The sequence below is a fragment of the Phalacrocorax carbo genome, chromosome 9 (genome assembly GCF_963921805.1).
Source record: "Phalacrocorax carbo chromosome 9, bPhaCar2.1, whole genome shotgun sequence".
Lineage (NCBI taxonomy): Eukaryota > Metazoa > Chordata > Aves > Suliformes > Phalacrocoracidae > Phalacrocorax > Phalacrocorax carbo.
Genome location: NC_087521.1, coordinates 32915385 through 32984612, shown reverse-complemented (window position 1 = coordinate 32984612; position 69228 = coordinate 32915385). Strand labels below are relative to the sequence as shown.

The 69228-nt window shown below is 55.1% G+C and overlaps 7 protein-coding genes across 7 annotated transcripts; 3 read left to right on the top strand and 4 right to left on the bottom strand.

Moving 5' to 3' along the window:
- The first annotated feature begins 5220 nt into the window (after positions 1-5220).
- LOC135314921 (inositol 1,4,5-trisphosphate receptor-interacting protein-like 1) lies at positions 5221-6264 on the top strand. Its single transcript, XM_064459975.1, has one exon. The coding sequence runs from the start codon at positions 5221-5223 to the stop codon at positions 6262-6264; it is 1044 nt and encodes a 347-aa protein (XP_064316045.1).
- A 9916-nt stretch (positions 6265-16180) lies between these two features.
- On the top strand, positions 16181-17224 carry LOC135314920 (inositol 1,4,5-trisphosphate receptor-interacting protein-like 1). Its single transcript, XM_064459974.1, has one exon. It carries the CDS (start codon positions 16181-16183, stop codon positions 17222-17224), a length of 1044 nt encoding a protein of 347 aa, XP_064316044.1.
- A 5129-nt stretch (positions 17225-22353) lies between these two features.
- Positions 22354-23684, bottom strand: LOC135314919 (inositol 1,4,5-trisphosphate receptor-interacting protein-like 1). The gene is given in 1 exon segment (XM_064459972.1): positions 22354-23684. A coding segment is annotated over 1 exon segment (1302 nt). The 3' UTR covers positions 22354-22382.
- A 1975-nt stretch (positions 23685-25659) lies between these two features.
- Positions 25660-34859, bottom strand: LOC135314918 (uncharacterized). Its single transcript, XM_064459971.1, is given in 4 exon segments — positions 25660-26520; positions 27596-27814; positions 32383-32522; positions 33346-34859. Coding segments are annotated over 4 exon segments (2052 nt in total). The 5' UTR covers positions 34785-34859; the 3' UTR covers positions 25660-26266.
- A 9401-nt stretch (positions 34860-44260) lies between these two features.
- LOC135314917 (inositol 1,4,5-trisphosphate receptor-interacting protein-like) lies at positions 44261-48791 on the bottom strand. The gene is given in 4 exon segments (XM_064459970.1): positions 44261-45565; positions 48155-48336; positions 48426-48616; positions 48691-48791. Coding segments are annotated over 4 exon segments (1779 nt in total).
- Positions 48792-48977: 186 nt separating this feature from the next.
- LOC135314915 (inositol 1,4,5-trisphosphate receptor-interacting protein-like 1) lies at positions 48978-50021 on the top strand. Its single transcript, XM_064459969.1, has one exon. It carries the CDS (start codon positions 48978-48980, stop codon positions 50019-50021), a length of 1044 nt encoding a protein of 347 aa, XP_064316039.1.
- Positions 50022-55179: 5158 nt separating this feature from the next.
- Positions 55180-56481, bottom strand: LOC135314914 (inositol 1,4,5-trisphosphate receptor-interacting protein-like 1). Its single transcript, XM_064459968.1, is given in 1 exon segment — positions 55180-56481. A coding segment is annotated over 1 exon segment (1302 nt).
- Positions 56482-69228: the final 12747 nt, after the last annotated feature.

Below are 69228 nucleotides of genomic sequence, written 5' to 3'. Positions count from 1 at the left end.
CGAGTCGATAATCACACCCTCAGGAGAGACATTGCTAATTTACTTCAGGGTTGCGCAAGCCTGGCTGCTCGGTGGTTTTCCACAAATCAAGCATAACGTAGCCGGCTACCTCATTATATTTATACAATAGGTCCAGACATATTCTACCTATCCAATACCTACCCATTCTCATCTACAGAGGCATTTGCGAAGCAGTATCTCAGATGCTGTGGCAGGCTTTCATTTCCCAAAGCCCTTCTGCAGGATGAGGCCCATGGCAGGAGCACGGACAGGGCAGGCCATAGTTAAACAATCAGCGAAACCAGAGCCCACTGCATCAGCTCTTCTGCAAAATGCTCTCTAACTGCGCCAGCTGAGCAGGGAGCACCCCGTGCCCATGTTCCCCAACAAAGTGGTGCACAGACACTCGCAGAATCAGCGTTTATTCAAAGACACGATTTATTGGCACCTTGGCACAGAGTAAAGGTCCCGGAGGGGACAGTGTCTCTCAGAGAGGAAGGGCAGTCACCGTCCAGCAGGCAACGGGTGTCTCTGTCGCAAGCCTCCTTGCAACGGCCCCTTCAGCTGCATGGGGCCCCGCTCCCCAGGGCGTGCTTCTTCTGCGCAGGAAAGGCGCAGCAGCAATTCCCACTGCTGACGGAGCTGTGTGTTCTCCGTGTCCAGCGTGCTTGGTTCTGCAGGACCAGCTCCCCGGGGAGTGCCGCCACGCCTGGCCCTGTGCGTGAAGATGTGCACCTCTGCCATAGCACAGCTCTCTGGCCACGTCCCGCTGATGGTAAGCCTGGCCTCTGCCTACTCGATGCTCAGGAAGGTGTCCGAGTCACCTTGCTGCACCCCAAACAGCATCTCAATCAGGAGGAGACTATCAGAAGCATCCACAACCCGGAGCTTGCAGGAGCGCCTGGAGGGCAGCACTGTGAGGCGGCTGTGTTGCGACCGAGGCAAAACCCGCCAGGCTGCACGTACCAATGTCTGGAACCAACGTGTGGTTTTCTCCACGTCTAGGTAGGGGCCGGTGCAGAGGGTGCCTAGCAGGCTGGGACCCTGATTTCTCCTCAGCTCCTCCTTGGGGTGGTGGAGGAAGCACAGCATGTCCTTCACCAGCCGCTCCCTCGTGCAGGTACACACCAGCTCCACGCGGAGGCGGGAGTTCCTTGCCGGCATCTCCTCATCAGTGCCCAGCTCGAGGTGGAAGGCGTGCCTGCGGGGGGCCTGCAGGGGCACGAGCAGGCGGTAGACGGCGTCATCCTCACGGGGACTCCAGCCTTGGCAGAAACTACCCTCCCCAATGGCTGGCATCAGTCGCGGCATGAAACTATTCCTGCAGAGTCTTCGGCAGGTACGCAGAAGTTCATCCACCAGCTCCTCCACCATGACAAATGATTCTGGCACGTCCAGAAGGCGCTCCGCCAAAATTCTGCCCACATCCAGAGCAACACTGGGTTTTCCTTCTTGCTCCTGCCTGTGCCCCTTCTTTCTGCAACTGCCTTTCTTGCTGCATGTGTCGGTCTCATGGCTCCTTCTGCTGAGCCACCACCAGAGCCCAAAGAGCAGGACCAGGACTCCAGCAATGGCCCAGAACTGTCGCTGCTGCAAGGCAGCAAAGAGCAGAGCTCCCCAGGCCACATTGCTCTGCTCCTGGCTGCTCTGCTCCAGCTCCTGCAGCAGCCGAGACATCTCCAGGCTCAGCAGCTGCGCACGTTGCTGCATGCGCTCACGCGTGGCCTCATCCAGCTCATCACCGACCTTCTGCGGGTACCAAATGGTCCCTAGCAGAACCCGGATGAGGAATTCTGTGGCAGCCATGGCCTGCGGGAGGAGGGAGAGAAGGGGTTGAGTGTGGCTGGAAGGGAGGGAGGTGGTGGCGGGGGGAGCTGGGGGCAGGGAGGAGAGGGGGCAAGGCAGCTGGGAGGCAGCAAGGCCTGCGCCCACCCGCGGCAGCGGCATCACCGTGCCCTGCCCAAGGCGCTCCCACGAGCGGCTGTGCCCTCGATGCAGGGTGAGAACCCACCCCACCGGGGGCGCGTGCTTCTGCCCCGGCCCTCGTCCAGCCCAGCTCTGCCTGCGTGCGCACTCACCGCTGGCCCAGGCTGTACTGGGGCAGGGCGTCCTGCTGGCGCCCCTGATAACCGCCCCCATTGTGACTCGTCCCCTCTGCTGTCACAGGCGCCAGAGCGCATCACGGGCACGCCCGCTGGCCAGCCCCGCCCCTCGGCCCCACCCCGGAGCAGCAACTCACAGCTGCTTCAAGCATCCATAGCTTGATAGCCCAATGGCTCCCCTTACAAAGCAGACAAAAGACCCCTGAAACCCTCACCAAACCTAAGATCCGGTGACATGTGCCATGGATACTGTCAGTGGTTGAGCACAGCTGGGCACCAGGTCTCACCAAACCGCTCAATCATTGCCGCTCCACATGACTGCAGGAGGAGAAAATGACAACAAAATGCAGTGCTTTTCGATAAAGACAGGGAGATCACTCAGCAATTACCACCACTGGCAAAACAGTGACTCGATTAGGGGAAATTACTTCATTAATTTATTACTTTATTACCAATCAACTGCATTACTGGAATCCCTAATATATACGATGAACAAAGAAAGAGCCAGCACAGATCCCCAGATGAGCTATTAGTGGTGGCAGGTATACCCCTGAGGAAAAGGAGGTGCTGTTTACAGTCGCTAACACTGAGGCCAAGAGTCACCCAGCATTGGGCAGTTTTCCGTGCTAGGCTGCCTGGCACAGCGGCCCATACCTCCTGCATCCTAGAGCTCTTATCTCAGTATCAGCCAGCCAGCAAAGGCAAGCGACCAGCTTCAGCATTCTCTTTGTTCATGGAAATCAACCTATTTCCTTGACAGTTAATAGTTATCAGCAGGAATTTGGCTTTGCAGTTCTTAAATAACAAACCAGGAAGTCTGAGGATGTCTGTTGCAGAAAGCTTTAGCATAAGTGTTTAACAGCTTGGCATAAGATCACAGCATAAAAACCAAAATGACCTGTGTTAGAAGACTGAACATTCTGTCCGCAGTTTTGAGTAACAGATATCTATAGAACTGTAAGCAAGTGTAAAAACAAGGCTCGTCTAATGGTTTCAGCCCTAAGCACAACAGGAAGTACAACCACAATCACATGGTAAGGCATTTCCATGGCAACTGATAACCTTTTCCATTAAACTGGAGTTAATTTCAGGCTATAATCTGCCAAAGGACAGGGAATGCACAAGGACGAAGCAAGATAGCTAACACCATATGTAGAAAAAGGAAATGGCTGAACTGTGGGCGTGATGGGAGTGGAAAGGAGCAAGAGCAGGACTCGGCATAAGAAAACCCTGTCTCAGCGTGTCATGTCACAGGCAGGAAATGCTCCCTGCACTCCATTGCCACTGGATGTCACTACGTGGGTTTCCCTGCAATCGACTGTGTAAATAACGCACGTGCAAGAAGTCTGCATCGCTTCGCTTTCCCTGGTCCCTAAACGGTGTCATGGGTCTCTCCTAGCTTAGGAGCAAAAAGTATTAATTAACTGGCTTACGAGATACGCTGCCTCCATGGTTGCCAGGGCCCTGACCAGCCCCCCCAGGCCTTCCCTCCGCCCTGTCCATGGCCCAGAATCCCCCTGCAGCTCAAACCAGGGCTGTCAGTCCCCGTCAGAGCGACACTTCAGGTTGTCAGTTTCCAGCTTCCCCCAGCCTTGCCTGGCCTGGCCATGGGCTCCGTTGAGCCAGGCCCACCAGTGGGCCACTATCCCAGCCTGGCCTCGGCCTGGCCTTGTCCCCACAGCCCTGAGCTGCAGGTTGACTTCCTGGCCTGAACTCATCCTGCCTCATCACCGTGAACCTGCTTGATGATCTGCAGGCATGAGTGAACCTGCCAAGGGTCTCCAGGCCTGCCCCACTACCTGGGTGGAGGTGGTGGGACAGGCCTTTGTCTTAGCACACTCAGCTCCTGACTTCCAGGCCCTGAGGGAGCGGCTGGCCCTCGCTGTACCCTGGCACAAGTGTCCAGAGTGCCATGATGCCTAGGTTCTGCTGTAAGTCCTTCCCAGGAAACTGCACCCCAACCCCCCACAATCCTCTGCACCCTAATAGATCCTGTTGTTGCGGTACCTGAAAGCTACAGATTAAGTGGCCGTGGGGCAGTCCCAAAGGAAGGTTGAACTGGACCACCAGAAGCCCTCCTGTCAATTTAAGAGCTGTGGAGAAGTGTCACTGCTTGATAGCTGGACCTGTTGGTTTCCCACAACTGCAAACTACAGTGATGATGCCTTACAGCCACTTCTCCACATCCCTCTTGAGGAAAAAGCAGCATTGAATAGGTCTACCACTCCAGCTGGCCCAAGGTCACGGGGAATGTGAGAGAAGAGCTTCCCTAACCAGCAATTTGTTTTAATTAACTAGCGTTCCTTCCTGGGAAAGGTTGAGGGGTTCAGCTGTTTGGAAGGCAGGGGGCAAGATGATCTCCTGGGGCATGTTCTCATTGCCAGAGAAGAGGTGGTCAAGGCGATTCTCCTCCAGGCAGCAGCGCAGGTATCTCATGGTATCCTGCAGCCGCAGCAGGAAATCCCTCCTGCGCCAGCCTGACAGGGGTATGGTGGTCAGGAGGGGCATCACAGCTGTCATCAAGGTGTCGGTGGAAAAGCCTGCGCCCACCGTGATATCGACTTACCCAAGTGAACCGAGTTGATTGGTAATAAAGTAATTTCCCCAAATCGAGTCACCCGGCCTTGTCCTGCCGGGTGGGTCTGCGCTTTCTGGCTGTCAGGGCTCTGGCTGCCTGGGGAGCTGTGAGTTGCTGCTCCGGGGTGGGGCCGAGGGGCGGGGCTGGCCGGCGGGCGTGCCCGTGATGCGCTCTGGCGCCTGTGACAGCAGAGGGGACGAGTCACAATGGGGGCGGTTATCAGGGGCGCCAGCAGGACGCCCTGCCCCAGTACAGCCTGGGCCAGCGGTGAGTGCGCACGCAGGCAGAGGCTGGGCTGGACGAGGGCCGGGGCAGAAGCGCGCGCCCCCGGTGGGGTGGGTTCTCACCCTGCATCGAGGGCACAGCCGCTCGTGGGAGCGCCTTGGGCAGGGCACGGTGATGCCGCTGCCGCGGGTGGGCGCAGGCCTTGCTGCCTCCCAGCTGCCTTGCCCCCTCTCCTCCCTGCCCCCAGCTCCCCCCGCCACCACCTCCCTCCCTTCCAGCCACACTCAACCCCTTCTCTCCCTCCTCCCGCAGGCCATGGCTGCCACAGAATTCCTCATCCGGGTTCTGCTAGGGACCATTTGGTACCCGCAGAAGGTTGGTGATGAGCTGGATGAGGCCACGCGCGAGCGCATGCAGCAACGTGCGCAGCTGCTGAGCTTGGAGATGTCTCGGCTGCTGCAGGAGCTGAAGCAGAGCAGCCAGAGGCAAAGGAGCCAGGTTCAGACGAGCCAAGAGCCAAGCGTCATGACCTGGGGAGCTCTGCTCTTTGCTGCCTTGCAGCAGCGACAGTTCTGGGCCATTGCTGGAGTCCTGGTCCTGCTCTTTGGGCTCTGGTGGTGGCTCAGCAGAAGGAGCCATGAGACCGACAGATGCAGCAAGAAAGGCAGTTGCAGAAAGAAGGGGCACAGGCAGGAGCAAGAAGGAAAACCCAGTGTTGCTCTGGATATGGGCAGAATTTTGGCGGAGCGCCTTCTGGACGTGCCAGAATCATTTGTCATGGTGGAGGAGCTGGTGGATGAACTTCTGCGTACCTGCCGAAGACTCTGCAGGAATAGTTTCATGCCGCGACTGATGCCAGCCATTGGGGAGGGCAGTTTCTGCCAAGGCTGGAGTCCCCGTGAGGATGACGCCGTCTACCGCCTGCTCGTGCCCCTGCAGGCCCCCCGCGGGCACGCCTTCCACCTCGAGCTGGGCACTGATGAGGAGATGCCGGCAAGGAACTCCCGCCTCCGCGTGGAGCTGGTGTGTACCTGCATGAGGGAGCGGCTGGTGAAGGACATGCTGTGCTTCCTCCACCACCCCAAGGAGGAGCTGAGGAGAAATCAGGGTCCCAGCCTGCTAGGCACCCTCTGCACCGGCCCCTACCTAGACGTGGAGAAAACCACACGCTGGTTCCAAATATTGGTACGTGCAGCCTGGCGGGTTTTGCCTCGGTCGCGACACAGCCGCCTCACAGCGCTGCCCTCCAGGCGCTCCTGCAAGCTCCGGGTTGTGGATGCTTCTGATAGTCCCCTCCTGATTGAGATGCTGTTTGGGGTGCAGCAAGGTGACTCGGACACCTTCCTGAGCATCGAGTAGGCAGAGGCCAGGCTTACCATCAGCGGGACGTGGCCAGAGAGCTGTGCTATGGCAGAGGTGCCAACATGCCAATAAATCACTTGTTGAACACACAAGCGCTGCGTCCCTGAGGTTCCATGCATCACTTTGCTGGGGAATGCGGGCATGGGGTGCTGACAGCTCAGCTGCCACACAGTCGGCCAACATTTTGCAGAAGAGCGGGTGCAGTGCCCTCTGGTTTCAGTGATTCATTGGGCCTTGCCTTCCCAGGTGGTGCAGGCTAATCCTAGTAGGTACAGCTTGGCATCACGCAGCTGCTCAATCCCTTGCCAACAGTGGGCAGGCTGAGTGCATCAGCAGGGTGAAAGGGGGAAGACTTGTGGGTTGAGAGAGGACAGTTTAGCAGCAAAAGCTACGTGGCCAGGTAAAGCAAAACAAAGAAGCCGTTCACTACTGCCCTGTTCTGCTGAGCAGACCTGCCTTTACAGGAAGCGTTCACCTCCCTGCGGCTTGGGTTACCAGGAAACTTGCTAGCCTTGTACAGCGGCCCTCAGATTATTGTCAAAGAGCCATAGAATAGCTCAAGTTGGAAGGGACCCATAAGGATCATTGTGTCCAACTCCCTGCTCCTTGCAGGGCTACCTAAAACTAAGTCATATGACTAAAGAGCATCATCCAGACGCCCCTTGAACTCTGGCAGGCTTGCTGCCGTGACCGCTTCCCCGGGGAGCCTGTTCCAGTGACCAGCCACCCTCTTAGTGAAGAACCTTTTCCTAATGTCCAATCTGAAATTCCCCTGACGCAGCGTCAGTCCATTTCCTCATGTCCTAGTGCTGGCCAGCTTGAACTCTAACCGAGCTTTGGCTGCACAGATTTTCCCCCTACAGTGGCAAGCCCCATCTCTGTCGTCTTCCCGTGTCGCCTCTCTTTCCTTGCTTCCAGTGTCCGTACACTTTCCTTCTCCACCTATGTTCTTGAAGAGGATCCCTGTTCAGCCAAGCCGGCCCTCTGCCCCACTTGCTTGACTTCTGACACCTTGGAATTGCCTGCTCCTGCGCTCTTAAGAGATGGCTCTTACAAAGTGGCCAGCATCCATGGACAGCCAATACCCGTGAAAGCAGATTCCCAGGGAACCTTACTAACTAGCTGCTTCAGCAGCCCCAAGTCACCTCTCCCCGCATCCAGGCTCCAAGTTCTGCTGGCAGCTTTCCTCTATCGCCAACGCCTGGGAACTCCGTTACTTCGTGGTCACTGTAACTAAGACCAAGACAGCCACCAATCACCACATTGCCCACCACTCCCTCTTTCTTTACAAGCAACAAATCTAGGAGGGCACCTTTCCTGGTCGGCCCCCTTAGCACCTGCTAAGATAACCAAGAAGTTATCTTCAGTGTGCTTCAGGAATTTCCTGGACCTGTTTGCGTCCACTGTACGATATTCCCAGTTGACGCCTGGGAAGTTCAAACCACCCATAAGGAAGAGGGCAGTTGATCCAGAGATATCCCTTACTTCCTAGTCCAATAATTCATCGGTGGCATCGCCCTGGCTGGATGGTCAGTGGTAGGCTGCCACAAAAGCATCCGCTTTATTTGCTTTCCCCTTCACCCTTAGGCGGCGGCTCTCAACCATGCCGTCCCCAGCTGCAAGCCCTGTGCACAGTCCAGCCCCTCCTTTCCACCCAGTGCTACCCTGAGGCGCGGAAACAAACTCTACAACTCACGGAGAGTTATAAAGCAGGTAGGTTTATTGCAGCCCTGGGTGCAAGGGGCGTCGCTCCTCTTGACTTGCACACTGCAAGTCCTGATGGACAAAGCTTATATTGCTCAGTTATATACATACGCATTAGATTTCCTGGCACTAATTATAATACTTGCCTCTTAATTACGCATGCATTTTAAGTCCCTTCTTCCACATATGGTCGGTCATGAGTTGGCCCATCCAGTAATCTTGCCAGTGTATTGCAAGGGGTGTTGGTTTCAACGGGTGTTCTGACTCTTATCTAGATGGAGATGTCCTTAGCTCCTTTTGTCTTGGTTTTGAGTGGCACCTGCTGCTAGGTTGTTTGCATCCCCCCCAGGATGTTCCCCATCAGGCTTGGGAAGATTACATCCTTGGGTGCATTCTTGCCTGAGGCCCCTTACAGCAGTGGCAGTCTGAGGCTGTTGCCTGTTTGTCCCGGGTGCTTCTGAGGGGAACCTCAGGGATCACGGGGTGGTTTCCAGACAGGAGTTTGGTAGTTCTGCAGCGTCCTTATAACTTTGTTTAGGCGCTTCTTGTCCTGACGCCCCTCTGACTCCCCCAAAGCAACAAGTTTCCGTCATCGTGCAAGCTCTGCCTGTTACCTTACAGCCCAAGGCTACCTCGTTATCCTGGCTGAGTTTTGGCTCCGGGCCCCAACATTTGTTGCGCTACACTAGATTGCATTGGTGACGTTTAACTATGCATTCCCTGAATCAACCCCTCCGCCTCGCCTGCCCTGCCTCTCTCTCCTGAAGAGCCCGTAAGCGTCTGCCACGTCACGGCACACCAGTCACAGGACTCATCCCACCAGCTTTTGCGTACGCCGATGACGTTCTAGCTCTGGGACTGGGCCAAAGCTTCTAGCTCCTCTTCTTTATTCCTCCTGCTGTGCGCATTAGCGTAAAGATATTTCAGACGTGCTCCGCTGTACTCAGCACATCAGTCAGAGTGGTACGCGATGGTATCTTCCCCAACACCCTTTTTCCCTTAACCTAATTTATACTATTTTTTACCTTTCAGGTGGAGCTTGAGTGACTCTAGTCATACGCACCTTTATTATGATTGGTGTAAAATTCCCTTGCTTTGCCCAGTGAGGGGTGGTTGCATCTTAGAGGCAGGTAGTGAAAGGACTAAACCCCTGACAGTCCCTGACTCAGACCTAATTGTACGCATCCTTCTTGTCTTGTGGCTTCCTCCCTTGCAAAGATAGTGTTAGGTATTTGAAGAATGCCACTTGGTGCCTGATAGGATTAAAAGGACCTTGACTAAGCTCGTAAATTCATCGATAACATAGACTCGGGACATCAGTGCCGAGATAAGCATCAGCCTCTTGTGATAGTCCAAGGCCAAAGGACTGATGAGATGATTCAGTGACTATATATAGGCAAAGGAAACCCAAAGTTCAACCATCGGACAGGTGAGGAAGACCATCGGAGACCACTGGAGGACCCCCGAAGACCACTAAAAAGACAACTATGCACGCGGATTGAACTTTTCCATACGTTAATGAATCCTCGGGAACCTTATGACTATGCATGACTTTATAGCATAATAATCTGTGGAAGTTTACCGAATCACTGGAGCACTCGTGGTGGAGCAATCCCCAGCGCTGCCCAGCGCTGTAATAAAGAATGCCTGCTTAATAGTGACTTTGTTGCTATTGGTTTTATTTTGGGAACTTTCTGGATACGCCGCTTCCTCTTACGGGGAGGCTCGGACCTTGAAGGATAGTATCCGCAAACTTTTGTAGCAGTAGCTTTTGGGACGGAGGTGTGTTTTGGTATTATAATGATAAAAAGGACAGCATTTTGTCAAAACCATGACAGACTGTTGGCTCGGGGTAGCAAACGTGCAGTGTACCAGCTCCGTGGTCACGGAGCCTGGGCAAATGTGCAGTGTACCAGCTCCGTGGTCACGGAGCCTGGGCAAATGTGCAGTGTACCAGCTCCGTGGTCACGGAGCCTGGCCATGGTGTCTCCACACCGTTCCACCCTCCGGACAAATCCTCCTAGAGTCAGAACACCAAGTTCTCCTGGCATCGCTGACATCTAAGGTTACGAGCCTAGGGGACTTCCATGGAATGGATTGCTCACCTGTCAGCCGCACGCTACCCTGCAAGACTCTTCCATGCTGTACCTTTTCTAAAAACATAAGTTTAATTTCTAAGTCACCCCCACCGATTATTCCACACATCTTCCACTGGGTCAGGTTGCTCGGCGCCCTGTCCAACCTGACCTTGAATGTTTCCAGGGGTGGGGCATCTACCACCTCTCTGGGCAACCTGTTCCAGTGTTTCGCCACACTCATAGAATCTCCAATTGCTAATACCTGACGTGCTTTCCTGGTGGCACCGGTTCTAATGCAGGTGATGGCTCAACTTTGCCCGCTTGAAGTTCCTGGATGCTGTCCGTTACTCCCGTGCTCTGAATTCTCCAATCCCACACGGTCACATCTGCATCCAAGCCCCTCTAACAAACACCTCTGTGAAAGCCTCCCGTTAGCTGGCGTCATAGATAAGTACCTGTAGCAAGACCAACTCCAGGGTCGTTTAGATCCAGAAAGAACAGGTGGATGGTGATGCCACAGAACGACGGCTGCTTTGCAAAATAGTAGTATGTGCGTGTTAAGTAGCGCTTGGTCAAATCACGTTGTGCCTGAATGCTAGAGAAAGGTATAAGAACCTCGTGTAAAACCACGTTTGGAGTGCCCCAGTTTGCATGGGACACCTCATGCGCATGAATAAAGAATTTCTCTTGTAATTCTGTACTTTGCACCCTAGCCTCTCTCCTGAGTCGGTGCGGGACAGTTGCAAAAGTTTCCTAACACTTCCCATGGTTGGAAGCGGTTGCGGGGACAGCCAGCACCGCCCAACTCTCCCAAGACCTGCTGCCTGCTGGCCAGGGCCTCCCGCGCGCAGCCCAAGGCCGTCAGGCGCACAGATGTTGTCCGAAAAGCGGATTCGCTGCCCGGTGTGCAACGAGTCGATAATCACACCCTCAGGAGAGACATTGCTAATTTACTTCAGGGTTGCGCAAGCCTGGCTGCTCGGTGGTTTTCCACAAATCAAGCATAACGTAGCCGGCTACCTCATTATATTTATACAATAGGTCCAGACATATTCTACCTATCCAATACCTACCCATTCTCATCTACAGAGGCATTTGCGAAGCAGTATCTCAGATGCTGTGGCAGGCTTTCATTTCCCAAAGCCCTTCTGCAGGATGAGGCCCATGGCAGGAGCACGGACAGGGCAGGCCATAGTTAAACAATCAGCGAAACCAGAGCCCACTGCATCAGCTCTTCTGCAAAATGCTCTCTAACTGCGCCAGCTGAGCAGGGAGCACCCCGTGCCCATGTTCCCCAACAAAGTGGTGCACAGACACTCGCAGAATCAGCGTTTATTCAAAGACACGATTTATTGGCACCTTGGCACAGAGTAAAGGTCCCGGAGGGGACAGTGTCTCTCAGAGAGGAAGGGCAGTCACCGTCCAGCAGGCAACGGGTGTCTCTGTCGCAAGCCTCCTTGCAACGGCCCCTTCAGCTGCATGGGGCCCCACTCCCCAGGGCGTGCTTCTTCTGCGCAGGAAAGGCGCAGCAGCAATTCCCACTGCTGACGGAGCTGTGTGTTCTCCGTGTCCAGCGTGCTTGGTTCTGCAGGACCAGCTGCCCGGGGAGTGCCGCCACGCCTGGCCCTGTGCGTGAAGATGTGCACCTCTGCCATAGCACAGCTCTCTGGCCACGTCCCGCTGATGGTAAGCCTGGCCTCTGCCTACTCGATGCTCAGGAAGGTGTCCGAGTCACCTTGCTGCACCCCAAACAGCATCTCAATCAGGAGGAGACTATCAGAAGCATCCACAACCCGGAGCTTGCAGGAGCGCCTGGAGGGCAGCACTGTGAGGCGGCTGTGTCGCGACCGAGGCAAAACCCGCCAGGCTGCACGTACCAATATCTGGAACCAACGTGTGGTTTTCTCCACGTCTAGGTAGGGGCCGGTGCAGAGGGTGCCTAGCAGGCTGGGACCCTGATTTCTCCTCAGCTCCTCCTTGGGGTGGTGGAGGAAGCACAGCATGTCCTTCACCAGCCGCTCCCTCGTGCAGGTACACACCAGCTCCACGCGGAGGCGGGAGTTCCTTGCCGGCATCTCCTCATCAGTGCCCAGCTCGAGGTGGAAGGCGTGCCCGCGGGGGGCCTGCAGGGGCACGAGCAGGCGGTAGACGGCGTCATCCTCACGGGGACTCCAGCCTTGGCAGAAACTACCCTCCCCAATGGCTGGCATCAGTCGCGGCATGAAACTATTCCTGCAGAGTCTTCGGCAGGTACGCAGAAGTTCATCCACCAGCTCCTCCACCATGACAAATGATTCTGGCACGTCCAGAAGGCGCTCCGCCAAAATTCTGCCCACATCCAGAGCAACACTGGGTTTTCCTTCTTGCTCCTGCCTGTGCCCCTTCTTTCTGCAACTGCCTTTCTTGCTGCATGTGTCGGTCTCATGGCTCCTTCTGCTGAGCCACCACCAGAGCCCAAAGAGCAGGACCAGGACTCCAGCAATGGCCCAGAACTGTCGCTGCTGCAAGGCAGCAAAGAGCAGAGCTCCCCAGGCCACATTGCTCTGCTCCTGGCTGCTCTGCTCCAGCTCCTGCAGCAGCCGAGACATCTCCAGGCTCAGCAGCTGCGCACGTTGCTGCATGCGCTCACGCGTGGCCTCATCCAGCTCATCACCGACCTTCTGCGGGTACCAAATGGTCCCTAGCAGAACCCGGATGAGGAATTCTGTGGCAGCCATGGCCTGCGGGAGGAGGGAGAGAAGGGGTTGAGTGTGGCTGGAAGGGAGGGAGGTGGTGGCGGGGGGAGCTGGGGGCAGGGAGGAGAGGGGGCAAGGCAGCTGGGAGGCAGCAAGGCCTGCGCCCACCCGCGGCAGCGGCATCACCGTGCCCTGCCCAAGGCGCTCCCACGAGCGGCTGTGCCCTCGATGCAGGGTGAGAACCCACCCCACCGGGGGCGCGTGCTTCTGCCCCGGCCCTCGTCCAGCCCAGCTCTGCCTGCGTGCGCACTCACCGCTGGCCCAGGCTGTACTGGGGCAGGGCGTCCTGCTGGCGCCCCTGATAACCGCCCCCATTGTGACTCGTCCCCTCTGCTGTCACAGGCGCCAGAGCGCATCACGGGCACGCCCGCTGGCCAGCCCCGCCCCTCGGCCCCACCCCGGAGCAGCAACTCACAGCTGCTTCAAGCATCCATAGCTTGATAGCCCAATGGCTCCCCTTACAAAGCAGACAAAAGACCCCTGAAACCCTCACCAAACCTAAGATCCGGTGACATGTGCCATGGATACTGTCAGTGGTTGAGCACAGCTGGGCACCAGGTCTCACCAAACCGCTCAATCATTGCCGCTCCACATGACTGCAGGAGGAGAAAATGACAACAAAATGCAGTGCTTTTCGATAAAGACAGGGAGATCACTCAGCAATTACCACCACTGGCAAAACAGTGACTCGATTAGGGGAAATTACTTCATTAATTTATTACTTTATTACCAATCAACTGCATTACTGGAATCCCTAATATATACGATGAACAAAGAAAGAGCCAGCACAGATCCCCAGATGAGCTATTAGTGGTGGCAGGTATACCCCTGAGGAAAAGGAGGTGCTGTTTACAGTCGCTAACACTGAGGCCAAGAGTCACCCAGCATTGGGCAGTTTTCCGTGCTAGGCTGCCTGGCACAGCGGCCCATACCTCCTGCATCCTAGAGCTCTTATCTCAGTATCAGCCAGCCAGCAAAGGCAAGCGACCAGCTTCAGCATTCTCTTTGTTCATGGAAATCAACCTATTTCCTTGACAGTTAATAGTTATCAGCAGGAATTTGGCTTTGCAGTTCTTAAATAACAAACCAGGAAGTCTGAGGATGTCTGTTGCAGAAAGCTTTAGCATAAGTGTTTAACAGCTTGGCATAAGATCACAGCATAAAAACCAAAATGACCTGTGTTAGAAGACTGAACATTCTGTCCGCAGTTTTGAGTAACAGATATCTATAGAACTGTAAGCAAGTGTAAAAACAAGGCTCGTCTAATGGTTTCAGCCCTAAGCACAACAGGAAGTACAACCACAATCACATGGTAAGGCATTTCCATGGCAACTGATAACCTTTTCCATTAAACTGGAGTTAATTTCAGGCTATAATCTGCCAAAGGACAGGGAATGCACAAGGACGAAGCAAGATAGCTAACACCATATGTAGAAAAAGGAAATGGCTGAACTGTGGGCGTGATGGGAGTGGAAAGGAGCAAGAGCAGGACTCGGCATAAGAAAACCCTGTCTCAGCGTGTCATGTCACAGGCAGGAAATGCTCCCTGCACTCCATTGCCACTGGATGTCACTACGTGGGTTTCCCTGCAATCGACTGTGTAAATAACGCACGTGCAAGAAGTCTGCATCGCTTCGCTTTCCCTGGTCCCTAAACGGTGTCATGGGTCTCTCCTAGCTTAGGAGCAAAAAGTATTAATTAACTGGCTTACGAGATACGCTGCCTCCATGGTTGCCAGGGCCCTGACCAGCCCCCCCAGGCCTTCCCTCCGCCCTGTCCATGGCCCAGAATCCCCCTGCAGCTCAAACCAGGGCTGTCAGTCCCCGTCAGAGCGACACTTCAGGTTGTCAGTTTCCAGCTTCCCCCAGCCTTGCCTGGCCTGGCCATGGGCTCCGTTGAGCCAGGCCCACCAGTGGGCCACTATCCCAGCCTGGCCTCGGCCTGGCCTTGTCCCCACAGCCCTGAGCTGCAGGTTGACTTCCTGGCCTGAACTCATCCTGCCTCATCACCGTGAACCTGCTTGATGATCTGCAGGCATGAGTGAACCTGCCAAGGGTCTCCAGGCCTGCCCCACTACCTGGGTGGAGGTGGTGGGACAGGCCTTTGTCTTAGCACACTCAGCTCCTGACTTCCAGGCCCTGAGGGAGCGGCTGGCCCTCGCTGTACCCTGGCACAAGTGTCCAGAGTGCCATGATGCCTAGGTTCTGCTGTAAGTCCTTCCCAGGAAACTGCACCCCAACCCCCCACAATCCTCTGCACCCTAATAGATCCTGTTGTTGCGGTACCTGAAAGCTACAGATTAAGTGGCCGTGGGGCAGTCCCAAAGGAAGGTTGAACTGGACCACCAGAAGCCCTCCTGTCAATTTAAGAGCCGTGGAGAAGTGTCACTGCTTGATAGCTGGACCTGTTGGTTTCCCACAACTGCAAACTACAGTGATGACGCCTTACAGCCACTTCTCCACATCCCTCTTGAGGAAAAAGCAGCATTGAATAGGTCTACCACTCCAGCTGGCCCAAGGTCACGGGGAATGTGAGAGAAGAGCTTCCCTAACCAGCAATTTGTTTTAATTAACTAGCGTTCCTTCCTGGGAAAGGTTGAGGGGTTCAGCTGTTTGGAAGGCAGGGGGCAAGATGATCTCCTGGGGCATGTTCTCATTGCCAGAGAAGAGGTGGTCAAGGCGATTCTCCTCCAGGCAGCAGCGCAGGTATCTCATGGTATCCTGCAGCCGCAGCAGGAAATCCCTCCTGCGCCAGCCTGACAGGGGTATGGTGGTCAGGAGGGGCATCACAGCTGTCATCAAGGTGTCGGTGGAAAAGCCTGCGCCCACCGTGATATCGACTTACCCAAGTGAACCGAGTTGATTGTTAATAAAGTAATTTCCCCAAATCGAGTCACCCGGCCTTGTCCTGCCGGGTGGGTCTGCGCTTTCTGGCTGTCAGGGCTCTGGCTGCCTGGGGAGCTGTGAGTTGCTGCTCCGGGGTGGGGCCGAGGGGCGGGGCTGGCCGGCGGGCGTGCCCGTGATGCGCTCTGGCGCCTGTGACAGCAGAGGGGACGAGTCACAATGGGGGCGGTTATCAGGGGCGCCAGCAGGACGCCCTGCCCCAGTACAGCCTGGGCCAGCGGTGAGTGCGCACGCAGGCAGAGGCTGGGCTGGACGAGGGCCGGGGCAGAAGCGCGCGCCCCCGGTGGGGTGGGTTCTCACCCTGCATCGAGGGCACAGCCGCTCGTGGGAGCGCCTTGGGCAGGGCACGGTGATGCCGCTGCCGCGGGTGGGCGCAGGCCTTGCTGCCTCCCAGCTGCCTTGCCCCCTCTCCTCCCTGCCCCCAGCTCCCCCCGCCACCACCTCCCTCCCTTCCAGCCACACTCAACCCCTTCTCTCCCTCCTCCCGCAGGCCATGGCTGCCACAGAATTCCTCATCCGGGTTCTGCTAGGGACCATTTGGTACCCGCAGAAGGTTGGTGATGAGCTGGATGAGGCCACGCGCGAGCGCATGCAGCAACGTGCGCAGCTGCTGAGCTTGGAGATGTCTCGGCTGCTGCAGGAGCTGAAGCAGAGCAGCCAGAGGCAAAGGAGCCAGGTTCAGACGAGCCAAGAGCCAAGCGTCATGACCTGGGGAGCTCTGCTCTTTGCTGCCTTGCAGCAGCGACAGTTCTGGGCCATTGCTGGAGTCCTGGTCCTGCTCTTTGGGCTCTGGTGGTGGCTCAGCAGAAGGAGCCATGAGACCGACACATGCAGCAAGAAAGGCAGTTGCAGAAAGAAGGGGCACAGGCAGGAGCAAGAAGGAAAACCCAGTGTTGCTCTGGATATGGGCAGAATTTTGGCGGAGCGCCTTCTGGACGTGCCAGAATCATTTGTCATGGTGGAGGAGCTGGTGGATGAACTTCTGCGTACCTGCCGAAGACTCTGCAGGAATAGTTTCATGCCGCGACTGATGCCAGCCATTGGGGAGGGCAGTTTCTGCCAAGGCTGGAGTCCCCGTGAGGATGACGCCGTCTACCGCCTGCTCGTGCCCCTGCAGGCCCCCCGCGGGCACGCCTTCCACCTCGAGCTGGGCACTGATGAGGAGATGCCGGCAAGGAACTCCCGCCTCCGCGTGGAGCTGGTGTGTACCTGCACGAGGGAGCGGCTGGTGAAGGACATGCTGTGCTTCCTCCACCACCCCAAGGAGGAGCTGAGGAGAAATCAGGGTCCCAGCCTGCTAGGCACCCTCTGCACCGGCCCCTACCTAGACGTGGAGAAAACCACACGCTGGTTCCAAATATTGGTACGTGCAGCCTGGCGGGTTTTGCCTCGGTCGCGACACAGCCGCCTCACAGTGCTGCCCTCCAGGCGCTCCTGCAAGCTCCGGGTTGTGGATGCTTCTGATAGTCTCCTCCTGATTGAGATGCTGTTTGGGGTGCAGCAAGGTGACTCGGACACCTTCCTGAGCATCGAGTAGGCAGAGGCCAGGCTTACCATCAGCGGGACGTGGCCAGAGAGCTGTGCTATGGCAGAGGTGCCAACATGCCAATAAATCAATTGTTGAACACACAAGCGCTGCGTCCCTGAGGTTCCATGCATCACTTTGCTGGGGAATGCGGGCATGGGGTGCTGACAGCTCAGCTGCCACACAGTCGGCCAACATTTTGCAGAAGAGCGGGTGCAGTGCCCTCTGGTTTCAGTGATTCATTGGGCCTTGCCTTCCCAGGTGGTGCAGGCTAATCCTAGTAGGCAGCTTGGCATCACGCAGCTGCTCAATCCCTTGCCAACAGTGGGCAGGCTGAGTGCATCAGCAGGGTGAAAGGGGGAAGACTTGTGGGTTGAGAGAGGACAGTTTAGCAGCAAAAGCTACGTGGCCAGGTAAAGCAAAACAAAGAAGCCGTTCACTACTGCCCTGTTCTGCTGAGCAGACCTGCCTTTACAGGAAGCGTTCACCTCCCTGCGGCTTGGGTTACCAGGAAACTTGCTAGCCTTGTACAGCGGCCCTCAGATTATTGTCAAAGAGCCATAGAATAGCTCAAGTTGGAAGGGACCCATAAGGATCATTGTGTCCAACTCCCTGCTCCTTGCAGGGCTACCTAAAACTAAGTCATATGACTAAAGAGCATCATCCAGACGCCCCTTGAACTCTGGCAGGCTTGCTGCCGTGACCGCTTCCCCGGGGAGCCTGTTCCAGTGACCAGCCACCCTCTTAGTGAAGAACCTTTTCCTAATGTCCAATCTGAAATTCCCCTGACGCAGCGTCAGTCCATTTCCTCATGTCCTAGTGCTGGCCAGCTTGAACTCTAACCGAGCTTTGGCTGCACAGATTTTCCCCCTACAGTGGCAAGCCCCATCTCTGTCGTCTTCTCGTGTCGCCTCTCTTTCCTTGCTTCCAGTGTCCGTACACTTTCCTTCTCCACCTATGTTCTTGAAGAGGATCCCTGTTCAGCCAAGCCGGCCCTCTGCCCCACTTGCTTGACTTCTGACACCTTGGAATTGCCTGCTCCTGCGCTCTTAAGAGATGGCTCTTACAAAGTGGCCAGCATCCATGGACAGCCAATACCCGTGAAAGCAGATTCCCAGGGAACCTTACTAACTAGCTGCTTCAGCAGCCCCAAGTCACCTCTCCCCGCATCCAGGCTCCAAGTTCTGCTGGCAGCTTTCCTCTATCGCCAACGCCTGGGAACTCCGTTACTTCGTGGTCACTGTAACTAGTGACCAAGACAGCCACCAATCACCACATTGCCCACCACTCCCTCTTTCTTTACAAGCAACAAATCTAGGAGGGCACCTTTCCTGGTCGGCCCCCTTAGCACCTGCTAAGATAACCAAGAAGTTATCTTCAGTGTGCTTCAGGAATTTCCTGGACCTGTTTGCGTCCACTGTACGATATTCCCAGTTGACGCCTGGGAAGTTCAAACCACCCATAAGGAAGAGGGCAGTTGATCCAGAGATATCCCTTACTTCCTAGTCCAATAATTCATCGGTGGCATCGCCCTGGCTGGATGGTCAGTGGTAGGCTGCCACAAAAGCATCCGCTTTATTTGCTTTCCCCTTCACCCTTAGGCGGCGGCTCTCAACCATGCCGTCCCCAGCTGCAAGCCCTGTGCACAGTCCAGCCCCTCCTTTCCACCCAGTGCTACCCTGAGGCGCGGAAACAAACTCTACAACTCACGGAGAGTTATAAAGCAGGTAGGTTTATTGCAGCCCTGGGTGCAAGGGGGGTCGCTCCTCCTGACTTGCACACTGCAAGTCCTGATGGACAAAGCTTATATTGCTCAGTTATATACATACGCATTAGATTTCCTGGCACTAATTATAATACTTGCCTCTTAATTACGCATGCATTTTAAGTCCCTTCTTCCACATATGGTCGGTCATGAGTTGGCCCATCCAGTAATCTTGCCAGTGTATTGCAAGGGGTGTTGGTTTCAACGGGTGTTCTGACTCTTATCTAGATGGAGATGTCCTTAGCTCCTTTTGTCTTGGTTTTGAGTGGCACCTGCTGCTAGGTTGTTTGCATCCCCCCCAGGATGTTCCCCATCAGGCTTGGGAAGATTACATCCTTGGGTGCATTCTTGCCTGAGGCCCCTTACAGCAGTGGCAGTCTGAGGCTGTTGCCTGTTTGTCCCGGGTGCTTCTGAGGGGAACCTCAGGGATCACGGGGTGGTTTCCAGACAGGAGTTTGGTAGTTCTGCAGCGTCCTTATAACTTTGTTTAGGCGCTTCTTGTCCTGACGCCCCTCTGACTCCCCCAAAGCAACAAGTTTCCGTCATCGTGCAAGCTCTGCCTGTTACCTTACAGCCCAAGGCTACCTCGTTATCCTGGCTGAGTTTTGGCTCCGGGCCCCAACATTTGTTGCGCTACACTAGATTGCATTGGTGACGTTTAACTGTGCATTCCCTGAATCAACCCCTCCGCCTCGCCTGCCCTGCCTCTCTCTCCTGAAGAGCCCGTAAGCGTCTGCCACGTCACGGCACACCAGTCACAGGACTCATCCCACCAGCTTTTGCGTACGCCGATGACGTTCTAGCTCTGGGACTGGGCCAAAGCTTCTAGCTCCTCTTCTTTATTCCTCCTGCTGTGCGCATTAGCGTAAAGATATTTCAGACGTGCTCCGCTGTATTCAGCACATCAGTCAGAGTGGTACGCGATGGTATCTTCCCCAACACCCTTTTTCCCTTAACCTAATTTATACTATTTTTTACCTTTCAGGTGGAGCTTGAGTGACTCTAGTCATACGCACCTTTATTATGATTGGTGTAAAATTCCCTTGCTTTGCCCAGTGAGGGGTGGTTGCATCTTAGAGGCAGGTAGTGAAAGGACTAAACCCCTGACAGTCCCTGACTCAGACCTAATTGTACGCATCCTTCTTGTCTTGTGGCTTCCTCCCTTGCAAAGATAGTGTTAGGTATTTGAAGAATGCCACTTGGTGCCTGATAGGATTAAAAGGACCTTGAATAAGCTCGTAAATTCATCGATAACATAGACTCGGGACATCAGTGCCGAGATAAGCATCAGCCTCTTGTGATAGTCCAAGGCCAAAGGACTGATGAGATGATTCAGTGACTATATATAGGCAAAGGAAACCCAAAGTTCAACCATCGGACAGGTGAGGAAGACCATCGGAGACCACTGGAGGACCCCCGAAGACCACTAAAAAGACAACTATGCACGCGGATTGAACTTTTCCATACGTTAATGAATCCTCGGGAACCTTATGACTATGCATGACTTTATAGCATAATAATCTGTGGAAGTTTACCGAATCACTGGAGCACTCGTGGTGGAGCAATCCCCAGCGCTGCCCAGCGCTGTAATAAAGAATGCCTGCTTAATAGTGACTTTGTTGCTATTGGTTTTATTTTGGGAACTTTCTGGATACGCCGCTTCCTCTTACGGGGAGGCTCGGACCTTGAAGGATAGTATCCACAAACTTTTGTAGCAGTAGCTTTTGGGACGGAGGTGTGTTTTGGTATTATAATGATAAAAAGGACAGCATTTTGTCAAAACCATGACAGACTGTTGGCTCGGGGTAGCAAACGTGCAGTGTACCAGCTCCGTGGTCACGGAGCCTGGGCAAATGTGCAGTGTACCAGCTCCGTGGTCACGGAGCCTGGCCATGGTGTCTCCACACCGTTCCACCCTCCGGACAAATCCTCCTAGAGTCAGAACACCAAGTTCTCCTGGCATCGCTGACATCTAAGGTTACGAGCCTAGGGGACTTCCATGGAATGGATTGCTCACCTGTCAGCCGCACGCTACCCTGCAAGACTCTTCCATGCTGTACCTTTTCTAAAAACATAAGTTTAATTTCTAAGTCACCCCCACCGATTATTCCACACATCTTCCACTGGGTCAGGTTGCTCGGCGCCCTGTCCAACCTGACCTTGAATGTTTCCAGGGGTGGGGCATCTACCACCTCTCTGGGCAACCTGTTCCAGTGTTTCGCCACACTCATAGAATCTCCAATTGCTAATACCTGACGTGCTTTCCTGGTGGCACCGGTTCTAATGCAGGTGATGGCTCAACTTTGCCCGCTTGAAGTTCCTGGATGCTGTCCGTTACTCCCGTGCTCTGAATTCTCCAATCCCACACGGTCACATCTGCATCCAAGCCCCTCTAACAAACACCTCTGTGAAAGCCTCCCGTTAGCTGGCGTCATAGATAAGTACCTGTAGCAAGACCAACTCCAGGGTCGTTTAGATCCAGAAAGAACAGGTGGATGGTGATGCCACAGAACGACGGCTGCTTTGCAAAATAGTAGTATGTGCGTGTTAAGTAGCGCTTGGTCAAATCACGTTGTGCCTGAATGCTAGAGAAAGGTATAAGAACCTCGTGTAAAACCACGTTTGGAGTGCCCCAGTTTGCATGGGACACCTCATGCGCATGAATAAAGAATTTCTCTTGTAATTCTGTACTTTGCACCCTAGCCTCTCTCCTGAGTCGGTGCGGGACAGTTGCAAAAGTTTCCTAACACTTCCCATGGTTGGAAGCGGTTGCGGGGACAGCCAGCACCGCCCAACTCTCCCAAGACCTGCTGCCTGCTGGCCAGGGCCTCCCGCGCGCAGCCCAAGGCCGTCAGGCGCACAGATGTTGTCCGAAAAGCGGATTCGCTGCCCGGTGTGCAACGAGTCGATAATCACACCCTCAGGAGAGACATTGCTAATTTACTTCAGGGTTGCGCAAGCCTGGCTGCTCGGTGGTTTTCCACAAATCAAGCATAACGTAGCCGGCTACCTCATTATATTTATACAATAGGTCCAGACATATTCTACCTATCCAATACCTACCCATTCTCATCTACAGAGGCATTTGCGAAGCAGTATCTCAGATGCTGTGGCAGGCTTTCATTTCCCAAAGCCCTTCTGCAGGATGAGGCCCATGGCAGGAGCACGGACAGGGCAGGCCATAGTTAAACAATCAGCGAAACCAGAGCCCACTGCATCAGCTCTTCTGCAAAATGCTCTCTAACTGCGCCAGCTGAGCAGGGAGCACCCCGTGCCCATGTTCCCCAACAAAGTGGTGCACAGACACTCGCAGAATCAGCGTTTATTCAAAGACACGATTTATTGGCACCTTGGCACAGAGTAAAGGTCCCGGAGGGGACAGTGTCTCTCAGAGAGGAAGGGCAGTCACCGTCCAGCAGGCAACGGGTGTCTCTGTCGCAAGCCTCCTTGCAACGGCCCCTTCAGCTGCATGGGGCCCCGCTCCCCAGGGCGTGCTTCTTCTGCGCAGGAAAGGCGCAGCAGCAATTCCCACTGCTGACGGAGCTGTGTGTTCTCCGTGTCCAGCGTGCTTGGTTCTGCAGGACCAGCTCCCCGGGGAGTGCCGCCACGCCTGGCCCTGTGCGTGAAGATGTGCACCTCTGCCATAGCACAGCTCTCTGGCCACGTCCCGCTGATGGTAAGCCTGGCCTCTGCCTACTCGATGCTCAGGAAGGTGTCCGAGTCACCTTGCTGCACCCCAAACAGCATCTCAATCAGGAGGAGACTATCAGAAGCATCCACAACCCGGAGCTTGCAGGAGCGCCTGGAGGGCAGCACTGTGAGGTGGCTGTGTCGCGACCGAGGCAAAACCTGCCAGGCAGCACGTACCAATATCTGGAACCAACGTGTGGTTTTCTCCACGTCTAGGTAGGGGCCGGTGCAGAGGGTGCCTAGCAGGCTGGGACCCTGATTTCTCCTCAGCTCCTCCTTGGGGTGGTGGAGGAAGCACAGCATGTCCTTCGCCAGCCGCTCCCTCGTGCAGGTACACACCAGCTCCACGCGGAGGCGGGAGTTCCTTGCCGGCATCTCCTCATCAGTGCCCAGCTCGAGGTGGAAGGCGTGCCCGCGGGGGGCCTGCAGGGGCACGAGCAGGCGGTAGACGGCGTCATCCTCACGGGGACTCCAGCCTTGGCAGAAACTACCCTCCCCAATGGCTGGCATCAGTCGCGGCATGAAACTATTCCTGCAGAGTCTTCGGCAGGTACGCAGAAGTTCATCCACCAGCTCCTCCACCATGACAAATGATTCTGGCACGTCCAGAAGGCGCTCCGCCAAAATTCTGCCCACATCCAGAGCAACACTGGGTTTTCCTTCTTGCTCCTGCCTGTGCCCCTTCTTTCTGCAACTGCCTTTCTTGCTGCATGTGTCGGTCTCATGGCTCCTTCTGCTGAGCCACCACCAGAGCCCAAAGAGCAGGACCAGGACTCCAGCAATGGCCCAGAACTGTCGCTGCTGCAAGGCAGCAAAGAGCAGAGCTCCCCAGGCCACATTGCTCTGCTCCTGGCTGCTCTGCTCCAGCTCCTGCAGCAGCCGAGACATCTCCAGGCTCAGCAGCTGCGCACGTTGCTGCATGCGCTCACGCGTGGCCTCATCCAGCTCATCACCGACCTTCTGCGGGTACCAAATGGTCCCTAGCAGAACCCGGATGAGGAATTCTGTGGCAGCCATGGCCTGCGGGAGGAGGGAGAGAAGGGGTTGAGTGTGGCTGGAAGGGAGGGAGGTGGTGGCGGGGGGAGCTGGGGGCAGGGAGGAGAGGGGGCAAGGCAGCTGGGAGGCAGCAAGGCCTGCGCCCACCCGCGGCAGCGGCATCACCGTGCCCTGCCCAAGGCGCTCCCACGAGCGGCTGTGCCCTCGATGCAGGGTGAGAACCCACCCCACCGGGGGCGCGTGCTTCTGCCCCGGCCCTCGTCCAGCCCAGCTCTGCCTGCGTGCGCACTCACCGCTGGCCCAGGCTGTACTGGGGCAGGGCGTCCTGCTGGCGCCCCTGATAACCGCCCCCATTGTGACTCGTCCCCTCTGCTGTCACAGGCGCCAGAGCGCATCACGGGCACGCCCGCTGGCCAGCCCCGCCCCTCGGCCCCACCCCGGAGCAGCAACTCACAGCTGCTTCAAGCATCCATAGCTTGATAGCCCAATGGCTCCCCTTACAAAGCAGACAAAAGACCCCTGAAACCCTCACCAAACCTAAGATCCGGTGACATGTGCCATGGATACTGTCAGTGGTTGAGCACAGCTGGGCACCAGGTCTCACCAAACCGCTCAATCATTGCCGCTCCACATGACTGCAGGAGGAGAAAATGACAACAAAATGCAGTGCTTTTCGATAAAGACAGGGAGATCACTCAGCAATTACCACCACTGGCAAAACAGTGACTCGATTAGGGGAAATTACTTCATTAATTTATTACTTTATTACCAATCAACTGCATTACTGGAATCCCTAATATATACGATGAACAAAGAAAGAGCCAGCACAGATCCCCAGATGAGCTATTAGTGGTGGCAGGTATACCCCTGAGGAAAAGGAGGTGCTGTTTACAGTCGCTAACACTGAGGCCAAGAGTCACCCAGCATTGGGCAGTTTTCCGTGCTAGGCTGCCTGGCACAGCGGCCCATACCTCCTGCATCCTAGAGCTCTTATCTCAGTATCAGCCAGCCAGCAAAGGCAAGCGACCAGCTTCAGCATTCTCTTTGTTCATGGAAATCAACCTATTTCCTTGACAGTTAATAGTTATCAGCAGGAATTTGGCTTTGCAGTTCTTAAATAACAAACCAGGAAGTCTGAGGATGTCTGTTGCAGAAAGCTTTAGCATAAGTGTTTAACAGCTTGGCATAAGATCACAGCATAAAAACCAAAATGACCTGTGTTAGAAGACTGAACATTCTGTCCGCAGTTTTGAGTAACAGATATCTATAGAACTGTAAGCAAGTGTAAAAACAAGGCTCGTCTAATGGTTTCAGCCCTAAGCACAACAGGAAGTACAACCACAATCACATGGTAAGGCATTTCCATGGCAACTGATAACCTTTTCCATTAAACTGGAGTTAATTTCAGGCTATAATCTGCCAAAGGACAGGGAATGCACAAGGACGAAGCAAGATAGCTAACACCATATGTAGAAAAAGGAAATGGCTGAACTGTGGGCGTGATGGGAGTGGAAAGGAGCAAGAGCAGGACTCGGCATAAGAAAACCCTGTCTCAGCGTGTCATGTCACAGGCAGGAAATGCTCCCTGCACTCCATTGCCACTGGATGTCACTACGTGGGTTTCCCTGCAATCGACTGTGTAAATAACGCACGTGCAAGAAGTCTGCATCGCTTCGCTTTCCCTGGTCCCTAAACGGTGTCATGGGTCTCTCCTAGCTTAGGAGCAAAAAGTATTAATTAACTGGCTTACGAGATACGCTGCCTCCATGGTTGCCAGGGCCCTGACCAGCCCCCCCAGGCCTTCCCTCCGCCCTGTCCATGGCCCAGAATCCCCCTGCAGCTCAAACCAGGGCTGTCAGTCCCCGTCAGAGCGACACTTCAGGTTGTCAGTTTCCAGCTTCCCCCAGCCTTGCCTGGCCTGGCCATGGGCTCCGTTGAGCCAGGCCCACCAGTGGGCCACTATCCCAGCCTGGCCTCGGCCTGGCCTTGTCCCCACAGCCCTGAGCTGCAGGTTGACTTCCTGGCCTGAACTCATCCTGCCTCATCACCGTGAACCTGCTTGATGATCTGCAGGCATGAGTGAACCTGCCAAGGGTCTCCAGGCCTGCCCCACTACCTGGGTGGAGGTGGTGGGACAGGCCTTTGTCTTAGCACACTCAGCTCCTGACTTCCAGGCCCTGAGGGAGCGGCTGGCCCTCGCTGTACCCTGGCACAAGTGTCCAGAGTGCCATGATGCCTAGGTTCTGCTGTAAGTCCTTCCCAGGAAACTGCACCCCAACCCCCCACAATCCTCTGCACCCTAATAGATCCTGTTGTTGCGGTACCTGAAAGCTACAGATTAAGTGGCCGTGGGGCAGTCCCAAAGGAAGGTTGAACTGGACCACCAGAAGCCCTCCTGTCAATTTAAGAGCCGTGGAGAAGTGTCACTGCTTGATAGCTGGACCTGTTGGTTTCCCACAACTGCAAACTACAGTGATGACGCCTTACAGCCACTTCTCCACATCCCTCTTGAGGAAAAAGCAGCATTGAATAGGTCTACCACTCCAGCTGGCCCAAGGTCACGGGGAATGTGAGAGAAGAGCTTCCCTAACCAGCAATTTGTTTTAATTAACTAGCGTTCCTTCCTGGGAAAGGTTGAGGGGTTCAGCTGTTTGGAAGGCAGGGGGCAAGATGATCTCCTGGGGCATGTTCTCATTGCCAGAGAAGAGGTGGTCAAGGCGATTCTCCTCCAGGCAGCAGCGCAGGTATCTCATGGTATCCTGCAGCCGCAGCAGGAAATCCCTCCTGCGCCAGCCTGACAGGGGTATGGTGGTCAGGAGGGGCATCACAGCTGTCATCAAGGTGTCGGTGGAAAAGCCTGCGCCCACCGTGATATCGACTTACCCAAGTGAACCGAGTTGATTGGTAATAAAGTAATTTCCCCAAATCGAGTCACCCGGCCTTGTCCTGCCGGGTGGGTCTGCGCTTTCTGGCTGTCAGGGCTCTGGCTGCCTGGGGAGCTGTGAGTTGCTGCTCCGGGGTGGGGCCGAGGGGCGGGGCTGGCCGGCGGGCGTGCCCGTGATGCGCTCTGGCGCCTGTGACAGCAGAGGGGACGAGTCACAATGGGGGCGGTTATCAGGGGCGCCAGCAGGACGCCCTGCCCCAGTACAGCCTGGGCCAGCGGTGAGTGCGCACGCAGGCAGAGGCTGGGCTGGACGAGGGCCGGGGCAGAAGCGCGCGCCCCCGGTGGGGTGGGTTCTCACCCTGCATCGAGGGCACAGCCGCTCGTGGGAGCGCCTTGGGCAGGGCACGGTGATGCCGCTGCCGCGGGTGGGCGCAGGCCTTGCTGCCTCCCAGCTGCCTTGCCCCCTCTCCTCCCTGCCCCCAGCTCCCCCCGCCACCACCTCCCTCCCTTCCAGCCACACTCAACCCCTTCTCTCCCTCCTCCCGCAGGCCATGGCTGCCACAGAATTCCTCATCCGGGTTCTGCTAGGGACCATTTGGTACCCGCAGAAGGTTGGTGATGAGCTGGATGAGGCCACGCGCGAGCGCATGCAGCAACGTGCGCAGCTGCTGAGCCTGGAGATGTCTCGGCTGCTGCAGGAGCTGAAGCAGAGCAGCCAGAGGCAAAGGAGCCAGGTTCAGACGAGCCAAGAGCCAAGCGTCATGACCTGGGGAGCTCTGCTCTTTGCTGCCTTGCAGCAGCGACAGTTCTGGGCCATTGCTGGAGTCCTGGTCCTGCTCTTTGGGCTCTGGTGGTGGCTCAGCAGAAGGAGCCATGAGACCGACACATGCAGCAAGAAAGGCCGTTGCAGAAAGAAGGGGCACAGGCAGGAGCAAGAAGGAAAACCCAGTGTTGCTCTGGATATGGGCAGAATTTTGGCGGAGCGCCTTCTGGACGTGCCAGAATCATTTGTCATGGTGGAGGAGCTGGTGGATGAACTTCTGCGTACCTGCCGAAGACTCTGCAGGAATAGTTTCATGCCGCGACTGATGCCAGCCATTGGGGAGGGCAGTTTCTGCCAAGGCTGGAGTCCCCGTGAGGATGACGCCGTCTACCGCCTGCTCGTGCCCCTGCAGGCCCCCCGCGGGCACGCCTTCCACCTCGAGCTGGGCACTGATGAGGAGATGCCGGCAAGGAACTCCCGCCTCCGCGTGGAGCTGGTGTGTACCTGCATGAGGGAGCGGCTGGTGAAGGACATGCTGTGCTTCCTCCACCACCCCAAGGAGGAGCTGAGGAGAAATCAGGGTCCCAGCCTGCTAGGCACCCTCTGCACCGGCCCCTACCTAGACGTGGAGAAAACCACACGCTGGTTCCAAATATTGGTACGTGCAGCCTGGCGGGTTTTGCCTCGGTCGCGACACAGCCGCCTCACAGTGCTGCCCTCCAGGCGCTCCTGCAAGCTCCGGGTTGTGGATGCTTCTGATAGTCTCCTCCTGATTGAGATGCTGTTTGGGGTGCAGCAAGGTGACTCGGACACCTTCCTGAGCATCGAGTAGGCAGAGGCCAGGCTTACCATCAGCGGGACGTGGCCAGAGAGCTGTGCTATGGCAGAGGTGCCAACATGCCAATAAATCACTTGTTGAACACACAAGCGCTGCGTCCCTGAGGTTCCATGCATCACTTTGCTGGGGAATGCGGGCATGGGGTGCTGACAGCTCAGCTGCCACACAGTCGGCCAACATTTTGCAGAAGAGCGGGTGCAGTGCCCTCTGGTTTCAGTGATTCATTGGGCCTTGCCTTCCCAGGTGGTGCAGGCTAATCCTAGTAGGCAGCTTGGCATCACGCAGCTGCTCAATCCCTTGCCAACAGTGGGCAGGCTGAGTGCATCAGCAGGGTGAAAGGGGGAAGACTTGTGGGTTGAGAGAGGACAGTTTAGCAGCAAAAGCTACGTGGCCAGGTAAAGCAAAACAAAGAAGCCGTTCACTACTGCCCTGTTCTGCTGAGCAGACCTGCCTTTACAGGAAGCGTTCACCTCCCTGCGGCTTGGGTTACCAGGAAACTTGCTAGCCTTGTACAGCGGCCCTCAGATTATTGTCAAAGAGCCATAGAATAGCTCAAGTTGGAAGGGACCCATAAGGATCATTGTGTCCAACTCCCTGCTCCTTGCAGGGCTACCTAAAACTAAGTCATATGACTAAAGAGCATCATCCAGACGCCCCTTGAACTCTGGCAGGCTTGCTGCCGTGACCGCTTCCCCGGGGAGCCTGTTCCAGTGACCAGCCACCCTCTTAGTGAAGAACCTTTTCCTAATGTCCAATCTGAAATTCCCCTGACGCAGCGTCAGTCCATTTCCTCATGTCCTAGTGCTGGCCAGCTTGAACTCTAACCGAGCTTTGGCTGCACAGATTTTCCCCCTACAGTGGCAAGCCCCATCTCTGTCGTCTTCCCGTGTCGCCTCTCTTTCCTTGCTTCCAGTGTCCGTACACTTTCCTTCTCCACCTATGTTCTTGAAGAGGATCCCTGTTCAGCCAAGCCGGCCCTCTGCCCCACTTGCTTGACTTCTGACACCTTGGAATTGCCTGCTCCTGCGCTCTTAAGAGATGGCTCTTACAAAGTGGCCAGCATCCATGGACAGCCAATACCCGTGAAAGCAGATTCCCAGGGAACCTTACTAACTAGCTGCTTCAGCAGCCCCAAGTCACCTCTCCCCGCATCCAGGCTCCAAGTTCTGCTGGCAGCTTTCCTCTATCGCCAACGCCTGGGAACTCCGTTACTTCGTGGTCACTGTAACTAGTGACCAAGACAGCCACCAATCACCACATTGCCCACCACTCCCTCTTTCTTTACAAGCAACAAATCTAGGAGGGCACCTTTCCTGGTCGGCCCCCTTAGCACCTGCTAAGATAACCAAGAAGTTATCTTCAGTGTGCTTCAGGAATTTCCTGGACCTGTTTGCGTCCACTGTACGATATTCCCAGTTGACGCCTGGGAAGTTCAAACCACCCATAAGGAAGAGGGCAGTTGATCCAGAGATATCCCTTACTTCCTAGTCCAATAATTCATCGGTGGCATCGCCCTGGCTGGATGGTCAGTGGTAGGCTGCCACAAAAGCATCCGCTTTATTTGCTTTCCCCTTCACCCTTAGGCGGTGGCTCTCAACCATGCCGTCCCCAGCTGCAAGCCCTGTGCACAGTCCAGCCCCTCCTTTCCACCCAGTGCTACCCTGAGGCGCGGAAACAAACTCTACAACTCACGGAGAGTTATAAAGCAGGTAGGTTTATTGCAGCCCTGGGTGCAAGGGGCGTCGCTCCTCCTGACTTGCACACTGCAAGTCCTGATGGACAAAGCTTATATTGCTCAGTTATATACATACGCATTAGATTTCCTGGCACTAATTATAATACTTGCCTCTTAATTACGCATGCATTTTAAGTCCCTTCTTCCACATATGGTCGGTCATGAGTTGGCCCATCCAGTAATCTTGCCAGTGTATTGCAAGGGGTGTTGGTTTCAACGGGTGTTCTGACTCTTATCTAGATGGAGATGTCCTTAGCTCCTTTTGTCTTGGTTTTGAGTGGCACCTGCTGCTAGGTTGTTTGCATCCCCCCCAGGATGTTCCCCATCAGGCTTGGGAAGATTACATCCTTGGGTGCATTCTTGCCTGAGGCCCCTTACAGCAGTGGCAGTCTGAGGCTGTTGCCTGTTTGTCCCGGGTGCTTCTGAGGGGAACCTCAGGGATCACGGGGTGGTTTCCAGACAGGAGTTTGGTAGTTCTGCAGCGTCCTTATAACTTTGTTTAGGCGCTTCTTGTCCTGACGCCCCTCTGACTCCCCCAAAGCAACAAGTTTCCGTCATCGTGCAAGCTCTGCCTGTTACCTTACAGCCCAAGGCTACCTCGTTATCCTGGCTGAGTTTTGGCTCCGGGCCCCAACATTTGTTGCGCTACACTAGATTGCATTGGTGACGTTTAACTGTGCATTCCCTGAATCAACCCCTCCGCCTCACCTGCCCTGCCTCTCTCTCCTGAAGAGCCCGTAAGCGTCTGCCACGTCACGGCACACCAGTCACAGGACTCATCCCACCAGCTTTTGCGTACGCCGATGACGTTCTAGCTCTGGGACTGGGCCAAAGCTTCTAGCTCCTCTTCTTTATTCCTCCTGCTGTGCGCATTAGCGTAAAGATATTTCAGACGTGCTCCGCTGTACTCAGCACATCAGTCAGAGTGGTACGCGATGGTATCTTCCCCAACACCCTTTTTCTCTTAACCTAATTTATACTATTTTTTACCTTTCAGGTGGAGCTTGAGTGACTCTAGTCATACGCACCTTTATTATGATTGGTGTAAAATTCCCTTGCTTTGCCCAGTGAGGGGTGGTTGCATCTTAGAGGCAGGTAGTGAAAGGACTAAACCCCTGACAGTCCCTGACTCAGACCTAATTGTACGCATCCTTCTTGTCTTGTGGCTTCCTCCCTTGCAAAGATAGTGTTAGGTATTTGAAGAATGCCACTTGGTGCCTGATAGGATTAAAAGGACCTTGAATAAGCTCGTAAATTCATCGATAACATAGACTCGGGACATCAGTGCCGAGATAAGCATCAGCCTCTTGTGATAGTCCAAGGCCAAAGGACTGATGAGATAATTCAGTGACTATATATAGGCAAAGGAAACCCAAAGTTCAACCATCGGACAGGTGAGGAAGACCATCGGAGACCACTGGAGGACCCCCGAAGACCACTAAAAAGACAACTATGCACGCGGATTGAACTTTTCCATACGTTAATGAATCCTCGGGAACCTTATGACTATGCATGACTTTATAGCATAATAATCTTTGGAAGTTTACCGAATCACTGGAGCACTCGTGGTGGAGCAATCCCCAGTGCTGCCCAGCGCTGTAATAAAGAATGCCTGCTTAATAGTGACTTTGTTGCTATTGAGTTTTATTTTGGGAACTTTCTGGATACGCCGCTTCCTCTTACGGGGAGGCTCGGACTTTGAAGGATAGTATCCGCAAACTTTTGTAGCAGTAGCTTTTGGGACGGAGGTGTGTTTTGGTATTATAATGATAAAAAGGACAGCATTTTGTCAAAACCATGACAGACTGTTGGCTCGGGGTAGCAAACGTGCAGTGTACCAGCTCCGTGGTCACGGAGCCTGGGCAAATGTGCAGTGTACCAGCTCCGTGGTCACGGAGCCTGGGCAAATGTGCAGTGTACCAGCTCCGTGGTCACGGAGCCTGGCCATGGTGTCTCCACACCGTTCCACCCTCCGGACAAATCCTCCTAGAGTCAGAACACCAAGTTCTCCTGGCATCGCTGACATCTAAGGTTACGAGCCTAGGGGACTTCCATGGAATGGATTGCTCACCTGTCAGCCGCACGCTACCCTGCAAGACTCTTCCATGCTGTACCTTTTCTAAAAACATAAGTTTAATTTCTAAGTCACCCCCACCGATTATTCCACACATCTTCCACTGGGTCAGGTTGCTCGGCGCCCTGTCCAACCTGACCTTGAATGTTTCCAGGGGTGGGGCATCTACCACCTCTCTGGGCAACCTGTTCCAGTGTTTCGCCACACTCATAGAATCTCCAATTGCTAATACCTGACGTGCTTTCCTGGTGGCACCGGTTCTAATGCAGGTGATGGCTCAACTTTGCCCGCTTGAAGTTCCTGGATGCTGTCCGTTACTCACGTGCTCTGAATTCTCCAATCCCACACGGTCACATCTGCATCCAAGCCCCTCTAACAAACACCTCTGTGAAAGCCTCCCGTTAGCTGGCGTCATAGATAAGTACCTGTAGCAAGACCAACTCCAGGGTCGTTTAGATCCAGAAAGAACAGGTGGATGGTGATGCCACAGAACGACGGCTGCTTTGCAAAATAGTAGTATGTGCGTGTTAAGTAGCGCTTGGTCAAATCACGTTGTGCCTGAATGCTAGAGAAAGGTATAAGAACCTCGTGTAAAACCATGTTTGGAGTGCCCCAGTTTGCATGGGACACCTCATGCGCATGAATAAAGAATTTCTCTTGTAATTCTGTACTTTGCACCCTAGCCTCTCTCCTGAGTCGGTGCGGGACAGTTGCGAAAGTTTCCTAACACTTCCCATGGTTGGAAGCGGTTGCGGGGACAGCCAGCACCGCCCAACTCTCCCAAGACCTGCTGCCTGCTGGCCAGGGCCTCCCGCGCGCAGCCCAAGGCCGTCAGGCGCACAGATGTTGTCCGAAAAGCGGATTCGCTGCCCGGTGTGCAACGAGTCGATAATCACACCCTCAGGAGAGACATTGTTAATTTACTTCAGGGTTGCGCAAGCCTGGCTGCTCGGTGGTTTTCCACAAATCAAGCATAACGTAGCCGGCTACCTCATTATATTTATACATAGGTCCAGACATATTCTACCTATCCAATACCTACCCATTCTCATCTACAGAGGCATTTGCGAAGCAGTATCTCAGATGCTGTGGCAGGCTTTCATTTCCCAAAGCCCTTCTGCAGGATGAGGCCCATGGCAGGAGCACGGACAGGGCAGGCCATAGTTAAACAATCAGCGAAACCAGAGCCCACTGCATCAGCTCTTCTGCAAAATGCTCTCTAACTGCGCCAGCTGAGCAGGGAGCACCCCGTGCCCATGTTCCCCAACAAAGTGGTGCACAGACACTCGCAGAATCAGCGTTTATTCAAAGACACGATTTATTGGCACCTTGGCACAGAGTAAAGGTCCCGGAGGGGACAGTGTCTCTCAGAGAGGAAGGGCAGTCACCGTCCAGCAGGCAACGGGTGTCTCTGTCGCAAGCCTCCTTGCAACGGCCCCTTCAGCTGCATGGGGCCCCGCTCCCCAGGGCGTGCTTCTTCTGCGCAGGAAAGGTGCAGCAGCAATTCCCACAGCTGACGGAGCTGTGTGTTCTCCGTGTCCAGCGTGCTTGGTTCTGCAGGACCAGCTCCCCGGGGAGTGCCGCCACGCCTGGCCCTGTGCGTGAAGATGTGCACCTCTGCCATAGCACAGCTCTCTGGCCACATCCCGCTGATGGTAAGCCTGGCCTCTGCCTACTCGATGCTCAGGAAGGTGTCCGAGTCACCTTGCTGCACCCCAAACAGCATCTCAATCAGGAGGAGACTATCAGAAGCATCCACAACCCGGAGCTTGCAGGAGCGCCTGGAGGGCAGCACTGTGAGGCGGCTGTGTTGCGACCGAGGCAAAACCTGCCAGGCTGCACGTACCAATGTCTGGAACCAACGTGTGGTTTTCTCCACGTCTAGGTAGGGGCCGGTGCAGAGGGTGCCTAGCAGGCTGGGACCCTGATTTCTCCTCAGCTCCTCCTTGGGGTGGTGGAGGAAGCACAGCATGTCCTTCACCAGCCGCTCCCTCGTGCAGGTACACACCAGCTCCACACGGAGGCGGGAGTTCCTTGCCGGCATCTCCTCATCAGTGCCCAGCTCGAGGTGGAAGGCGTGCCCGCGGGGGGCCTGCAGGGGCACGAGCAGGCGGTAGACGGCGTCATCCTCACGGGGACTCCAGCCTTGGCAGAAACTACCCTCCCCAATGGCTGGCATCAGTCGCGGCATGAAACTATTCCTGCAGAGTCTTCGGCAGGTACGCAGAAGTTCATCCACCAGCTCCTCCACCATGACAAATGATTCTGGCACGTCCAGAAGGCGCTCCGCCAAAATTCTGCCCACATCCAGAGCAACACTGGGTTTTCCTTCTTGCTCCTGCCTGTGCCCCTTCTTTCTGCAACTGCCTTTCTTGCTGCATGTGTCGGTCTCATGGCTCCTTCTGCTGAGCCACCACCAGAGCCCAAAGAGCAGGACCAGGACTCCAGCAATGGCCCAGAACTGTCGCTGCTGCAAGGCAGCAAAGAGCAGAGCTCCCCAGGCCACATTGCTCTGCTCCTGGCTGCTCTGCTCCAGCTCCTGCAGCAGCCGAGACATCTCCAAGCTCAGCAGCTGCGCACGTTGCTGCATGCGCTCACGCGTGGCCTCATCCAGCTCATCACCGACCTTCTGCGGGTACCAAATGGTCCCTAGCAGAACCCGGATGAGGAATTCTGTGGCAGCCATGGCCTGCGGGAGGAGGGAGAGAAGGGGTTGAGTGTGGCTGGAAGGGAGGGAGGTGGTGGCGGGGGGAGCTGGGGGCAGGGAGGAGAGGGGGCAAGGCAGCTGGGAGGCAGCAAGGCCTGCGCCCACCCGCGGCAGCGGCATCACCGTGCCCTGCCCAAGGCGCTCCCACGAGCGGCTGTGCCCTCGATGCAGGGTGAGAACCCACCCCACCGGGGGCGCGCGCTTCTGCCCCGGCCCTCGTCCAGCCCAGCCTCTGCCTGCGTGCGCACTCACCGCTGGCCCAGGCTGTACTGGGGCAGGGCGTCCTGCTGGCGCCCCTGATAACCGCCCCCATTGTGACTCGTCCCCTCTGCTGTCACAGGCGCCAGAGCGCATCACGGGCACGCCCGCCGGCCAGCCCCGCCCCTCGGCCCCACCCCGGAGCAGCAACTCACAGCTGCTTCAAGCATCCATAGCTTGATAGCCCAATGGCTCCCCTTACAAAGCAGACAAAAGACCCCTGAAACCCTCACCAAACCTAAGATCCGGTGACATGTGCCATGGATACTGTCAGTGGTTGAGCACAGCTGGGCACCAGGTCTCACCAAACCGCTCAATCATTGCCGCTCCACATGACTGCAGGAGGAGAAAATGACAACAAAATGCAGTGCTTTTCGATAAAGACAGGGAGATCACTCAGCAATTACCACCACTGGCAAAACAGTGACTCGATTAGGGGAAATTACTTCATTAATTTATTACTTTATTACCAATCAACTGCATTACTGGAATCCCTAATATATACGATGAACAAAGAAAGAGCCAGCACAGATCCCCAGATGAGCTATTAGTGGTGGCAGGTATACCCCTGAGGAAAAGGAGGTGCTGTTTACAGTCGCTAACACTGAGGCCAAGAGTCACCCAGCATTGGGCAGTTTTCCGTGCTAGGCTGCCTGGCACAGCGGCCCATACCTCCTGCATCCTAGAGCTCTTATCTCAGTATCAGCCAGCCAGCAAAGGCAAGCGACCAGCTTCAGCATTCTCTTTGTTCATGGAAATCAACCTATTTCCTTGACAGTTAATAGTTATCAGCAGGAATTTGGCTTTGCAGTTCTTAAATAACAAACCAGGAAGTCTGAGGATGTCTGTTGCAGAAAGCTTTAGCATAAGTGTTTAACAGCTTGGCATAAGATCACAGCATAAAAACCAAAATGACCTGTGTTAGAAGACTGAACATTCTGTCCGCAGTTTTGAGTAACAGATATCTATAGAACTGTAAGCAAGTGTAAAAACAAGGCTCGTCTAATGGTTTCAGCCCTAAGCACAACAGGAAGTACAACCACAATCACATGGTAAGGCATTTCCATGGCAACTGATAACCTTTTCCATTAAACTGGAGTTAATTTCAGGCTATAATCTGCCAAAGGACAGGGAATGCACAAGGACGAAGCAAGATAGCTAACACCATATGTAGAAAAAGGAAATGGCTGAACTGTGGGCGTGATGGGAGTGGAAAGGAGCAAGAGCAGGACTCGGCATAAGAAAACCCTGTCTCAGCGTGTCATGTCACAGGCAGGAAATGCTCCCTGCACTCCATTGCCACTGGATGTCACTACGTGGGTTTCCCTGCAATCGACTGTGTAAATAACGCACGTGCAAGAAGTCTGCATCGCTTCGCTTTCCCTGGTCCCTAAACGGTGTCATGGGTCTCTCCTAGCTTAGGAGCAAAAAGTATTAATTAACTGGCTTACGAGATACGCTGCCTCCATGGTTGCCAGGGCCCTGACCAGCCCCCCCAGGCCTTCCCTCCGCCCTGTCCATGGCCCAGAATCCCCCTGCAGCTCAAACCAGGGCTGTCAGTCCCCGTCAGAGCGACACTTCAGGTTGTCAGTTTCCAGCTTCCCCCAGCCTTGCCTGGCCTGGCCATGGGCTCCGTTGAGCCAGGCCCACCAGTGGGCCACTATCCCAGCCTGGCCTCGGCCTGGCCTTGTCCCCACAGCCCTGAGCTGCAGGTTGACTTCCTGGCCTGAACTCATCCTGCCTCATCACCGTGAACCTGCTTGATGATCTGCAGGCATGAGTGAACCTGCCAAGGGTCTCCAGGCCTGCCCCACTACCTGGGTGGAGGTGGTGGGACAGGCCTTTGTCTTAGCACACTCAGCTCCTGACTTCCAGGCCCTGAGGGAGCGGCTGGCCCTCGCTGTACCCTGGCACAAGTGTCCAGAGTGCCATGATGCCTAGGTTCTGCTGTAAGTCCTTCCCAGGAAACTGCACCCCAACCCCCCACAATCCTCTGCACCCTAATAGATCCTGTTGTTGCGGTACCTGAAAGCTACAGATTAAGTGGCCGTGGGGCAGTCCCAAAGGAAGGTTGAACTGGACCACCAGAAGCCCTCCTGTCAATTTAAGAGCCGTGGAGAAGTGTCACTGCTTGATAGCTGGACCTGTTGGTTTCCCACAACTGCAAACTACAGTGATGACGCCTTACAGCCACTTCTCCACATCCCTCTTGAGGAAAAAGCAGCATTGAATAGGTCTACCACTCCAGCTGGCCCAAGGTCACGGGGAATGTGAGAGAAGAGCTTCCCTAACCAGCAATTTGTTTTAATTAACTAGCGTTCCTTCCTGGGAAAGGTTGAGGGGTTCAGCTGTTTGGAAGGCAGGGGGCAAGATGATCTCCTGGGGCATGTTCTCATTGCCAGAGAAGAGGTGGTCAAGGCGATTCTCCTCCAGGCAGCAGCGCAGGTATCTCATGGTATCCTGCAGCCGCAGCAGGAAATCCCTCCTGCGCCAGCCTGACAGGGGTATGGTGGTCAGGAGGGGCATCACAGCTGTCATCAAGGTGTCGGTGGAAAAGCCTGCGCCCACCGTGATATCGACTTACCCAAGTGAACCGAGTTGATTGTTAATAAAGTAATTTCCCCAAATCGAGTCACCCGGCCTTGTCCTGCCGGGTGGGTCTGCGCTTTCTGGCTGTCAGGGCTCTGGCTGCCTGGGGAGCTGTGAGTTGCTGCTCCGGGGTGGGGCCGAGGGGCGGGGCTGGCCGGCGGGCGTGCCCGTGATGCGCTCTGGCGCCTGTGACAGCAGAGGGGACGAGTCACAATGGGGGCGGTTATCAGGGGCGCCAGCAGGACGCCCTGCCCCAGTACAGCCTGGGCCAGCGGTGAGTGCGCACGCAGGCAGAGGCTGGGCTGGACGAGGGCCGGGGCAGAAGCGCGCGCCCCCGGTGGGGTGGGTTCTCACCCTGCATCGAGGGCACAGCCGCTCGTGGGAGCGCCTTGGGCAGGGCACGGTGATGCCGCTGCCGCGGGTGGGCGCAGGCCTTGCTGCCTCCCAGCTGCCTTGCCCCCTCTCCTCCCTGCCCCCAGCTCCCCCCGCCACCACCTCCTTCCCTTCCAGCCACACTCAACCCCTTCTCTCCCTCCTCCCGCAGGCCATGGCTGCCACAGAATTCCTCATCCGGGTTCTGCTAGGGACCATTTGGTACCCGCAGAAGGTTGGTGATGAGCTGGATGAGGCCACGCGCGAGCGCATGCAGCAACGTGCGCAGCTGCTGAGCCTGGAGATGTCTCGGCTGCTGCAGGAGCTGAAGCAGAGCAGCCAGAGGCAAAGGAGCCAGGTTCAGACGAGCCAAGAGCCAAGCGTCATGACCTGGGGAGCTCTGCTCTTTGCTGCCTTGCAGCAGCGACAGTTCTGGGCCATTGCTGGAGTCCTGGTCCTGCTCTTTGGGCTCTGGTGGTGGCTCAGCAGAAGGAGCCATGAGACCGACACATGCAGCAAGAAAGGCAGTTGCAGAAAGAAGGGGCACAGGCAGGAGCAAGAAGGAAAACCCAGTGTTGCTCTGGATATGGGCAGAATTTTGGCGGAGCGCCTTCTGGACGTGCCAGAATCATTTGTCATGGTGGAGGAGCTGGTGGATGAACTTCTGCGTACCTGCCGAAGACTCTGCAGGAATAGTTTCATGCCGCGACTGATGCCAGCCATTGGGGAGGGCAGTTTCTGCCAAGGCTGGAGTCCCCGTGAGGATGACGCCGTCTACCGCCTGCTCGTGCCCCTGCAGGCCCCCCGCGGGCACGCCTTCCACCTCGAGCTGGGCACTGATGAGGAGATGCCGGCAAGGAACTCCCGCCTCCGCGTGGAGCTGGTGTGTACCTGCATGAGGGAGCGGCTGGTGAAGGACATGCTGTGCTTCCTCCACCACCCCAAGGAGGAGCTGAGGAGAAATCAGGGTCCCAGCCTGCTAGGCACCCTCTGCACCGGCCCCTACCTAGACGTGGAGAAAACCACACGCTGGTTCCAGATATTGGTACGTGCAGCCTGGCGGGTTTTGCCTCGGTCGCGACACAGCCGCCTCACAGTGCTGCCCTCCAGGCGCTCCTGCAAGCTCCGGGTTGTGGATGCTTCTGATAGTCTCCTCCTGATTGAGATGCTGTTTGGGGTGCAGCAAGGTGACTCGGACACCTTCCTGAGCATCGAGTAGGCAGAGGCCAGGCTTACCATCAGCGGGACGTGGCCAGAGAGCTGTGCTATGGCAGAGGTGCCAACATGCCAATAAATCACTTGTTGAACACACAAGCGCTGCGTCCCTGAGGTTCCATGCATCACTTTGCTGGGGAATGCGGGCATGGGGTGCTGACAGCTCAGCTGCCACACAGTCGGCCAACATTTTGCAGAAGAGCGGGTGCAGTGCCCTCTGGTTTCAGTGATTCATTGGGCCTTGCCTTCCCAGGTGGTGCAGGCTAATCCTAGTAGGCAGCTTGGCATCACGCAGCTGCTCAATCCCTTGCCAACAGTGGGCAGGCTGAGTGCATCAGCAGGGTGAAAGGGGGAAGACTTGTGGGTTGAGAGAGGACAGTTTAGCAGCAAAAGCTACGTGGCCAGGTAAAGCAAAACAAAGAAGCCGTTCACTACTGCCCTGTTCTGCTGAGCAGACCTGCCTTTACAGGAAGCGTTCACCTCCCTGCGGCTTGGGTTACCAGGAAACTTGCTAGCCTTGTACAGCGGCCCTCAGATTATTGTCAAAGAGCCATAGAATAGCTCAAGTTGGAAGGGACCCATAAGGATCATTGTCTCCAACTCCCTGCTCCTTGCAGGGCTACCTAAAACTAAGTCATATGACTAAAGAGCATCATCCAGACGCCCCTTGAACTCTGGCAGGCTTGCTGCCGTGACCGCTTCCCCGGGGAGCCTGTTCCAGTGACCAGCCACCCTCTTAGTGAAGAACCTTTTCCTAATGTCCAATCTGAAATTCCCCTGACGCAGCGTCAGTCCATTTCCTCATGTCCTAGTGCTGGCCAGCTTGAACTCTAACGGAGCTTTGGCTGCACAGATTTTCCCCCTACAGTGGCAAGCCCCATCTCTGTCGTCTTCTCGTGTCGCCTCTCTTTCCTTGCTTCCAGTGTCCGTACACTTTCCTTCTCCACCTATGTTCTTGAAGAGGATCCCTGTTCAGCCAAGCCGGCCCTCTGCCCCACTTGCTTGACTTCTGACACCTTGGAATTGCCTGCTCCTGCGCTCTTAAGAGATGGCTCTTACAAAGTGGCCAGCATCCATGGACAGCCAATACCCGTGAAAGCAGATTCCCAGGGAACCTTACTAACTAGCTGCTTCAGCAGCCCCAAGTCACCTCTCCCCGCATCCAGGCTCCAAGTTCTGCTGGCAGCTTTCCTCTATCGCCAACGCCTGGGAACTCCGTTACTTCGTGGTCACTGTAACTAGTGACCAAGACAGCCACCAATCACCACATTGCCCACCACTCCCTCTTTCTTTACAAGCAACAAATCTAGGAGGGCACCTTTCCTGGTCGGCCCCCTTAGCACCTGCTAAGATAACCAAGAAGTTATCTTCAGTGTGCTTCAGGAATTTCCTGGACCTGTTTGCGTCCACTGTACGATATTCCCAGTTGACGCCTGGGAAGTTCAAACCACCCATAAGGAAGAGGGCAGTTGATCCAGAGATATCCCTTACTTCCTAGTCCAATAATTCATCGGTGGCATCGCCCTGGCTGGATGGTCAGTGGTAGGCTGCCACAAAAGCATCCGCTTTATTTGCTTTCCCCTTCACCCTTAGGCGGCGGCTCTCAACCATGCCGTCCCCAGCTGCAAGCCCTGTGCACAGTCCAGCCCCTCCTTTCCACCCAGTGCTACCCTGAGGCGCGGAAACAAACTCTACAACTCACGGAGAGTTATAAAGCAGGTAGGTTTATTGCAGCCCTGGGTGCAAGGGGCGTCGCTCCTCCTGACTTGCACACTGCAAGTCCTGATGGACAAAGCTTATATTGCTCAGTTATATACATACGCATTAGATTTCCTGGCACTAATTATAATACTTGCCTCTTAATTACGCATGCATTTTAAGTCCCTTCTTCCACATATGGTCGGTCATGAGTTGGCCCATCCAGTAATCTTGCCAGTGTATTGCAAGGGGTGTTGGTTTCAACGGGTGTTCTGACTCTTATCTAGATGGAGATGTCCTTAGCTCCTTTTGTCTTGGTTTTGAGTGGCACCTGCTGCTAGGTTGTTTGCATCCCCCCCAGGATGTTCCCCATCAGGCTTGGGAAGATTACATCCTTGGGTGCATTCTTGCCTGAGGCCCCTTACAGCAGTGGCAGTCTGAGGCTGTTGCCTGTTTGTCCCGGGTGCTTCTGAGGGGAACCTCAGGGATCACGGGGTGGTTTCCAGACAGGAGTTTGGTAGTTCTGCAGCGTCCTTATAACTTTGTTTAGGCGCTTCTTGTCCTGACGCCCCTCTGACTCCCCCAAAGCAACAAGTTTCCGTCATCGTGCAAGCTCTGCCTGTTACCTTACAGCCCAAGGCTACCTCGTTATCCTGGCTGAGTTTTGGCTCCGGGCCCCAACATTTGTTGCGCTACACTAGATTGCATTGGTGACGTTTAACTGTGCATTCCCTGAATCAACCCCTCCGCCTCACCTGCCCTGCCTCTCTCTCCTGAAGAGCCCGTAAGCGTCTGCCACGTCACGGCACACCAGTCACAGGACTCATCCCACCAGCTTTTGCGTACGCCGATGACGTTCTAGCTCTGGGACTGGGCCAAAGCTTCTAGCTCCTCTTCTTTATTCCTCCTGCTGTGCGCATTAGCATAAAGATATTTCAGACGTGCTCCGCTGTACTCAGCACATCAGTCAGAGTGGTACGCGATGGTATCTTCCCCAACACCCTTTTTCTCTTAACCTAATTTATACTATTTTTTACCTTTCAGGTGGAGCTTGAGTGACTCTAGTCATACGCACCTTTATTATGATTGGTGTAAAATTCCCTTGCTTTGCCCAGTGAGGGGTGGTTGCATCTTAGAGGCAGGTAGTGAAAGGACTAAACCCCTGACAGTCCCTGACTCAGACCTAATTGTACACATCCTTCTTGTCTTGTGGCTTCCTCCCTTGCAAAGATAGTGTTAGGTATTTGAAGAATGCCACTTGGTGCCTGATAGGATTAAAAGGACCTTGAATAAGCTCGTAAATTCATCGATAACATAGACTCGGGACATCAGTGCCGAGATAAGCATCAGCCTCTTGTGATAGTCCAAGGCCAAAGGACTGATGAGATAATTCAGTGACTATATATAGGCAAAGGAAACCCAAAGTTCAACCATCGGACAGGTGAGGAAGACCATCGGAGACCACTGGAGGACCCCCGAAGACCACTAAAAAGACAACTATGCACGCGGATTGAACTTTTCCATACGTTAATGAATCCTCGGGAACCTTATGACTATGCATGACTTTATAGCATAATAATCTTTGGAAGTTTACCGAATCACTGGAGCACTCGTGGTGGAGCAATCCCCAGTGCTGCCCAGCGCTGTAATAAAGAATGCCTGCTTAATAGTGACTTTGTTGCTATTGAGTTTTATTTTGGGAACTTTCTGGATACGCCGCTTCCTCTTACGGGGAGGCTCGGACTTTGAAGGATAGTATCCGCAAACTTTTGTAGCAGTAGCTTTTGGGACGGAGGTGTGTTTTGGTATTATAATGATAAAAAGGACAGCATTTTGTCAAAACCATGACAGACTGTTGGCTCGGGGTAGCAAACGTGCAGTGTACCAGCTCCGTGGTCACGGAGCCTGGGCAAATGTGCAGTGTACCAGCTCCGTGGTCACGGAGCCTGGCCATGGTGTCTCCACACCGTTCCACCCTCCGGACAAATCCTCCTAGAGTCAGAACACCAAGTTCTCCTGGCATCGCTGACATCTAAGGTTACGAGCCTAGGGGACTTCCATGGAATGGATTGCTCACCTGTCAGCCGCACGCTACCCTGCAAGACTCTTCCATGCTGTACCTTTTCTAAAAACATAAGTTTAATTTCTAAGTCACCCCCACCGATTATTCCACACATCTTCCACTGGGTCAGGTTGCTCGGCGCCCTGTCCAACCTGACCTTGAATGTTTCCAGGGGTGGGGCATCTACCACCTCTCTGGGCAACCTGTTCCAGTGTTTCGCCACACTCATAGAATCTCCAATTGCTAATACCTGACGTGCTTTCCTGGTGGCACCGGTTCTAATGCAGGTGATGGCTCAACTTTGCCCGCTTGAAGTTCCTGGATGCTGTCCGTTACTCACGTGCTCTGAATTCTCCAATCCCACACGGTCACATCTGCATCCAAGCCCCTCTAACAAACACCTCTGTGAAAGCCTCCCGTTAGCTGGCGTCATAGATAAGTACCTGTAGCAAGACCAACTCCAGGGTCGTTTAGATCCAGAAAGAACAGGTGGATGGTGATGCCACAGAACGACGGCTGCTTTGCAAAATAGTAGTATGTGCGTGTTAAGTAGCGCTTGGTCAAATCACGTTGTGCCTGAATGCTAGAGAAAGGTATAAGAACCTCGTGTAAAACCATGTTTGGAGTGCCCCAGTTTGCATGGGACACCTCATGCGCATGAATAAAGAATTTCTCTTGTAATTCTGTACTTTGCACCCTAGCCTCTCTCCTGAGTCGGTGCGGGACAGTTGCGAAAGTTTCCTAACACTTCCCATGGTTGGAAGCGGTTGCGGGGACAGCCAGCACCGCCCAACTCTCCCAAGACCTGCTGCCTGCTGGCCAGGGCCTCCCGCGCGCAGCCCAAGGCCGTCAGGCGCACAGATGTTGTCCGAAAAGCGGATTCGCTGCCCGGTGTGCAACGAGTCGATAATCACACCCTCAGGAGAGACATTGCTAATTTACTTCAGGGTTGCGCAAGCCTGGCTGCTCGGTGGTTTTCCACAAATCAAGCATAACGTAGCCGGCTACCTCATTATATTTATACATAGGTCCAGACATATTCTACCTATCCAATACCTACCCATTCTCATCTACAGAGGCATTTGCGAAGCAGTATCTCAGATGCTGTGGCAGGCTTTCATTTCCCAAAGCCCTTCTGCAGGATGAGGCCCATGGCAGGAGCACAGACAGGGCGGGCCATAGTTAAACAATCAGCGAAACCAGAGCCCACTGCATCAGCTCTTCTGCAAAATGCTCTCTAACTGCGCCAGCTGAGCAGGGAGCACCCCGTGCCCATGTTCCCCAACAAAGTGGCGCACAGACACTCGCAGAATCAGCGTTTATTCAAAGACACGATTTATTGGCACCTTGGCACAGAGTAAAGGTCCCGGAGGGGACAGTGTCTCTCAGAGAGGAAGGGCAGTCACCGTCCAGCAGGCAACGGGTGTCTCTGTCGCAAGCCTCCTTGCAACGGCCCCTTCAGCTGCATGGGGCCCCGCTCCCCAGGGCGTGCTTCTTCTGCGCAGGAAAGGCGCAGCAGCAATTCCCACAGCTGACGGAGCTGTGTGTTCTCCGTGTCCAGCGTGCTTGGTTCTGCAGGACCAGCTCCCCGGGGAGTGCCGCCACGCCTGGCCCTGTGCGTGAAGATGTGCACCTCTGCCATAGCACAGCTCTCTGGCCACGTCCCGCTGATGGTAAGCCTGGCCTCTGCCTACTCGATGCTCAGGAAGGTGTCCGAGTCACCTTGCTGCACCCCAAACAGCATCTCAATCAGGAGGAGACTATCAGAAGCATCCACAACCCGGAGCTTGCAGGAGCGCCTGGAGGGCAGCACTGTGAGGCGGCTGTGTTGCGACCGAGGCAAAACCTGCCAGGCTGCACGTACCAATGTCTGGAACCAACGTGTGGTTTTCTCCACGTCTAGGTAGGGGCCGGTGCAGAGGGTGCCTAGCAGGCTGGGACCCTGATTTCTCCTCAGCTCCTCCTTGGGGTGGTGGAGGAAGCACAGCATGTCCTTCACCAGCCGCTCCCTCGTGCAGGTACACACCAGCTCCACGCGGAGGCGGGAGTTCCTTGCCGGCATCTCCTCATCAGTGCCCAGCTCGAGGTGGAAGGCGTGCCCGTGGGGGGCCTGCAGGGGCACGAGCAGGCGGTAGACGGCGTCATCCTCACGGGGACTCCAGCCTTGGCAGAAACTACCCTCCCCAATGGCTGGCATCAGTCGCGGCATGAAACTATTCCTGCAGAGTCTTCGGCAGGTACGCAGAAGTTCATCCACCAGCTCCTCCACCATGACAAATGATTCTGGCACGTCCAGAAGGCGCTCCGCCAAAATTCTGCCCACATCCAGAGCAACACTGGGTTTTCCTTCTTGCTCCTGCCTGTGCCCCTTCTTTCTGCAACTGCCTTTCTTGCTGCATGTGTCGGTCTCATGGCTCCTTCTGCTGAGCCACCACCAGAGCCCAAAGAGCAGGACCAGGACTCCAGCAATGGCCCAGAACTGTCGCTGCTGCAAGGCAGCAAAGAGCAGAGCTCCCCAGGCCACATTGCTCTGCTCCTGGCTGCTCTGCTCCAGCTCCTGCAGCAGCCGAGACATCTCCAGGCTCAGCAGCTGAGCACGTTGCTGCATGCGCTCACGCGTGGCCTCATCCAGCTCATCACCGACCTTCTGCGGGTACCAAATGGTCCCTAGCAGAACCCGGATGAGGAATTCTGTGGCAGCCATGGCCTGCGGGAGGAGGGAGAGAAGGGGTTGAGTGTGGCTGGAAGGGAGGGAGGTGGTGGCGGGGGGAGCTGGGGGCAGGGAGGAGAGGGGGCAAGGCAGCTGGGAGGCAGCAAGGCCTGCGCCCACCCGCGGCAGCGGCATCACCGTGCCCTGCCCAAGGCGCTCCCACGAGCGGCTGTGCCCTCGATGCAGGGTGAGAACCCACCCCACCGGGGGCGCGCGCTTCTGCCCCGGCCCTCGTCCAGCCCAGCCTCTGCCTGTGTGCGCACTCACCGCTGGCCCAGGCTGTACTGGGGCAGGGCGTCCTGCTGGCGCCCCTGATAACCGCCCCCATTGTGACTCGTCCCCTCTGCTGTCACAGGCGCCAGAGCGCATCACGGGCACGCCCGCCGGCCAGCCCCGCCCCTCGGCCCCACCCCGGAGCAGCAACTCACAGCTGCTTCAAGCATCCATAGCTTGATAGCCCAATGGCTCCCCTTACAAAGCAGACAAAAGACCCCTGAAACCCTCACCAAACCTGAGATCCGGTGACATGTGCCATGGATACTGTCAGTGGTTGAGCACAGCTGGGCACCAGGTCTCACCAAACCGCTCAATCATTGCCGCTCCACATCACTGCAGGAGGAGAAAATGACAACAAAATGCAGTGCTTTTCGATAAAGACAGGGAGATCACTCAGCAATTACCACCACTGGCAAAACAGTGACTCGATTAGGGGAAATTACTTCATTAATTTATTACTTTATTACCAATCAACTGCATTACTGGAATCCCTAATATATACGATGAACAAAGAAAGAGCCAGCACAGATCCCCAGATGAGCTATTAGTGGTGGCAGGTATACCCCTGAGGAAAAGGAGGTGCTGTTTACAGTCGCTAACACTAAGGCCAAGAGTCACCCAGCATTGGGCAGTTTTCCGTGCTAGGCTGCCTGGCACAGCGGCCCATACCTCCTGCATCCTAGAGCTCTTATCTCAGTATCAGCCAGCCAGCAAAGGCAAGCGACCAGCTTCAGCATTCTCTTTGTTCATGGAAATCAACCTATTTCCTTGACAGTTAATAGTTATCAGCAGGAATTTGGCTTTGCAGTTCTTAAATAACAAACCAGGAAGTCTGAGGATGTCTGTTGCAGAAAGCTTTAGCATAAGTGTTTAACAGCTTGGCATAAGATCACAGCATAAAAACCAAAATGACCTGTGTTAGAAGACTGAACATTCTGTCCGCAGTTTTGAGTAACAGATATCTATAGAACTGTAAGCAAGTGTAAAAACAAGGCTCGTCTAATGGTTTCAGCCCTAAGCACAACAGGAAGTACAACCACAATCACATGGTAAGGCATTTCCATGGCAACTGATAACCTTTTCCATTAAACTGGAGTTAATTTCAGGCTATAATCTGCCAAAGGACAGGGAATGCACAAGGACGAAGCAAGATAGCTAACACCATATGTAGAAAAAGGAAATGGCTGAACTGTGGGCGTGATGGGAGTGGAAAGGAGCAAGAGCAGGACTCGGCATAAGAAAACCCTGTCTCAGCGTGTCATGTCACAGGCAGGAAATGCTCCCTGCACTCCATTGCCACTGGATGTCACTACGTGGGTTTCCCTGCAATCGACTGTGTAAATAACGCACGTGCAAGAAGTCTGCATCGCTTCGCTTTCCCTGGTCCCTAAACGGTGTCATGGGTCTCTCCTAGCTTAGGAGCAAAAAGTATTAATTAACTGGCTTACGAGATACGCTGCCTCCATGGTTGCCAGGGCCCTGACCAGCCCCCCCAGGCCTTCCCTCCGCCCTGTCCATGGCCCAGAATCCCCCTGCAGCTCAAACCAGGGCTGTCAGTCCCCGTCAGAGCGACACTTCAGGTTGTCAGTTTCCAGCTTCCCCCAGCCTTGCCTGGCCTGGCCATGGGCTCCGTTGAGCCAGGCCCACCAGTGGGCCACTATCCCAGCCTGGCCTCGGCCTGGCCTTGTCCCCACAGCCCTGAGCTGCAGGTTGACTTCCTGGCCTGAACTCATCCTGCCTCATCACCGTGAACCTGCTTGATGATCTGCAGGCATGAGTGAACCTGCCAAGGGTCTCCAGGCCTGCCCCACTACCTGGGTGGAGGTGGTGGGACAGGCCTTTGTCTTAGCACACTCAGCTCCTGACTTCCAGGCCCTGAGGGAGCGGCTGGCCCTCGCTGTACCCTGGCACAAGTGTCCAGAGTGCCATGATGCCTAGGTTCTGCTGTAAGTCCTTCCCAGGAAACTGCACCCCAACCCCCCACAATCCTCTGCACCCTAATAGATCCTGTTGTTGCGGTACCTGAAAGCTACAGATTAAGTGGCCGTGGGGCAGTCCCAAAGGAAGGTTGAACTGGACCACCAGAAGCCCTCCTGTCAATTTAAGAGCCGTGGAGAAGTGTCACTGCTTGATAGCTGGACCTGTTGGTTTCCCACAACTGCAAACTACAGTGATGACGCCTTACAGCCACTTCTCCACATCCCTCTTGAGGAAAAAGCAGCATTGAATAGGTCTACCACTCCAGCTGGCCCAAGGTCACGGGGAATGTGAGAGAAGAGCTTCCCTAACCAGCAATTTGTTTTAATTAACTAGCGTTCCTTCCTGGGAAAGGTTGAGGGGTTCAGCTGTTTGGAAGGCAGGGGGCAAGATGATCTCCTGGGGCATGTTCTCATTGCCAGAGAAGAGGTGGTCAAGGCGATTCTCCTCCAGGCAGCAGCGCAGGTATCTCATGGTATCCTGCAGCCGCAGCAGGAAATCCCTCCTGCGCCAGCCTGACAGGGGTATGGTGGTCAGGAGGGGCATCACAGCTGTCATCAAGGTGTCGGTGGAAAAGCCTGCGCCCACCGTGATATCGACTTACCCAAGTGAACCGAGTTGATTGTTAATAAAGTAATTTCCCCAAATCGAGTCACCCGGCCTTGTCCTGCCGGGTGGGTCTGCGCTTTCTGGCTGTCAGGGCTCTGGCTGCCTGGGGAGCTGTGAGTTGCTGCTCCGGGGTGGGGCCGAGGGGCGGGGCTGGCCGGCGGGCGTGCCCGTGATGCGCTCTGGCGCCTGTGACAGCAGAGGGGACGAGTCACAATGGGGGCGGTTATCAGGGGCGCCAGCAGGACGCCCTGCCCCAGTACAGCCTGGGCCAGCGGTGAGTGCGCACGCAGGCAGAGGCTGGGCTGGACGAGGGCCGGGGCAGAAGCGCGCGCCCCCGGTGGGGTGGGTTCTCACCCTGCATCGAGGGCACAGCCGCTCGTGGGAGCGCCTTGGGCAGGGCACGGTGATGCCGCTGCCGCGGGTGGGCGCAGGCCTTGCTGCCTCCCAGCTGCCTTGCCCCCTCTCCTCCCTGCCCCCAGCTCCCCCCGCCACCACCTCCTTCCCTTCCAGCCACACTCAACCCCTTCTCTCCCTCCTCCCGCAGGCCATGGCTGCCACAGAATTCCTCATCCGGGTTCTGCTAGGGACCATTTGGTACCCGCAGAAGGTTGGTGATGAGCTGGATGAGGCCACGCGCGAGCGCATGCAGCAACGTGCGCAGCTGCTGAGCCTGGAGATGTCTCGGCTGCTGCAGGAGCTGAAGCAGAGCAGCCAGAGGCAAAGGAGCCAGGTTCAGACGAGCCAAGAGCCAAGCGTCATGACCTGGGGAGCTCTGCTCTTTGCTGCCTTGCAGCAGCGACAGTTCTGGGCCATTGCTGGAGTCCTGGTCCTGCTCTTTGGGCTCTGGTGGTGGCTCAGCAGAAGGAGCCATGAGACCGACACATGCAGCAAGAAAGGCAGTTGCAGAAAGAAGGGGCACAGGCAGGAGCAAGAAGGAAAACCCAGTGTTGCTCTGGATATGGGCAGAATTTTGGCGGAGCGCCTTCTGGACGTGCCAGAATCATTTGTCATGGTGGAGGAGCTGGTGGATGAACTTCTGCGTACCTGCCGAAGACTCTGCAGGAATAGTTTCATGCCGCGACTGATGCCAGCCATTGGGGAGGGCAGTTTCTGCCAAGGCTGGAGTCCCCGTGAGGATGACGCCGTCTACCGCCTGCTCGTGCCCCTGCAGGCCCCCCGCGGGCACGCCTTCCACCTCGAGCTGGGCACTGATGAGGAGATGCCGGCAAGGAACTCCCGCCTCCGCGTGGAGCTGGTGTGTACCTGCATGAGGGAGCGGCTGGTGAAGGACATGCTGTGCTTCCTCCACCACCCCAAGGAGGAGCTGAGGAGAAATCAGGGTCCCAGCCTGCTAGGCACCCTCTGCACCGGCCCCTACCTAGACGTGGAGAAAACCACACGCTGGTTCCAGATATTGGTACGTGCAGCCTGGCGGGTTTTGCCTCGGTCGCGACACAGCCGCCTCACAGTGCTGCCCTCCAGGCGCTCCTGCAAGCTCCGGGTTGTGGATGCTTCTGATAGTCTCCTCCTGATTGAGATGCTGTTTGGGGTGCAGCAAGGTGACTCGGACACCTTCCTGAGCATCGAGTAGGCAGAGGCCAGGCTTACCATCAGCGGGACGTGGCCAGAGAGCTGTGCTATGGCAGAGGTGCCAACATGCCAATAAATCACTTGTTGAACACACAAGCGCTGCGTCCCTGAGGTTCCATGCATCACTTTGCTGGGGAATGCGGGCATGGGGTGCTGACAGCTCAGCTGCCACACAGTCGGCCAACATTTTGCAGAAGAGCGGGTGCAGTGCCCTCTGGTTTCAGTGATTCATTGGGCCTTGCCTTCCCAGGTGGTGCAGGCTAATCCTAGTAGGCAGCTTGGCATCACGCAGCTGCTCAATCCCTTGCCAACAGTGGGCAGGCTGAGTGCATCAGCAGGGTGAAAGGGGGAAGACTTGTGGGTTGAGAGAGGACAGTTTAGCAGCAAAAGCTACGTGGCCAGGTAAAGCAAAACAAAGAAGCCGTTCACTACTGCCCTGTTCTGCTGAGCAGACCTGCCTTTACAGGAAGCGTTCACCTCCCTGCGGCTTGGGTTACCAGGAAACTTGCTAGCCTTGTACAGCGGCCCTCAGATTATTGTCAAAGAGCCATAGAATAGCTCAAGTTGGAAGGGACCCATAAGGATCATTGTGTCCAACTCCCTGCTCCTTGCAGGGCTACCTAAAACTAAGTCATATGACTAAAGAGCATCATCCAGACGCCCCTTGAACTCTGGCAGGCTTGCTGCCGTGACCGCTTCCCCGGGGAGCCTGTTCCAGTGACCAGCCACCCTCTTAGTGAAGAACCTTTTCCTAATGTCCAATCTGAAATTCCCCTGACGCAGCGTCAGTCCATTTCCTCATGTCCTAGTGCTGGCCAGCTTGAACTCTAACCGAGCTTTGGCTGCACAGATTTTCCCCCTACAGTGGCAAGCCCCATCTCTGTCGTCTTCTCGTGTCGCCTCTCTTTCCTTGCTTCCAGTGTCCGTACACTTTCCTTCTCCACCTATGTTCTTGAAGAGGATCCCTGTTCAGCCAAGCCGGCCCTCTGCCCCACTTGCTTGACTTCTGACACCTTGGAATTGCCTGCTCCTGCGCTCTTAAGAGATGGCTCTTACAAAGTGGCCAGCATCCATGGACAGCCAATACCCGTGAAAGCAGATTCCCAGGGAACCTTACTAACTAGCTGCTTCAGCAGCCCCAAGTCACCTCTCCCCGCATCCAGGCTCCAAGTTCTGCTGGCAGCTTTCCTCTATCGCCAACGCCTGGGAACTCCGTTACTTCGTGGTCACTGTAACTAGTGACCAAGACAGCCACCAATCACCACATTGCCCACCACTCCCTCTTTCTTTACAAGCAACAAATCTAGGAGGGCACCTTTCCTGGTCGGCCCCCTTAGCACCTGCTAAGATAACCAAGAAGTTATCTTCAGTGTGCTTCAGGAATTTCCTGGACCTGTTTGCGTCCACTGTACGATATTCCCAGTTGACGCCTGGGAAGTTCAAACCACCCATAAGGAAGAGGGCAGTTGATCCAGAGATATCCCTTACTTCCTAGTCCAATAATTCATCGGTGGCATCGCCCTGGCTGGATGGTCAGTGGTAGGCTGCCACAAAAGCATCCGCTTTATTTGCTTTCCCCTTCACCCTTAGGCGGCGGCTCTCAACCATGCCGTCCCCAGCTGCAAGCCCTGTGCACAGTCCAGCCCCTCCTTTCCACCCAGTGCTACCCTGAGGCGCGGAAACAAACTCTACAACTCACGGAGAGTTATAAAGCAGGTAGGTTTATTGCAGCCCTGGGTGCAAGGGGCGTCGCTCCTCCTGACTTGCACACTGCAAGTCCTGATGGACAAAGCTTATATTGCTCAGTTATATACATACGCATTAGATTTCCTGGCACTAATTATAATACTTGCCTCTTAATTACGCATGCATTTTAAGTCCCTTCTTCCACATATGGTCGGTCATGAGTTGGCCCATCCAGTAATCTTGCCAGTGTATTGCAAGGGGTGTTGGTTTCAACGGGTGTTCTGACTCTTATCTAGATGGAGATGTCCTTAGCTCCTTTTGTCTTGGTTTTGAGTGGCACCTGCTGCTAGGTTGTTTGCATCCCCCCCAGGATGTTCCCCATCAGGCTTGGGAAGATTACATCCTTGGGTGCATTCTTGCCTGAGGCCCCTTACAGCAGTGGCAGTCTGAGGCTGTTGCCTGTTTGTCCCGGGTGCTTCTGAGGGGAACCTCAGGGATCACGGGGTGGTTTCCAGACAGGAGTTTGGTAGTTCTGCAGCGTCCTTATAACTTTGTTTAGGCGCTTCTTGTCCTGACGCCCCTCTGACTCCCCCAAAGCAACAAGTTTCCGTCATCGTGCAAGCTCTGCCTGTTACCTTACAGCCCAAGGCTACCTCGTTATCCTGGCTGAGTTTTGGCTCCGGGCCCCAACATTTGTTGCGCTACACTAGATTGCATTGGTGACGTTTAACTGTGCATTCCCTGAATCAACCCCTCCACCTCACCTGCCCTGCCTCTCTCTCCTGAAGAGCCCGTAAGCGTCTGCCACGTCACGGCACACCAGTCACAGGACTCATCCCACCAGCTTTTGCGTACGCCGATGACGTTCTAGCTCTGGGACTGGGCCAAAGCTTCTAGCTCCTCTTCTTTATTCCTCCTGCTGTGCGCATTAGCATAAAGATATTTCAGACGTGCTCCGCTGTACTCAGCACATCAGTCAGAGTGGTACGCGATGGTATCTTCCCCAACACCCTTTTTCTCTTAACCTAATTTATACTATTTTTTACCTTTCAGGTGGAGCTTGAGTGACTCTAGTCATACGCACCTTTATTATGATTGGTGTAAAATTCCCTTGCTTTGCCCAGTGAGGGGTGGTTGCATCTTAGAGGCAGGTAGTGAAAGGACTAAACCCCTGACAGTCCCTGACTCAGACCTAATTGTACGCATCCTTCTTGTCTTGTGGCTTCCTCCCTTGCAAAGATAGTGTTAGGTATTTGAAGAATGCCACTTGGTGCCTGATAGGATTAAAAGGACCTTGAATAAGCTCGTAAATTCATCGATAACATAGACTCGGGACATCAGTGCCGAGATAAGCATCAGCCTCTTGTGATAGTCCAAGGCCAAAGGACTGATGAGATAATTCAGTGACTATATATAGGCAAAGGAAACCCAAAGTTCAACCATCGGACAGGTGAGGAAGACCATCGGAGACCACTGGAGGACCCCCGAAGACCACTAAAAAGACAACTATGCACGCGGATTGAACTTTTCCATACGTTAATGAATCCTCGGGAACCTTATGACTATGCATGACTTTATAGCATAATAATCTTTGGAAGTTTACCGAATCACTGGAGCACTCGTGGTGGAGCAATCCCCAGTGCTGCCCAGCGCTGTAATAAAGAATGCCTGCTTAATAGTGACTTTGTTGCTATTGAGTTTTATTTTGGGAACTTTCTGGATACGCCGCTTCCTCTTACGGGGAGGCTCGGACTTTGAAGGATAGTATCCGCAAACTTTTGTAGCAGTAGCTTTTGGGACGGAGGTGTGTTTTGGTATTATAATGATAAAAAGGACAGCATTTTGTCAAAACCATGACAGACTGTTGGCTCGGGGTAGCAAACGTGCAGTGTACCAGCTCCGTGGTCACGGAGCCTGGGCAAATGTGCAGTGTACCAGCTCCGTGGTCACGGAGCCTGGCCATGGTGTCTCCACACCGTTCCACCCTCCGGACAAATCCTCCTAGAGTCAGAACACCAAGTTCTCCTGGCATCGCTGACATCTAAGGTTACGAGCCTAGGGGACTTCCATGGAATGGATTGCTCACCTGTCAGCCGCACGCTACCCTGCAAGACTCTTCCATGCTGTACCTTTTCTAAAAACATAAGTTTAATTTCTAAGTCACCCCCACCGATTATTCCACACATCTTCCACTGGGTCAGGTTGCTCGGCGCCCTGTCCAACCTGACCTTGAATGTTTCCAGGGGTGGGGCATCTACCACCTCTCTGGGCAACCTGTTCCAGTGTTTCGCCACACTCATAGAATCTCCAATTGCTAATACCTGACGTGCTTTCCTGGTGGCACCGGTTCTAATGCAGGTGATGGCTCAACTTTGCCCGCTTGAAGTTCCTGGATGCTGTCCGTTACTCCCGTGCTCTGAATTCTCCAATCCCACACGGTCACATCTGCATCCAAGCCCCTCTAACAAACACCTCTGTGAAAGCCTCCCGTTAGCTGGCGTCATAGATAAGTACCTGTAGCAAGACCAACTCCAGGGTCGTTTAGATCCAGAAAGAACAGGTGGATGGTGATGCCACAGAACGACGGCTGCTTTGCAAAATAGTAGTATGTGCGTGTTAAGTAGCGCTTGGTCAAATCACGTTGTGCCTGAATGCTAGAGAAAGGTATAAGAACCTCGTGTAAAACCATGTTTGGAGTGCCCCAGTTTGCATGGGACACCTCATGCGCATGAATAAAGAATTTCTCTTGTAATTCTGTACTTTGCACCCTAGCCTCTCTCCTGAGTCGGTGCGGGACAGTTGCGAAAGTTTCCTAACACTTCCCATGGTTGGAAGCGGTTGCGGGGACAGCCAGCACCGCCCAACTCTCCCAAGACCTGCTGCCTGCTGGCCAGGGCCTCCCGCGCGCAGCCCAAGGCCGTCAGGCGCACAGATGTTGTCCGAAAAGCGGATTCGCTGCCCGGTGTGCAACGAGTCGATAATCACACCCTCAGGAGAGACATTGCTAATTTACTTCAGGGTTGCGCAAGCCTGGCTGCTCGGTGGTTTTCCACAAATCAAGCATAACGTAGCCGGCTACCTCATTATATTTATACATAGGTCCAGACATATTCTACCTATCCAATACCTACCCATTCTCATCTACAGAGGCATTTGCGAAGCAGTATCTCAGATGCTGTGGCAGGCTTTCATTTCCCAAAGCCCTTCTGCAGGATGAGGCCCATGGCAGGAGCACAGACAGGGCGGGCCATAGTTAAACAATCAGCGAAACCAGAGCCCACTGCATCAGCTCTTCTGCAAAATGCTCTCTAACTGCGCCAGCTGAGCAGGGAGCACCCCGTGCCCATGTTCCCCAACAAAGTGGCGCACAGACACTCGCAGAATCAGCGTTTATTCAAAGACACGATTTATTGGCACCTTGGCACAGAGTAAAGGTCCCGGAGGGGACAGTGTCTCTCAGAGAGGAAGGGCAGTCACCGTCCAGCAGGCAACGGGTGTCTCTGTCGCAAGCCTCCTTGCAACGGCCCCTTCAGCTGCATGGGGCCCCGCTCCCCAGGGCGTGCTTCTTCTGCGCAGGAAAGGCGCAGCAGCAATTCCCACAGCTGACGGAGCTGTGTGTTCTCCGTGTCCAGCGTGCTTGGTTCTGCAGGACCAGCTCCCCGGGGAGTGCCGCCACGCCTGGCCCTGTGCGTGAAGATGTGCACCTCTGCCATAGCACAGCTCTCTGGCCACGTCCCGCTGATGGTAAGCCTGGCCTCTGCCTACTCGATGCTCAGGAAGGTGTCCGAGTCACCTTGCTGCACCCCAAACAGCATCTCAATCAGGAGGAGACTATCAGAAGCATCCACAACCCGGAGCTTGCAGGAGCGCCTGGAGGGCAGCACTGTGAGGCGGCTGTGTTGCGACCGAGGCAAAACCTGCCAGGCTGCACGTACCAATGTCTGGAACCAACGTGTGGTTTTCTCCACGTCTAGGTAGGGGCCGGTGCAGAGGGTGCCTAGCAGGCTGGGACCCTGATTTCTCCTCAGCTCCTCCTTGGGGTGGTGGAGGAAGCACAGCATGTCCTTCACCAGCCGCTCCCTCGTGCAGGTACACACCAGCTCCACGCGGAGGCGGGAGTTCCTTGCCGGCATCTCCTCATCAGTGCCCAGCTCGAGGTGGAAGGCGTGCCCGTGGGGGGCCTGCAGGGGCACGAGCAGGCGGTAGACGGCGTCATCCTCACGGGGACTCCAGCCTTGGCAGAAACTACCCTCCCCAATGGCTGGCATCAGTCGCGGCATGAAACTATTCCTGCAGAGTCTTCGGCAGGTACGCAGAAGTTCATCCACCAGCTCCTCCACCATGACAAATGATTCTGGCACGTCCAGAAGGCGCTCCGCCAAAATTCTGCCCACATCCAGAGCAACACTGGGTTTTCCTTCTTGCTCCTGCCTGTGCCCCTTCTTTCTGCAACTGCCTTTCTTGCTGCATGTGTCGGTCTCATGGCTCCTTCTGCTGAGCCACCACCAGAGCCCAAAGAGCAGGACCAGGACTCCAGCAATGGCCCAGAACTGTCGCTGCTGCAAGGCAGCAAAGAGCAGAGCTCCCCAGGCCACATTGCTCTGCTCCTGGCTGCTCTGCTCCAGCTCCTGCAGCAGCCGAGACATCTCCAGGCTCAGCAGCTGAGCACGTTGCTGCATGCGCTCACGCGTGGCCTCATCCAGCTCATCACCGACCTTCTGCGGGTACCAAATGGTCCCTAGCAGAACCCGGATGAGGAATTCTGTGGCAGCCATGGCCTGCGGGAGGAGGGAGAGAAGGGGTTGAGTGTGGCTGGAAGGGAGGGAGGTGGTGGCGGGGGGAGCTGGGGGCAGGGAGGAGAGGGGGCAAGGCAGCTGGGAGGCAGCAAGGCCTGCGCCCACCCGCGGCAGCGGCATCACCGTGCCCTGCCCAAGGCGCTCCCACGAGCGGCTGTGCCCTCGATGCAGGGTGAGAACCCACCCCACCGGGGGCGCGCGCTTCTGCCCCGGCCCTCGTCCAGCCCAGCCTCTGCCTGCGTGCGCACTCACCGCTGGCCCAGGCTGTACTGGGGCAGGGCGTCCTGCTGGCGCCCCTGATAACCGCCCCCATTGTGACTCGTCCCCTCTGCTGTCACAGGCGCCAGAGCGCATCACGGGCACGCCCGCCGGCCAGCCCCGCCCCTCGGCCCCACCCCGGAGCAGCAACTCACAGCTGCTTCAAGCATCCATAGCTTGATAGCCCAATGGCTCCCCTTACAAAGCAGACAAAAGACCCCTGAAACCCTCACCAAACCTAAGATCCGGTGACATGTGCCATGGATACTGTCAGTGGTTGAGCACAGCTGGGCACCAGGTCTCACCAAACCGCTCAATCATTGCCGCTCCACATCACTGCAGGAGGAGAAAATGACAACAAAATGCAGTGCTTTTCGATAAAGACAGGGAGATCACTCAGCAATTACCACCACTGGCAAAACAGTGACTCGATTAGGGGAAATTACTTCATTAATTTATTACTTTATTACCAATCAACTGCATTACTGGAATCCCTAATATATACGATGAACAAAGAAAGAGCCAGCACAGATCCCCAGATGAGCTATTAGTGGTGGCAGGTATACCCCTGAGGAAAAGGAGGTGCTGTTTACAGTCGCTAACACTAAGGCCAAGAGTCACCCAGCATTGGGCAGTTTTCCGTGCTAGGCTGCCTGGCACAGCGGCCCATACCTCCTGCATCCTAGAGCTCTTATCTCAGTATCAGCCAGCCAGCAAAGGCAAGCGACCAGCTTCAGCATTCTCTTTGTTCATGGAAATCAACCTATTTCCTTGACAGTTAATAGTTATCAGCAGGAATTTGGCTTTGCAGTTCTTAAATAACAAACCAGGAAGTCTGAGGATGTCTGTTGCAGAAAGCTTTAGCATAAGTGTTTAACAGCTTGGCATAAGATCACAGCATAAAAACCAAAATGACCTGTGTTAGAAGACTGAACATTCTGTCCGCAGTTTTGAGTAACAGATATCTATAGAACTGTAAGCAAGTGTAAAAACAAGGCTCGTCTAATGGTTTCAGCCCTAAGCACAACAGGAAGTACAACCACAATCACATGGTAAGGCATTTCCATGGCAACTGATAACCTTTTCCATTAAACTGGAGTTAATTTCAGGCTATAATCTGCCAAAGGACAGGGAATGCACAAGGACGAAGCAAGATAGCTAACACCATATGTAGAAAAAGGAAATGGCTGAACTGTGGGCGTGATGGGAGTGGAAAGGAGCAAGAGCAGGACTCGGCATAAGAAAACCCTGTCTCAGCGTGTCATGTCACAGGCAGGAAATGCTCCCTGCACTCCATTGCCACTGGATGTCACTACGTGGGTTTCCCTGCAATCGACTGTGTAAATAACGCACGTGCAAGAAGTCTGCATCGCTTCGCTTTCCCTGGTCCCTAAACGGTGTCATGGGTCTCTCCTAGCTTAGGAGCAAAAAGTATTAATTAACTGGCTTACGAGATACGCTGCCTCCATGGTTGCCAGGGCCCTGACCAGCCCCCCCAGGCCTTCCCTCCGCCCTGTCCATGGCCCAGAATCCCCCTGCAGCTCAAACCAGGGCTGTCAGTCCCCGTCAGAGCGACACTTCAGGTTGTCAGTTTCCAGCTTCCCCCAGCCTTGCCTGGCCTGGCCATGGGCTCCGTTGAGCCAGGCCCACCAGTGGGCCACTATCCCAGCCTGGCCTCGGCCTGGCCTTGTCCCCACAGCCCTGAGCTGCAGGTTGACTTCCTGGCCTGAACTCATCCTGCCTCATCACCGTGAACCTGCTTGATGATCTGCAGGCATGAGTGAACCTGCCAAGGGTCTCCAGGCCTGCCCCACTACCTGGGTGGAGGTGGTGGGACAGGCCTTTGTCTTAGCACACTCAGCTCCTGACTTCCAGGCCCTGAGGGAGCGGCTGGCCCTCGCTGTACCCTGGCACAAGTGTCCAGAGTGCCATGATGCCTAGGTTCTGCTGTAAGTCCTTCCCAGGAAACTGCACCCCAACCCCCCACAATCCTCTGCACCCTAATAGATCCTGTTGTTGCGGTACCTGAAAGCTACAGATTAAGTGGCCGTGGGGCAGTCCCAAAGGAAGGTTGAACTGGACCACCAGAAGCCCTCCTGTCAATTTAAGAGCCGTGGAGAAGTGTCACTGCTTGATAGCTGGACCTGTTGGTTTCCCACAACTGCAAACTACAGTGATGACGCCTTACAGCCACTTCTCCACATCCCTCTTGAGGAAAAAGCAGCATTGAATAGGTCTACCACTCCAGCTGGCCCAAGGTCACGGGGAATGTGAGAGAAGAGCTTCCCTAACCAGCAATTTGTTTTAATTAACTAGCGTTCCTTCCTGGGAAAGGTTGAGGGGTTCAGCTGTTTGGAAGGCAGGGGGCAAGATGATCTCCTGGGGCATGTTCTCATTGCCAGAGAAGAGGTGGTCAAGGCGATTCTCCTCCAGGCAGCAGCGCAGGTATCTCATGGTATCCTGCAGCCGCAGCAGGAAATCCCTCCTGCGCCAGCCTGACAGGGGTATGGTGGTCAGGAGGGGCATCACAGCTGTCATCAAGGTGTCGGTGGAAAAGCCTGCGCCCACCGTGATATCGACTTACCCAAGTGAACCGAGTTGATTGTTAATAAAGTAATTTCCCCAAATCGAGTCACCCGGCCTTGTCCTGCCGGGTGGGTCTGCGCTTTCTGGCTGTCAGGGCTCTGGCTGCCTGGGGAGCTGTGAGTTGCTGCTCCGGGGTGGGGCCGAGGGGCGGGGCTGGCCGGCGGGCGTGCCCGTGATGCGCTCTGGCGCCTGTGACAGCAGAGGGGACGAGTCACAATGGGGGCGGTTATCAGGGGCGCCAGCAGGACGCCCTGCCCCAGTACAGCCTGGGCCAGCGGTGAGTGCGCACGCAGGCAGAGGCTGGGCTGGACGAGGGCCGGGGCAGAAGCGCGCGCCCCCGGTGGGGTGGGTTCTCACCCTGCATCGAGGGCACAGCCGCTCGTGGGAGCGCCTTGGGCAGGGCACGGTGATGCCGCTGCCGCGGGTGGGCGCAGGCCTTGCTGCCTCCCAGCTGCCTTGCCCCCTCTCCTCCCTGCCCCCAGCTCCCCCCGCCACCACCTCCCTCCCTTCCAGCCACACTCAACCCCTTCTCTCCCTCCTCCCGCAGGCCATGGCTGCCACAGAATTCCTCATCCGGGTTCTGCTAGGGACCATTTGGTACCCGCAGAAGGTTGGTGATGAGCTGGATGAGGCCACGCGCGAGCGCATGCAGCAACGTGCGCAGCTGCTGAGCCTGGAGATGTCTCGGCTGCTGCAGGAGCTGAAGCAGAGCAGCCAGAGGCAAAGGAGCCAGGTTCAGACGAGCCAAGAGCCAAGCGTCATGACCTGGGGAGCTCTGCTCTTTGCTGCCTTGCAGCAGCGACAGTTCTGGGCCATTGCTGGAGTCCTGGTCCTGCTCTTTGGGCTCTGGTGGTGGCTCAGCAGAAGGAGCCATGAGACCGACACATGCAGCAAGAAAGGCAGTTGCAGAAAGAAGGGGCACAGGCAGGAGCAAGAAGGAAAACCCAGTGTTGCTCTGGATATGGGCAGAATTTTGGCGGAGCGCCTTCTGGACGTGCCAGAATCATTTGTCATGGTGGAGGAGCTGGTGGATGAACTTCTGCGTACCTGCCGAAGACTCTGCAGGAATAGTTTCATGCCGCGACTGATGCCAGCCATTGGGGAGGGCAGTTTCTGCCAAGGCTGGAGTCCCCGTGAGGATGACGCCGTCTACCGCCTGCTCGTGCCCCTGCAGGCCCCCCGCGGGCACGCCTTCCACCTCGAGCTGGGCACTGATGAGGAGATGCCGGCAAGGAACTCCCGCCTCCGCGTGGAGCTGGTGTGTACCTGCATGAGGGAGCGGCTGGTGAAGGACATGCTGTGCTTCCTCCACCACCCCAAGGAGGAGCTGAGGAGAAATCAGGGTCCCAGCCTGCTAGGCACCCTCTGCACCGGCCCCTACCTAGACGTGGAGAAAACCACACGCTGGTTCCAAATATTGGTACGTGCAGCCTGGCGGGTTTTGCCTCGGTCGCGACACAGCCGCCTCACAGTGCTGCCGTCCAGGCGCTCCTGCAAGCTCCGGGTTGTGGATGCTTCTGATAGTCTCCTCCTGATTGAGATGCTGTTTGGGGTGCAGCAAGGTGACTCGGACACCTTCCTGAGCATCGAGTAGGCAGAGGCCAGGCTTACCATCAGCGGGACGTGGCCAGAGAGCTGTGCTATGGCAGAGGTGCCAACATGCCAATAAATCACTTGTTGAACACACAAGCGCTGCGTCCCTGAGGTTCCATGCATCACTTTGCTGGGGAATGCGGGCATGGGGTGCTGACAGCTCAGCTGCCACACAGTCGGCCAACATTTTGCAGAAGAGCGGGTGCAGTGCCCTCTGGTTTCAGTGATTCATTGGGCCTTGCCTTCCCAGGTGGTGCAGGCTAATCCTAGTAGGCAGCTTGGCATCACGCAGCTGCTCAATCCCTTGCCAACAGTGGGCAGGCTGAGTGCATCAGCAGGGTGAAAGGGGGAAGACTTGTGGGTTGAGAGAGGACAGTTTAGCAGCAAAAGCTACGTGGCCAGGTAAAGCAAAACAAAGAAGCCGTTCACTACTGCCCTGTTCTGCTGAGCAGACCTGCCTTTACAGGAAGCGTTCACCTCCCTGCGGCTTGGGTTACCAGGAAACTTGCTAGCCTTGTACAGCGGCCCTCAGATTATTGTCAAAGAGCCATAGAATAGCTCAAGTTGGAAGGGACCCATAAGGATCATTGTCTCCAACTCCCTGCTCCTTGCAGGGCTACCTAAAACTAAGTCATATGACTAAAGAGCATCATCCAGACGCCCCTTGAACTCTGGCAGGCTTGCTGCCGTGACCGCTTCCCCGGGGAGCCTGTTCCAGTGACCAGCCACCCTCTTAGTGAAGAACCTTTTCCTAATGTCCAATCTGAAATTCCCCTGACGCAGCGTCAGTCCATTTCCTCATGTCCTAGTGCTGGCCAGCTTGAACTCTAACCGAGCTTTGGCTGCACAGATTTTCCCCCTACAGTGGCAAGCCCCATCTCTGTCGTCTTCTCGTGTCGCCTCTCTTTCCTTGCTTCCAGTGTCCGTACACTTTCCTTCTCCACCTATGTTCTTGAAGAGGATCCCTGTTCAGCCAAGCCGGCCCTCTGCCCCACTTGCTTGACTTCTGACACCTTGGAATTGCCTGCTCCTGCGCTCTTAAGAGATGGCTCTTACAAAGTGGCCAGCATCCATGGACAGCCAATACCCGTGAAAGCAGATTCCCAGGGAACCTTACTAACTAGCTGCTTCAGCAGCCCCAAGTCACCTCTCCCCGCATCCAGGCTCCAAGTTCTGCTGGCAGCTTTCCTCTATCGCCAACGCCTGGGAACTCCGTTACTTCGTGGTCACTGTAACTAGTGACCAAGACAGCCACCAATCACCACATTGCCCACCACTCCCTCTTTCTTTACAAGCAACAAATCTAGGAGGGCACCTTTCCTGGTCGGCCCCCTTAGCACCTGCTAAGATAACCAAGAAGTTATCTTCAGTGTGCTTCAGGAATTTCCTGGACCTGTTTGCGTCCACTGTACGATATTCCCAGTTGACGCCTGGGAAGTTCAAACCACCCATAAGGAAGAGGGCAGTTGATCCAGAGATATCCCTTACTTCCTAGTCCAATAATTCATCGGTGGCATCGCCCTGGCTGGATGGTCAGTGGTAGGCTGCCACAAAAGCATCCGCTTTATTTGCTTTCCCCTTCACCCTTAGGCGGCGGCTCTCAACCATGCCGTCCCCAGCTGCAAGCCCTGTGCACAGTCCAGCCCCTCCTTTCCACCCAGTGCTACCCTGAGGCGCGGAAACAAACTCTACAACTCACGGAGAGTTATAAAGCAGGTAGGTTTATTGCAGCCCTGGGTGCAAGGGGCGTCGCTCCTCCTGACTTGCACACTGCAAGTCCTGATGGACAAAGCTTATATTGCTCAGTTATATACATACGCATTAGATTTCCTGGCACTAATTATAATACTTGCCTCTTAATTACGCATGCATTTTAAGTCCCTTCTTCCACATATGGTCGGTCATGAGTTGGCCCATCCAGTAATCTTGCCAGTGTATTGCAAGGGGTGTTGGTTTCAACGGGTGTTCTGACTCTTATCTAGATGGAGATGTCCTTAGCTCCTTTTGTCTTGGTTTTGAGTGGCACCTGCTGCTAGGTTGTTTGCATCCCCCCCAGGATGTTCCCCATCAGGCTTGGGAAGATTACATCCTTGGGTGCATTCTTGCCTGAGGCCCCTTACAGCAGTGGCAGTCTGAGGCTGTTGCCTGTTTGTCCCGGGTGCTTCTGAGGGGAACCTCAGGGATCACGGGGTGGTTTCCAGACAGGAGTTTGGTAGTTCTGCAGCGTCCTTATAACTTTGTTTAGGCGCTTCTTGTCCTGACGCCCCTCTGACTCCCCCAAAGCAACAAGTTTCCGTCATCGTGCAAGCTCTGCCTGTTACCTTACAGCCCAAGGCTACCTCGTTATCCTGGCTGAGTTTTGGCTCCGGGCCCCAACATTTGTTGCGCTACACTAGATTGCATTGGTGACGTTTAACTGTGCATTCCCTGAATCAACCCCTCCGCCTCACCTGCCCTGCCTCTCTCTCCTGAAGAGCCCGTAAGCGTCTGCCACGTCACGGCACACCAGTCACAGGACTCATCCCACCAGCTTTTGCGTACGCCGATGACGTTCTAGCTCTGGGACTGGGCCAAAGCTTCTAGCTCCTCTTCTTTATTCCTCCTGCTGTGCACATTAGCGTAAAGATATTTCAGACGTGCTCCGCTGTACTCAGCACATCAGTCAGAGTGGTACGCGATGGTATCTTCCCCAACACCCTTTTTCCCTTAACCTAATTTATACTATTTTTTACCTTTCAGGTGGAGCTTGAGTGACTCTAGTCATACGCACCTTTATTATGATTGGTGTAAAATTCCCTTGCTTTGCCCAGTGAGGGGTGGTTGCATCTTAGAGGCAGGTAGTGAAAGGACTAAACCCCTGACAGTCCCTGACTCAGACCTAATTGTACGCATCCTTCTTGTCTTGTGGCTTCCTCCCTTGCAAAGATAGTGTTAGGTATTTGAAGAATGCCACTTGGTGCCTGATAGGATTAAAAGGACCTTGACTAAGCTCGTAAATTCATCGATAACATAGACTCGGGACATCAGTGCCGAGATAAGCATCAGCCTCTTGTGATAGTCCAAGGCCAAAGGACTGATGAGATAATTCAGTGACTATATATAGGCAAAGGAAACCCAAAGTTCAACCATCGGACAGGTGAGGAAGACCATCGGAGACCACTGGAGGACCCCCGAAGACCACTAAAAAGACAACTATGCACGCGGATTGAACTTTTCCATACGTTAATGAATCCTCGGGAACCTTATGACTATGCATGACTTTATAGCATAATAATCTGTGGAAGTTTACCGAATCACTGGAGCACTCGTGGTGGAGCAATCCCCAGTGCTGCCCAGCGCTGTAATAAAGAATGCCTGCTTAATAGTGACTTTGTTGCTATTGAGTTTTATTTTGGGAACTTTCTGGATACGCCGCTTCCTCTTACGGGGAGGCTCGGACTTTGAAGGATAGTATCCGCAAACTTTTGTAGCAGTAGCTTTTGGGACGGAGGTGTGTTTTGGTATTATAATGATAAAAAGGACAGCATTTTGTCAAAACCATGACAGACTGTTGGCTCGGGGTAGCAAACGTGCAGTGTACCAGCTCCGTGGTCACGGAGCCTGGGCAAATGTGCAGTGTACCAGCTCCGTGGTCACGGAGCCTGGGCAAATGTGCAGTGTACCAGCTCCGTGGTCACGGAGCCTGGCCATGGTGTCTCCACACCGTTCCACCCTCCGGACAAATCCTCCTAGAGTCAGAACACCAAGTTCTCCTGGCATCGCTGACATCTAAGGTTACGAGCCTAGGGGACTTCCATGGAATGGATTGCTCACCTGTCAGCCGCACGCTACCCTGCAAGACTCTTCCATGCTGTACCTTTTCTAAAAACATAAGTTTAATTTCTAAGTCACCCCCACCGATTATTCCACACATCTTCCACTGGGTCAGGTTGCTCGGCGCCCTGTCCAACCTGACCTTGAATGTTTCCAGGGGTGGGGCATCTACCACCTCTCTGGGCAACCTGTTCCAGTGTTTCGCCACACTCATAGAATCTCCAATTGCTAATACCTGACGTGCTTTCCTGGTGGCACCGGTTCTAATGCAGGTGATGGCTCAACTTTGCCCGCTTGAAGTTCCTGGATGCTGTCCGTTACTCCCGTGCTCTGAATTCTCCAATCCCACACGGTCACATCTGCATCCAAGCCCCTCTAACAAACACCTCTGTGAAAGCCTCCCGTTAGCTGGCGTCATAGATAAGTACCTGTAGCAAGACCAACTCCAGGGTCGTTTAGATCCAGAAAGAACAGGTGGATGGTGATGCCACAGAACGACGGCTGCTTTGCAAAATAGTAGTATGTGCGTGTTAAGTAGCGCTTGGTCAAATCACGTTGTGCCTGAATGCTAGAGAAAGGTATAAGAACCTCGTGTAAAACCACGTTTGGAGTGCCCCAGTTTGCATGGGACACCTCATGCGCATGAATAAAGAATTTCTCTTGTAATTCTGTACTTTGCACCCTAGCCTCTCTCCTGAGTCGGTGCGGGACAGTTGCAAAAGTTTCCTAGCACTTCCAAAGGTTGGAAGCAGTTGCGGGGACAGCCAGCACCGCCCAACTCTCCCAAGACCTGCTGCCTGCTGGCCAGGGCCTCCCGCGCGCAGCCCAAGGCCGTCAGGCGCACAGATGTTGTCCGAAAAGCGGATTCGCTGCCCGGTGTGCAACGAGTCGATAATCACACCCTCAGGAGAGACATTGCTAATTTACTTCAGGGTTGCGCAAGCCTGGCTGCTCGGTGGTTTTCCACAAATCAAGCATAACGTAGCCGGCTACCTCATTATATTTATACAATAGGTCCAGACATATTCTACCTATCCAATACCTACCCGTTCTCATCTACAGAGGCATTTGCGAAGCAGTATCTCAGATGCTGTGGCAGGCTTTCATTTCCCAAAGCCCTTCTGCAGGATGAGGCCCATGGCAGGAGCACGGACAGGGCAGGCCATAGTTAAACAATCAGCGAAACCAGAGCCCACTGCATCAGCTCTTCTGCAAAATGCTCTCTAACTGCGCCAGCTGAGCAGGGAGCACCCCGTGCCCATGTTCCCCAACAAAGTGGTGCACAGACACTCGCAGAATCAGCGTTTATTCAAAGACACGATTTATTGGCACCTTGGCACAGAGTAAAGGTCCTGGAGGGGACAGTGTCTCTCAGAGAGGAAGGGCAGTCACCGTCCAGCAGGCAACGGGTGTCTCTGTCGCAAGCCTCCTTGCAACGGCCCCTTCAGCCGCATGGGGCCCCGCTCCCCAGGGCGTGCTTCTTCTGCGCAGGAAAGGCGCAGCAGCAATTCCCACTGCTGACGGAGCTGTGTGTTCTCCGTGTCCAGCGTGCTTGGTTCTGCAGGACCAGCTCCCCGGGGAGTGCCGCCACGCCTGGCCCTGTGCGTGAAGATGTGCACCTCTGCCATAGCACAGCTCTCTGGCCACGTCCCGCTGATGGTAAGCCTGGCCTCTGCCTACTCGATGCTCAGGAAGGTGTCCGAGTCACCTTGCTGCACCCCAAACAGCATCTCAATCAGGAGGAGACTATCAGAAGCATCCACAACCCGGAGCTTGCAGGAGCGCCTGGAGGGCAGCACTGTGAGGCGGCTGTGTTGTGACCGAGGCAAAACCTGCCAGGCTGCACGTACCAATGTCTGGAACCAACGTGTGGTTTTCTCCACGTCTAGGTAGGGGCCGGTGCAGAGGGTGCCTAGCAGGCTGGGACCCTGATTTCTCCTCAGCTCCTCCTTGGGGTGGTGGAGGAAGCACAGCATGTCCTTCACCAGCCGCTCCCTCGTGCAGGTACACACCAGCTCCACGCGGAGGCGGGAGTTCCTTGCCGGCATCTCCTCATCAGTGCCCAGCTCGAGGTGGAAGGCGTGCCCGCGGGGGGCCTGCAGGGGCACGAGCAGGCGGTAGACGGCGTCATCCTCACGGGGACTCCAGCCTTGGCAGAAACTACCCTCCCCAATGGCTGGCATCAGTCGCGGCATGAAACTATTCCTGCAGAGTCTTCGGCAGGTACGCAGAAGTTCATCCACCAGCTCCTCCACCATGACAAATGATTCTGGCACGTCCAGAAGGCGCTCCGCCAAAATTCTGCCCACATCCAGAGCAACACTGGGTTTTCCTTCTTGCTCCTGCCTGTGCCCCTTCTTTCTGCAACTGCCTTTCTTGCTGCATGTGTCGGTCTCATGGCTCCTTCTGCTGAGCCACCACCAGAGCCCAAAGAGCAGGACCAGGACTCCAGCAATGGCCCAGAACTGTCGCTGCTGCAAGGCAGCAAAGAGCAGAGCTCCCCAGGCCACATTGCTCTGCTCCTGGCTGCTCTGCTCCAGCTCCTGCAGCAGCCGAGACATCTCCAAGCTCAGCAGCTGCGCACGTTGCTGCATGCGCTCACGCGTGGCCTCATCCAGCTCATCACCGACCTTCTGCGGGTACCAAATGGTCCCTAGCAGAACCCGGATGAGGAATTCTGTGGCAGCCATGGCCTGCGGGAGGAGGGAGAGAAGGGGTTGAGTGTGGCTGGAAGGGAGGGAGGTGGTGGCGGGGGGAGCTGGGGGCAGGGAGGAGAGGGGGCAAGGCAGCTGGGAGGCAGCAAGGCCTGCGCCCACCCGCGGCAGCGGCATCACCGTGCCCTGCCCAAGGCGCTCCCATGAGCGGCTGTGCCCTCGATGCAGGGTGAGAACCCACCCCACCGGGGGCGCGCGCTTCTGCCCCGGCCCTCGTCCAGCCCAGCCTCTGCCTGCGTGCGCACTCACCGCTGGCCCAGGCTGTACTGGGGCAGGGCGTCCTGCTGGCGCCCCTGATAACCGCCCCCATTGTGACTCGTCCCCTCTGCTGTCACAGGCGCCAGAGCGCATCACGGGCACGCCCGCCGGCCAGCCCCGCCCCTCGGCCCCACCCCGGAGCAGCAACTCACAGCTGCTTCAAGCATCCATAGCTTGATAGCCCAATGGCTCCCCTTACAAAGCAGACAAAAGACCCCTGAAACCCTCACCAAACCTAAGATCCGGTGACATGTGCCATGGATACTGTCAGTGGTTGAGCACAGCTGGGCACCAGGTCTCACCAAACCGCTCAATCATTTCCGCTCCACATCACTGCAGGAGGAGAAAATTACAACAAAATGCAGTGCTTTTCGATAAAGACAGGGAGATCACTCAGCAATTACCACCACTGGCAAAACAGTGACTCGATTAGGGGAAATTACTTCATTAATTTATTACTTTATTACCAATCAACTGCATTACTGGAATCCCTAATATATACGATGAACAAAGAAAGAGCCAGCACAGATCCCCAGATGAGCTATTAGTGGTGGCAGGTATACCCCTGAGGAAAAGGAGGTGCTGTTTACAGTCGCTAACACTGAGGCCAAGAGTCACCCAGCATTGGGCAGTTTTCCGTGCTAGGCTGCCTGGCACAGCGGCCCATACCTCCTGCATCCTAGAGCTCTTATCTCAGTATCAGCCAGCCAGCAAAGGCAAGCGACCAGCTTCAGCATTCTCTTTGTTCATGGAAATCAACCTATTTCCTTGACAGTTAATAGTTATCAGCAGGAATTTGGCTTTGCAGTTCTTAAATAACAAACCAGGAAGTCTGAGGATGTCTGTTGCAGAAAGCTTTAGCATAAGTGTTTAACAGCTTGGCATAAGATCACAGCATAAAAACCAAAATGACCTGTGTTAGAAGACTGAACATTCTGTCCGCAGTTTTGAGTAACAGATATCTATAGAACTGTAAGCAAGTGTAAAAACAAGGCTCGTCTAATGGTTTCAGCCCTAAGCACAACAGGAAGTACAACCACAATCACATGGTAAGGCATTTCCATGGCAACTGATAACCTTTTCCATTAAACTGGAGTTAATTTCAGGCTATAATCTGCCAAAGGACAGGGAATGCACAAGGACGAAGCAAGATAGCTAACACCATATGTAGAAAAAGGAAATGGCTGAACTGTGGGCGTGATGGGAGTGGAAAGGAGCAAGAGCAGGACTCGGCATAAGAAAACCCTGTCTCAGCGTGTCATGTCACAGGCAGGAAATGCTCCCTGCACTCCATTGCCACTGGATGTCACTACGTGGGTTTCCCTGCAATCGACTGTGTAAATAACGCACGTGCAAGAAGTCTGCATCGCTTCGCTTTCCCTGGTCCCTAAACGGTGTCATGGGTCTCTCCTAGCTTAGGAGCAAAAAGTATTAATTAACTGGCTTACGAGATACGCTGCCTCCATGGTTGCCAGGGCCCTGACCAGCCCCCCCAGGCCTTCCC

What these genes read in the sequence shown, in the direction of transcription:
- LOC135314921 (XM_064459975.1), top strand. Translation starts at nt 5,221, where the DNA reads ATGGCTGCCACAGAATTCCTCATCCGGGTTCTGCTAGGGACCATTTGG.
- LOC135314920 (XM_064459974.1), top strand. Translation starts at nt 16,181, where the DNA reads ATGGCTGCCACAGAATTCCTCATCCGGGTTCTGCTAGGGACCATTTGG.
- LOC135314915 (XM_064459969.1), top strand. Translation starts at nt 48,978, where the DNA reads ATGGCTGCCACAGAATTCCTCATCCGGGTTCTGCTAGGGACCATTTGG.